The following is a 71,402-nucleotide window of genomic DNA, read 5'->3' on the forward strand; positions in this document are numbered from 1 at the left end:
TAGTGTTGGGGCTATGCTTCCTTGCACAGGGTGATGCAAGCTTGCATCGGGTTGCCCTGTTCAATCTCAGCCACTAAAGCACAATGGCAAGGAAAGGGGTGGAGGAAGAGAAGGTGAAGCTGGATTAAAGCCTTCTCCAGGAATTCTGAAACTAGAGTCTAGAGCAGCCTTTCTCAACCTGTGGGTCCCCAGATGTTGTTGAACTACAACTCCCATCACCCCTAGCTAGCAAGGCTCAGGGATGATGGGAGTTGTAGTCCAACAACATCTGGGGACCTACAGGTTGAGAGCATAGCTGTCAACTTTTCCCTTTTCTTCTAAGGAATTCTATTCGGAATAAGGGAATTTCCCTTTAAAAAAGGAAAACCTTCACAGCTATGGTTGAGAACCACAGGTCTAGAGTAAAACCCAAGAGGGGAGAGCAGGGATGAGCACACCAGCTCCCCATCATCATTGTTCTCATTGCCCTTCTCCAGTCGTGGCTTGTGCCAGTTCATTGCATGAAGGCATGTTGCTGCCTGCTGTAGTTTATTGATCTCTGCCACCCCAACAGCATGCAGCTTCAATGATGCCAAGGGAAACTCTTGCTCTCTCTTTTACCAGGCTGCACTGGGCATCATAGTCGATCTCCAGGGCTTGCAGTTGGCGTCTCAGTTCCGTGACCTTGTTGTTGCTTTCTTCGATCTCCTGGCTGCTGGTGCTGACATCACGATTCACCTCCTCAATCTGTAATGTGTGGAATTAGGGAAAGGATGAAGCTCAGCTTCGCACGCAAAAGGTCCCATGTTTGATCCCTGACATGTCAAAGCCTGAAGTCTCAGAAGAGCCATTGTCAGTCAGGCAAGACAGCGCTAAGCTAGACAAGACAGATGGTCTGACTAAGTGTACAGCAGCTTCCTATGTTTCTCCTCACTGAGGGTATTTCTGGGGCTTCCTTCTAAATACTTCCAAAGGGGAAAGTACCCATGAAAGTGTCCCAATGAATGGGATTATTTTTGGCAGCATCAGTTGCAGATGCAGAGGTCCTGATGCAGGTTGGGCCCAGAGTAAGGAGAGGTTTTACAACACCCTAAGCCCCATCCCTGAATTAGACTCCTGATCTGGACAGAGATTCCCATGCTGGCTATTTGTCCAAAAAGCACCTGCCCTTAAGAGTAGACCTGCTTGGCCAACATGATATGGTGGAGCAGTCTATAGAGAATGCATAATATCTGTAGTAATGTAAGAAATCATGAAAGGAGAGTGCTTCTGAGCATATTCAGAGTAGGTTTCCCCCCAATGCGTAACTGAGCAAGCAGCCCACATGCAACTAGAAATAGGTGTAAATAGCTTCTCCATGTCTAGGGGTTGACATCCAAGCAGGCTTGAAATATTTGGAATTAGCCACTGACTGTATCCATTGCACTTTTCAATTTCACTTGAATTCTTTACAATCCCCGTTGTACCTCTGCTTTATGTATTATGTACTTGGAGGTGTACAGCTTACCTTGGATCCATACCATGCTTCAACCTCCTTGCGGTTGCCATCTATCATTGCCTCATACTTGCACCTCATCTCTTCCAGGATCTTCCTCAGATCCGGTCCAGGGCAAGCATTGACTTCCACATTGACATCTCCGGTTGACTGGCTCTTCAGGCAGGTGACTTCCTGCAAAAAAAAAGATTGCAAGCCAAATGAAACCTCTGCCCAACCCCATGGCAGATTCTCACCTCCCATTTTCTACTATCCATTCTACCCCCAATGAACTCTCTAATGAGAACTATCATGATAATAGAAGTCAGTGAAGGCTCAAAGCAGTAGATCTGTCTCAAGAAGACAAGATGGATCCTCTCTGGACCAACAGTGAATGGCAGTGCCATTCTGGGGCTGTGCTGCTTCAAAATGCATGTGACTGAATACCCCTTAATATAAAGAGGCTCCTGCATTGTAGTGATATGTTAACTATGCAAGTGAAAGGAAGAGTCCCTAGGCCAGAGGTGGTCAGGCTGTGGCCCTCCAGTTTCCATTGGACACCAACTCCCATCAGCCCCTGTCATCATGTCCTGATAGCTGGGGTGATAGGAGTTGTAGTCTAACAACTGAAGGGTCATAGCTTGCCCAGTCCGGCTCTGGGCAGTTTTGCTAGTGACTGATGCTCTGCCACTTAATAGATCAAAGTTTCTTCAGTGGCTGCAAATGCACTCAGCTGTGATGGCCTGGGAATCCGACTCAGAGGCTGAACCAGAGGAATCCCAGCCTGCACAGGAGTCCCCGCCTCCAGGGCCAGCTGAACTGGGGCAGGGCCTTGATTCTGAAGCGCCTGCACCTGTGCCGGATCCTCAGGAGCAGGCACCAGGTGAATCCACTCTGGCTCCGGAGGTGGTTGAGGATTCAGTGCCTACAGGTGAGTCTCCCCCGGGTCCAGTAACCCTGTTCAGCCTCTCCTGAACGGCAGAGGCTCAGGGCAGAGAGGTGGAGGGAACTGGTTTCTCCCAGAAGGAGTGCTCGCCTTAAGGCCAGGAGAGGCGGGTCTCCTGGGGGCTGGGACCGCCCCTGGCCTCAGAGAAGATAACGGCCAGTCAGCCCGGTCCCAGGTTGCGGGAGCAACGTCGTTGAAGGGATGTTTCAGCCAGCACCCAGTCTGGTTCCCCCAGAGTTCCTGCCCTTGCCCGGCTCCTCGCTGTGGACCCCGCTTCACCCGTGGAGGACTGTCTGCCGACCCTCAACTCAGGTCCTGGACCTCGCCCCACGATAACCTCCCCCCTGGACCAGCACATCAGCTATCCAAGTCTTAGATACAATCTACTCATTTTATAAAGCTGTGCCATGTTCAAAAATGCCCTTGGGATCAAGAAAGCATCATTCCACATGTTCCATTTTGACTTCATTAAAGGAGAAGACAGTGTCCCTCACCTCCTCATGGTTCTTCTTCAGGCAACACAGCTCATCCTGCAAGTTCTCACACTGCACTTCCAAGTCAGACCTGCAGGCAGTCAGCTGATCCAGGATTTGATGCAGGCCATTGATGTCGGCCTCCACATTCTGACGGAGGCAGCATTCCGTCTCATACCTAAGCCGCAAGGAGCAGAGCATGAGAATTCCATTATTCGTTGCTGGATTATTATTTTGGTTCCCTCCGCAGGGAAGGCCAATTGTGATCATTGCTCTTACAGCCTAGCTCTTCAGGAGGGCTGCTAGCTCTGATAGGCTTTCCCACATTGTGGGAAACGCATCTCCAACTTGAGATTGTACGCCACGGAGTATAGAAAGAGGAAACACGGGGAAATATCCAACAAACAAGATGATTTTGTTTGCTGATCACATTGTCAAGACTTGGCTTTGCTGCCCCAGGAAATGTGTTACAGTCCCCCTCATGTGTCTTATAGCTGGAATGGAGAAACTGTGGACTTCCACAAGTTGATGGACTCCAACTCCCACCAATCCTAGCTAGCATAGCTAAGAATGAGAGGTGAGGGGATCTGTAGCCCAGAAACTTCTGAAAGGCCAAAGGCTCCCCACCCTAGAGCAGAAATGGCCTCCAGTTCTGAGGAACACCATGTATTCCCGCAGAATAGACACTTCCAATCCCTGATGGCTGGAAGGACAAACACCCCCATCTTCAGACAGTCCCAGCAGCAGATAACCTGAGCCACCGAGAATATTCCCTCACTCGAACAATGGGACCCCATCTAACGCACACATATTTGTTCCATACGCCCCCTTGTTTACTGAGAAGTACTCACTTGGTTCTGAAGTCATCAGCAGTCAGCTTGCTGTTATCAATGCACAGCAGGAGTTTGTTGTTCTCCACACTTGTACAAATGAGCTGGGTACAGAAAAAGTTAACAAGAGACCAGTTACCACCCCTGCATGTGAAGATCTAGTATTAAGATTCAGAGTGCATCAATCCACGCCAGATGTTTATCAGCCTTACTTTATCTTCAGGCCAGTCTTCAGACATTGTGTGCAACTGGTCCATAACAGTTCCATATCTACACACAGGTGAACCACAAGTCAGCAAGCCACCATGATCACAAGTGGGTAGTGAGGCAGCAGTGCTTACTTGACCTCCCAACAGATGAGTTACTGCTGATTGACAGGAAGGGGAGGGAAAGGAGAGACACAGTGGGGAGGTCACTGCAATGGAAGCACATCTACAAAGCCAATCCACACTCCTGACAGTGCATTTGTGTCATCCCAACCTCCCTAGCACATCATCCCACCTCCACTCCTTCCAGGTAAGCAGCAGCGACTCCACTTTCAGGAGGTCAGGTAAGCACTGATGCCCTACCACACAGTCCGCTACTGCACTGTGGGCCTAGCAAAATGCCATCCTTGCAACCACAAACCACCCAAACTATACACAGGCTCCCCCACAGTTGGAATGGTAGCAGTAGAAATTGCAGTGGAACATCATAGGCGATACACCAATATGAAATGAAGATAATGATCTTGTAGGATTTTTTTTTAAGTCTTGCTGATTGCAGTTCTAGTTTCGTACAGTCCACATCACATATCTGAACAAGCCTTTCAACGTTGAAAAATAGCAATACCAAGTTTTAAGGAGACAGAGTATCTACTGAATGAGTTTGGGAATTCCAAGAACAAGCTTAAAAGAATTTCAGTCCTTTGTCTTTCATGAACTGACTTCACACCACTGTCATTTCAGTTTTGAGCTTAAGCCAAGGCCTGCTGTCTGTAGTCAGTTCAAAGGAAAGCATGCAAGAATGACTAAATGTTGGCTGTCCATTGGCACCCTACCTGGTTCTTATAATCTTCAATTTGCTGGTGGTAATGGCTGTAGTCCTTGGGTTCGCAGAGCGGGCCTTGCTTGGCATAAAATTCCCGGATCCGACACTCGAGCTCAGCATTCTCCTCCTCCAAGCACCGGACTTTGTCCAGGTAACTAGCCAGGCGGTCATTGAGGTTCTGCATGGTCATTTTCCCATCAAGGTTAGAGAACATGCCTCCGCAGAAAGGTTCGCTGACCATTCCGCCAACTACCGTAGGACCACCCATGCCACCAACCATGCCGGCAGGAACGCCTCCCATGGCACCAACCATACCAGGATGGGGGCCTCCGACCACGCCACCCATGCCACCAACCATGCCAGCAGGAACACCTCCAACCACGCCACCCATGCCACCAACCATGCCAGCATGCCCACCACCAGCGCCACCAACCGCACCGCTCCTAGCCGCAACACTCCCAGCGTGAGAGCCGGCACTTCCCCCATGATGTCCGCCACCAACAAAGGCCCCGCTGCAACTTCCGCTTGAGAACTGGCTTCTTCCTGCTCCGTAGGCACAAGTGGAGCCTCCTCCGACATGGCTCCGGCCAGAGAAGTTGGCTCTCCCGTTGCCTAGCCCGCAGGAAGTGTACCGTCCAGAGGAGACCGAGGAGACCCCCACCCTCCCTCCACCAAGGTTGCAGCTGCCGCTGCTGCTTCTTCCAGCTGTTAAGACGGTGTGCCTTGTGCTACAGCTCATTGTGACGGTGATGGAGGATCTCTAGTGCTAAGCAGGAAGCAAGAGGCACTGCTGGATGTAAAGTAAGACTGCTAGGCTCCGGGCCCCACCAGGTCTCTATTTATACTTTCTGCAGAGGGTGTCGCCAGTACTGGTTGAGCTCCTTTCTTGCTTTGTGTGTGAGGTGGTTTTCCCCCCCCCCTTTCTTCTAAACTCATAGCATTGGATACTGTAATTATCTGAGCCACAGATCTCCCAAAGGCAAAGATATAATGGGATCTGAAGAAGATGCTGCGCGTGTCAGCAGCTCTCTGGGAGGGGAAAAAAACCCAACGAGGAGTAAAATGTTGTGTTGTTTGTGAGACACACTTGGCAAACAAATTGTGGCACAGCAGTGCGTAATAGCTTCTTTTGCCTACAGGATAAAACACAGCTTTCCTGAGCCAGCCTAATTTTGTTCCACAGCTGGAATGCAATCTCGTCAATTTAAGGATGAGACAAAACAACTCAGTTTTCGAACTTTGATTGATTGAGTGTTGAAAAGCGCTTCCTTTTCGCCGACGACATTGACACTTCTTGAGAAATAGCTGCCTGACTTGATCTTCTTTGAAACGGATTTCGTCTGCTGCCCTCAGTGATGTCATCAAGTTGACAAATTTGATTGACTGTGTGGTATTGGTGGTGTCGCTCTATTCATTCCGTGATCCCTGATTGGCTGGGCTCACCTATGTCCCAGAAGCATTGTCCTCATTCTCAGCCTCCCTGATTTGCCCCAGTAACTTCATTCTGTAGTCAGATATGATTTGCATATGTCACATCGTTGTGTCATTGTATTCATCAAAGGACTCCTGCTTTGCTAGGGGGGTCACTCTTACGACTCATTTAGGAAGGAGAAAGAAGCTGAGACTGGGAGGGGGGTGGCTGGTACCAAAGCTCTTGTAGCTAAGAAGGAACAATGTCACTGAATGGGGGCAAGAGGGGAGTAGCACATTTCTATTTTCCACCCAAAAATCAAAATCTAAGGATATTCCACAGACAACTCTAGTAGAATTGAAACATGACCCATTTTAAGCGTGAAAACAGTTGTGTTTCCCAATTCAATATATAGCTGAAAATTATCACTCAAATGCTGAATGAATATTCACAAATAATCAGAGGTTGAATGTGAATTTTTTACTCAAAATTTAAGCCAGTGTGGTGGCTTGGTTAGAGCAGCCTTCCCTAAACTGATGCCCTCCAGGTTTTTTGGACTGATCATTATTCATGTTGCTTAGGGCTGCTGGGAGATTTAGTACTAAACCAATAAAGGTCACTAGTTTGGTTAATGCTGCTCTAACCAGTCAACAACCCTGGCTTAAATTTAGTGTAATAGCTCTGAATTAAGTTTGGCCATATAACAATACAGTGGCTCTACATTTTACAGCCTGAAATTTAATACTGATGCCTGCTATTATAACTGGGGTGGCAAGGTGGGATCATTGCCTTTTGGCAAATACAAATGTCAGTGGAATTTTGAACAATCTGGTGACTTTTCAGTATATATTAAGCATCAATATGTGCAGCAAATAATTTTGTGAAGCAAATTCATTTTGCTGGGTTGGGGGGTGGTATAATAAGTTGCTATGGCATTACCCGATGTCCTCTCAAAGAAGCCCCCCACCACAACTTGAGTGGGACTGCATTATTTTCCATTTCAGTCCCAACCTTAGCTTTAGCCGTGCTAGTTCACTGCGTTTTTCGTTTCTCCATTTTCTCACTCGAGAAAATAATTCCCCAGTCAACATTTTTCTTGTGGTACTTCACGAGAAGGGTGTTGCCTGTCCAACGATGTTTGACTTCAGAAGTGTCTCTTATTTATTTGCTTGCTGGATTTGGGGCTAGCTAATTACTCTGGTTATTAAATCTCATTCTCTCTACTGGCATAATAGCCCAAAGGGGCTGCTGATTATACATCTTCTGAGTCCTTTGTGGTACTGACAAATGTTTGCTCTTAATGAAATTGGAGTGTCTGCCATACGGACTTAAGTTTACCGCCTGCTTTCTGCACTTCAGGCCCAACACCACTAAGAGTTTAAATAGTGAAAGTTGAGGGCTCCACCAGTCTCACCACCCTCCTAACACTGCTGCCCATCCACCTGAAAGGCAAAAGTCAAGGAATAAACAGCTATTCCATTCACTTAGAAATATTTTAGAGTGAGAGGAAATTAGGGTTCACTGGCATGGCCCTTATTTTGAGAACTAGATGAAGTCATACATCTGGTGTCTCATAGTCCAATGGTACCAGAGCCTTCTAAGCTGAACTGGGCATTTTAAAGGTTTTTTGTGAGGGTTTTTGGAATTCTGATAACATTTTCAGTAGAAATAAAACCTAATTTTTGAACAATCCAGTCTTGAGAGATGCTTTTTCCCTAGGAAGACGTTTTGGTCTTTTCTCACTTTTTAATGAAGCTGGACAAATATGAACAGGGACAGATTTGATTCAGCAAACAACAACAACAACACTCAGGAACTTGCTGTATTGTACAAGAGAAATTGTCAGAGAAAATGTTCAGTCATTACTTTTTCATTATTTGCTTTAAGTAACAATAGAAAACCACTACAATATTGCCAAGGTACAGTAAAGACAGTATTTACACGCATGTTGAAGACACTGTTGAAAGACTCTCCAGCTGGAAAAGGAACAGGAATGCCTAGCAAATAGCTTGTTGCTTGGAATCGCAGGTGGGGAGAATCAGCAAGGGGGGGGGGGTTTAAAGCAGATTTTCCATCTGCACAAATTCCCTGCCAGACTTTTTGAAAAGCCAGATTAACACTAAGTGTATTTCGCTCCTTGCTTACACCTTCTACCAGTGGTGGCTTGTCCTGTGCTTAGAAAGCATTGGTTCAAGAGATTTTCCTATTTCCCCATGCTTTCTAGGCAGGGGTCCAAGCAGTTTGCCCCATCGCTGTCTGTGGAAGGAAAACCCTCTTTACTGCTTAATCAGAGCAAATGAAAACTCAATGGACCTTTGCTCTGATTCAGTGGTAAAGAACGGGTTTTTCCCAAGGGGAAGCGATGGGGCAAAGAGAAGTGTGGACAAGCCCTCTGTTTATTAGAACTGAGTTCACACCATTATTTTAGGTGCAACCAACCAGTTTGTTAACCTTTCTTCATTAGGACAACAGTGTCTGTTGGAAACCCCCAAAGCTAGCACACAGGTACTGCCCAGGCAGATGGTTTAGCTGGTTGACTCATCTGAGGCTAAAGCTACTGTAAACTGAGTTAATTACCTCAAGCCTTGCTCATAGAAATGGCCCAGAAGCCTGGGGTTTATTTCCAAGTAATGATAAACTTCCATCCCAAATCCCTTTTAATATACTCCTACCAAGTCTGTCTATCTCTCTATGCTTTCCCCCAGCCGGTGCAGAAGGAAATTAAAACTTAAATGCCAGCTTCAAAGGAACTGGGTGCCTCAGCGAAAATCCCTCGGGTCACATCCTCAACCGGCTGAAACTCTTAACTTCATGGCATTTCCTGGTTTGCAACACGTTCCCGGCTGTGGAGGGGACATTTTGGTTGATGAGATTCTCAAACTGTGGGGTTTGCATTGGAACAAGGGGGAAATGGACAATTGCCAGGGGAAGAAAAGCTTCCTCCTGGATAGGCTCCCCCCAGCTGTCCCACAGCTGCTTGGCGCCATATGTCCGAGTGAACCCCACAGCACCACTAAACCACCACAGATAAGCCTCCACTGGCTCTCATTTGGAAGAAGCTCAACGTTTTCTTTTTTAAAAAAAAATATATTTTCAATGCAAAATTACAACAAAAATTACAAACACTGAATCCAAAATAAAGCAGTACAAACAAGAGAAAAAACACAAGAGAAAAAAGAACAAAAAAACCCAAAAACACAAAAACACATATCTACAAATAAAACCATATCATCATTCTAATCATTACATACATATATTCATACTGACGTCCTTCCTTTGTTCTAAGACCTCAAAATTTTTACTCTTTCTAAATTGTTATGTCTAATGTAGATTACCTCTATCTTTAAACTTTTTGCACCATTTTTCTCTTTCTTTAACCCTGCAAAGTTTCATTCGTTACATACCGATATACTTATTAAAAGAATGGGAATGTGCTAAAGGGTATATGAAAAAACATTGTTCTGGGGTAAGTAGCTCAATGTTTTCATGGAGGAGAGGGCTTTCAGTGGCCACTAGCCATAAAGGCCATGTCCTGCCTCTACAGTTGGAGGCAGCAACACTTCTGAAAACCAATTGCTGGAAACCTAGGAGGCGGAGAATGCTCTTGTGTTCAAATCCTGGTTTAAGGCTTCCCACAGGCATCTGGTTGGCTATTGTAAGAACAGTATGCTGGACTGGATAGACCATTGGCCTGATCTAGTGGTCTCTTTGGTTCTTCTCCAGCTTTCAGCACCCTGACCTTCCGCTCTCTGGGAGCCTCCCTGCAGTGGTGTGGGAAGAGGGGTGCGGTGGCCCTCACTGAGGGGAGTGACAAAATAGCAAAAATATGTGTTTTTAAAATATATACGGTGGTACCTCAGGTTAAGAACTTAATCCATTCTGGAGGTCTGTTCTTAACCAGAAACTGTTCTTAACCTGAGCTACCACTTTAGCTAATGGGGCCTCCTGCTGCCGCTGCACCGCCAGCACACAATTTCTGTTCTCATCCTGAGGTAAAGTTCTTAACCCGAGGTACTATTTCTGGGTTAGCAGAGTCTGTAACCTGAAGTGTCTGTAACCCAAGGTACCACTGTACAGTGGTGCCTCGCAAGACGAAATTAATCCGTTCCTCGAGTCTCTTCGTCTAGCGGTTTTTTCGTCTTGCGAAGCAACCCTATTAGCGGCTTAGCGGATTAGCGCTATTAGCGGTTTAGCGGCTATGAAAGGCTTAGCGGCTATTAAAGGATTAGCGGATTAGCGGCTAAAAGGCTATTAGCGGCTTAGCAGCTTAGCGGCTTAGAAAAGGGGGGGGAGCGGAAAAAAATCAGAACACTTGCAAGACGTTTTCGTCTTGCAAAGCAAGCCCATAGGGAAATTCGTCTTGCGAAGCAACTCAAAAATGGAAAACCCTTTCGTCTAGCGGGTTTTCCGTCTTGCGAGGCATTCATCTTGCGGGGCACCACTGTATTAAAAAATGGGCTCATAACACTTTTTTTGAAAAAATAACTTCGGCACCCCCCGCACCCCCCTTCCTATGTCACTGGTAGCTAGGTGAGGCAGGGGGGCATTGGGTGCCACACTGCGGGGACTGCAGCATGCCTAAGCCATGCATCTCTCCTGAGGGGGAGGCGGCGGGCGGACTGCCTGCAAGCTCCACACTGCTTTTTTTTAGCAGCGTGGGGCTTGTGTCTGCCTGCAGGACACGCACGCCACACCGGGCACCCAGGCGGCTAGCTACGCCGCTGCCTCCATGGTGCTCAACTTAAACCCAGAGTCTCTCTGTGTTCATAAAAACCACCTAGAAAAAGTATGTGGTGGGGTGACCCTTATTTAAGACTGGTGTAAGACTAAAAATTTTCTCAAGGGGAGTAGTGGGAAAAAGAGAAGTGTACATCAGAGTGGCAGAGAATGGTTGACAAAAAAAGCACGAGACACTTCCAGACAACTTGCTGAGCATAGAACCTGATCCGTTTGCAGGGAGTTTAGATGACGTTGACTGTTTATTGAACATTTGTTCTGATTTGTTTGAGGCAGTTAGATGCCACTGCGTCAAACAAGTCTCATCCCACACTTTCCAGTGCATTTCCTGTCACTTTCCTTGCTGCAGAAAGGCTGATCTTTGGGGGAAGAGGGTTCCTTGTGCAAGAGCTCACAATTAACTTTCATGGTGCAGCCTGAATTTGCCAGTATATGATTGAATCCCACTCAGAAATTGTGGCGATGCCCTAAGAAGTCTTTCTTTGTTTCATCACAATTTCTCTCCTCCCCGCTTCCACTTCATTTTAGAGCACTTTTATTATCCTTGTGTCTTATGTTTTTGAGCATCGCCGCTTCAACACAATGGCAATCATTGTAACTCAAGCAAGGAATAACACAAATACTCCTCTTCTTTTCCTTCCGCAAAGAATAAAAAGCAGCATTTCTTATCTTTCTACATGCTTAAAAGGAGATATGGAATTTATGACACACAAGCCCTTCTCAGTCTCTTGTTTTCTGACTTGATGAGAGATTAACGTTAATTACTGCTTTGCTAAATAACAGAGTCCAGGAAAAGAGGTGTGTAATTTTTTGGAAGAATTATCTTCCTAAAGCTCATTGCCCATGGTTTCCTGCTGAATCAGGAATTTTTAGTTCAGCACTAACATAGATTTTCTGATAATTGATTTTCTAGATAAACGAGAGAAACAAAAATGCTGTCACAACACTGTTAGTAATACTCAACAGCAAATCCACCAAAAACAATGAACTTAACTCCATTGATTCTAATGGATCTCCTCTGATTATGACTGAGGGATTGTCCATATTTCCAGTTGCCCCATGCCTAGAAAGTGCAGGTCTGAGAGGTTTTCAGCTTGTCCCATGCTTTCTAGGCACAAGTCCAAGCAGTTTTGACTTTGCTCAGGTGCTTCACTCCAGAAAACCTGCTCTTCAGTGCTAAATCGGAACAAACAACAATCCACACAAAACCTGATTGCTGTTTGTTCTGATTCTGTGCTAAACCATGGTTTTCCCAGGGTACAGCTGCAAGGCAAATGGAAGTGTGTATGAACCCTTAGTTGTTTGCCTTCAAACCCTTGAACATGGGGTGGGAAAGCTGTGGCTTTCCAGATGTTGTTGGACTCCAGCTCCCATGAGCCCCAGCCAGCATGGCCAGTGGGCAGGGATGGTGGCAGTTTCCAGCAACATCTGGAAGGCCACAGGTTCCCCATCCCTGTTCGAAAGAGCCAGTTCACTTGCTTCAGTTGTTCTTCAGTTTTGATAGTATAGCTTGTCTTGTTGTGGACTTTAAGCCTTTGGAACCACAGCAGACAAGAAGTAGCAGAGCTTTGCCCTGGTGAGCCTTCCTAAGTCATCAAAACAACTTCTCAAGCCATCTTGAACAGAAGGTATTAACTTGCAACGTTGATGCTTTTTGCAGCTTAAGGGCAAGTTAATGAATCGAAAAGGGAAAGGAGTGGGGTTACGTTTATTCGCGTGTAGCTTTCCTTTGCAAAAACAAATACAAACTGACTTGCAGCTAAGTTCTAAAACAAACATGCATGTGAGCGGTTGTGCTGGACTGTGCTCAGGCCACGAGAAAAGAAAATTGCAGTCTATGTGTGCCAAGTGGCAGCCATTCATCTGTAGATTCCTGGGTTGAACCCAAGCATTAAGCACATAATTTGCTCTGGATGAGCTCTGGATGTACCACTGGAATTATAATATTGCTAATGACACTTTTTCCTAGGGAGAGGGAAAGGTGTAACAGCTCAGCTGGCAGATGCAGTCAGCTGCAGATGTAAAGGCTCCATAGCAGGTAGGCCAGTCCAGATTCCTGTTGGAAACTGTGTTGGAGAACCACTGTGAGTAACTGAGGAGAAAATACTGAGCTGGTTGAGCCAGTGGTCTGACTCAGTGTGAGGTAGCTTCCTATGGGCAGCAGTGCCAATGGAGCAGGACAGCAGAGCTGGCTTAACACATTTTGGAGTGGCGTTCATGAGGAGTTAAGAATTGCTCTGCTGGATCAGGCCAATGGCCCAACAGCATCCTGTTCTCACGGTGGCCAACTAGATGCCTGTGAGAAGCCCACAAGGAGGACTTGAGCACAAGAGCACAGTGTGTAATAATGCTCTTTACCATACAAAGGGAGGGGATAGCATTTAAAGCGTGGGCAGGCAAACTAAGGCCCGGGGGCCGGATCCAGCCCAATCCCCTTCTAAATCCGGCCTGCAGACGCTCTGGGAATCAGCATGTTTTTACATGAGTAGAATGTGTCCTTTTATTTAAAATACATCTCTGAGTTATTTGTGGGGCATAGGAATTACTTCATTCCCCCCCCCCAAAAAAAATATATAGTCCGCCCCCCCCCACAAGGTCTGAGGGACAGTGGACCAGCCCCCTGCTGAAAAAGTTTGCTGACCTCTGATTTAAAGTAAGTGAAGTGACATCTGTAGAGAGGGAGTCTGTCAGACAAGTACTTCAAAGTACCGCTGCCTATTGATCCACAACTGAGGTATTTAGGGACATAACAATACATTCAAATCTAGGGGGCGTCAGGGAAAAGGCTTCCTCTCCCCCCCCCCCTTTGGCTGTGCATCAGCAGAACATAGCAATTAGAGTCCCTTACCAGTTAAGAGTGTTTAATGATCAGAGAAAAAGAACAAAGCAGACATTCTCGGAGTGAAGGTGCTCCCTATTAAGTTTTCCTCCTACTCCCCCCCCCCCAGTCCTCCCCGTCAGTTCCCCTTCTCACAACCTGATCTTGCAACCACTGAGCCTTCTGCATAGCAACCTTATCAGCTCTTCTTGCTGTTGGAGAGAGAGAGGCTAGACACTTTCCAGCGAAGGGGAGTCAGTTATCTCTCTCTCTTACCTGTTCTGCTTCTCTTAGCTGTTCCCCATTCAGCTCTGCCCAGCTGTGGTTTTCCAAACTATGTCCCTCTGCAAACCAAGTCTCTAAATCTATACAGCGGTACCTCATGTTGTGTAACTTCCAGGTTATGGAATCTTCAGGTTACGGCCGCGGCAACCCAGAAGTGTATATTTCTGGGTTTCGCCGCTCGTACAAGCACATGCGCAGAGGCACTCTGAATGTGCATGTGCAGAAGCACTCTATCACACCACATACATGCGCAGAAGCAGCACCTCAAGTTACAGACTTTTCAGGGTACGCACGGCACCCTGAAACAAATTAAATCTGTCACCAGAGGTACCACTGTACTGCTCCACTGTTCCTGGGCAGCTTCAGGATCCTGGTCAGGAGCAGGAAGAGGGGGAGGTTCCCACCATTCCTCATCAGAGCTGTAATCCTCAATCTGGTCTCTGACAGGGACACATTTAAAGGGGGAAAGATCTAGGACAACTGTGAGATGGGAAGAGTTTCTCTCCTACATTGATGGGGGACAGACCAGTGCAGATACACATTTTGTTCTGGTGTGGACAAGCCACTGGTTGTCCACCGTGGATCTGTTTCACCTTATGTTCTTGATTAACCTTGTTGCCTTAGCAACTGCAGCACTTTACCCTTTCATCCTGGCCACCTGCCTCCTTTGAAGCAATTTCCACAAGTTGTGGTGCAATGCAAAAATAAAACAAAATGCTGAGTCTCAGGGCTTGTTTTGCCATGGGTGAAAATGTTCAGGAAGCACCACTTCATTCCTGTTTCAGCTCTGCACTTAATCTGATCTTTTAGAACATCCCAGATGTAGCATGGCAACATCCTAGGATTTCCAGATCTCATCACTGCCCCAGAGAATCAGAGGCTTGCAGCTTCCAGCCCCTCCTATCCTTCACTGGAACTACCTCAATTGTACACAATTTTTGTGTCACTTGTCCCATGGATAGCTGATGCACTGATGACAGAGGAAACACCCTCTAATTGTTTTGCAGTTCTTGTCCAGCTGGCTTTCTAATCTCAAGCTCACCCACTCAGAAAATGTGTTAGGTGGAGGATTTTGGTCTCTGATAAACAGAGTTTCTGGCTCCAAAGACACTGGTAGCTTTTAACCTGATCCTCATGGTTCAGAGAGCAGAGAGGCCTTATTAGCAAGCCTAACAGGAATGGGAGGCCCCATAAGATCTCAAGATATTGTGTGCAAAAGAATGATTGCCTAAAGTTCACCCTTACTAATACTCAAAAAAAAGTGGGGGATGCTCAAACTAGGGAGGGATGAACTTGCCAGCCTCTACCCCATGTTCCCACAGGCACTGGTTGTACCCATTCTGCCCCCAGCATCGAGCAAGAAGGCCTTCAGTTGTGTGCCCTTAGGAGCCTCCTTCTGTCATGGCTTTGGACCACCTCTCCTCTGGTAACTGCGGTTCTGAGAAGGAGGGGGAGGAGAACCCACCCCCAGGTCTTTCCTGTTTGGGACTGTTATCCCTGGAGCCTGCATCCCCTTCTCTGAGACTGAAGGAAACACTGCTAGCAGATGTTGATGGTTGGTCTACAGACCCCTCAGGGGATCAAGCAATACCACAGCTGGAAAGTCCATTACCCCAAAAGGAGCTAAGAGGAAGGGCCCTTTAAGTAGTCAGGAGGCTATTTACTCACTGGGTGGGGCCTCCAGTCAAAGGCTCCCTTGGGCTGCTATTACAACTCAGCCAGGTCTTTGTTGAGGCAACTTGGATGGTTGGCCTCAGCTCTCAGAGAGCTATCTGTGGTGCTGAACCCAGACCTTAATCTCCCTCCAAGGGGCTAACCTTTGCCTTGCTCCTCTGCCTGACCTCTCCTTGTTTGGCCAATCACCCTCCTGGGTGGTGGAAGTCCCTGTGGACTGTGACTGATAAACATGGGACAGTTGGGGGAGTTAAATGGGGGTGCCTGGTGTGTTCACCTCCTGCTCAGTTTGAGCTCCATGAATTCTTTTTGAAGGCCTGAAGGGGGCTGCTCTATCACTGTTAACTGCCCCACGGCATCAGGATGAAGCCAGCTGAGTCAGGGCAGTTTTACTTGGTGACATTTCATTCAGTAATTGTTTCCTTTTTATGAGGTCTTGTTAGTGTCATGACTGGCATGAAGTGTATAACAGAACATGACCTTAAGAGAGAACTTTTAATGGGTTTTTCCGCAGGCTGGAGAGTGCTACGTATGAGATGCAAAGGCTATGGGCTTTTCCACAATGGTTGCAATTAATAGATTGCAGGGCCATGCAGTGGCGTAGCGTGGGGGGTGCAGGGGGGGCCGGCCGCACCGGGCGCAACATCTGGGGGTTAGGGTTAGGGGGCGCAAATCCACGGGTTGGGGGCGCAAATCCACGGGTTAGGGGCGCAAATTACTTGCCTTGCCCCGGGTGCTGACAACCCACGCTACGCCACTGGGGCCATGGACCTATTCACCTCATTAGGGAGGATAATAAAGGCAGGCTTCGATTTTACTGGCCTTGGGCTTGTTCTCTGCTGTTCTTCAGTTTTGTCAAGGACATAGACTGAAACGATTTACCTTGTTTAGTGTTTCTTTTCCCGACTGTCAAAAACTGCCTTCCATTTTTTGGCACCACTGATGTTGTCTTTGGGCTGCCTTTGTTCCCCCATTGCTATTTCCCTTTATGGTTCTTTCCCTTCATAGTACTCAACCTCATCTTCCTTCACTGCTGATGTATTGGCTGTGACAACCCATGTGATTTTGTTGATGATGTTACAGAGTAGATGGCAACTAAGGTCAAGGGCAGAGAGGAAGAGGAAGAGGAAGAGGAAGAGGAAGAGGAAGAAGAAGAAGAAGAAGAAGAAGAAGAAGAAGAAGAAGAAGAAGGGAAATTGTACCAAAAAGCAATAGTCGGGGGAATAAGCAACGCATTGAAACAATGTGAATTTGAAGAGCAATTCAAGTTGAATAATTTCACTTTTTTGTTAAAAAATGAAGTGCCAGTTCTCATATATTTATAGAAGTGTTGTGGGTGCCAGCCCAAAAGTTCCAATACTCCATACTAGGGAGTCCTGTCACACAAAAAATCCCTGACTTCCCCATTTTTTGGTGGATTTTTTCCTCCCCCTGGAGAAATTCAGTGGAAATGGTCAGCTCACTTTCTCTGCCCACCAGCTTGTTTTGAGAGGCCATTTTTGCTGACCACTCTAAAAGATCCTCCTTCTGCTACCCATCTCTTGCTTCCTGCACCTTGGAGACCTCCAGCTCTGCCATTTCACTGTCCTCTACTGCACTTTTCCCAGTTATCTTCAGTAATGTGAGCTATGTGTTGTGGGGAAAGTTCTGTCTCCACCACCTCATTCCTTGTTCCTTCCTTTGATGTCCAGGCTTACCTGTCTGCATTGTTCATATTGAGGGCACTGTTTCACCTCCAGCAAGGCAATCATCATCACCTTAATCACCATTTCTAATGAATCTCAAGCTCCTTTGCAGTACTCCAACCCTTCAAAGCATTGCTTAGTACAAATGCTGGTTAACCACAGGGTTTTGATGTTCTCGTTTTTATGCCCTTGCACTTTCTCCTGACCACCACATTGTTGCACACACAAGCAAGTAGCTCGCTTTCATCAAAAGGCTCCGTCAGTCGATTTGGCTCAGCAAGCTGCCATTCAAAAGTCCTTAGCCTGATGTTGGCAATACTTGTGCGGTTGAATTTGAGGAATGTTGATCGGGAAGCTTGGGATTCTGATTCTGGCAAGACTCCCATGGTGGTGAAGTAAGGTGTGGCAAGACAAATTATCACAGCAAAAACAAAAAATGCACTGAGCAGCCAATGGAAGCATCCAGTTATGCCAACCCAAAGTGGCAGGAAACTGTCACATGAATCCTCCCAGACAATCAGGAGTCTAAGGAGGCAATGCTAATATTTCCCTGCTGTTCTCACCTCCGCCAACAGGGGGTCAGTGCTAACGTGCAGTCACTGTATTGTAGAGGAGACCCTGGTTCAAATCTTGCTACCAGACAAAAAAAGTGCTCAAGGCCAACCACCAGGCAGCACAGCCAATCCATGATTAGTGGTTTGTTGTCGCGGTCTTTTTTAAAGGATTATGCTATTTTAGGGATTGTATGTATTTTACATTATTTTATTTGATGTTTTAATGTGTTGTAAACCACTTTGAGAATTTTTTCCTTAATAATGTAAAGTGGAGTAGAAATGAAAATCATCATCATCATCTTTATCTATTTGATGTTGTTGTAAGCAGACCTGTTTCTTGTGCAAAGGGCAGTATATAAATATTCTAAATGAGTAAATAAACATGGAAATGGGGAGGGGTGTAGGGGGAGATTACTGGTCTTCCATATAGCCGTAGCCATTCTTTGTCACCTAAAGCTGCCCAACCCTGGTTACAGTTGGAGAGGTTCCATGGCTGAAGTGAAGGGTGGTGCTCATTAGGACTGGTAGGGTGGAATTCAGGGAGGTTGACAGTAGGGGGAGCCAGAGCAAGCTGCTAGCCAGTGAGGCAGAGCCAACTAATCTTGTTTTTGTCCCCAACCTCCTCCCTTCTGGCCCTTCTGCTTGTTATTTCTGCCTGTTCACCTATCCTCTCTGAGCATGTGACTAGGGTTGTGTCATCCATTCCAGGCAGTTCTACATACTGGGGTAGGAGGGAGAGCAAAGGAATGGGTAGCTGGGAGAGAATCAAGGAGCGGGTAGTCCCACTGGGGGTATTTTGCTCAGACGAGACCCCACAAAATCCAAAGGTGGTTCTGTGTTGCCTTCCTGTTCACCACAAGTTTGAGTTTTTGAGAAGTTCTTTAGCAAAACACAGTAGTTGCAGAAGGAGGTGGGAGGAGAGAGAGAAGAATGAAAGGGTAAGCTGATAACTGAGAATGTGGCTGGAGGATATTCATTAAGCTCCCTTTGAGGATTGGACTCTCTTTCTGTGGATGAAACGGTAGATAGAAAAAGATGTAGAAGAAAAAGATTCCAAGCCAAAAAGCCCAGGTCTCAAATGTTATTACAAGAAAATTCTTGGAATGTAACTAAAAGAGCAAAACTGCAAGGTGAGCTGAAAGCTAAAAAGCTGAAGTAACGCCTTTGTTTTCTGGGAAATAGCCTGGCTAAATTCCATATCTGCAGCCCTATAAAGCTGTGTAAAAATGCCTGATTTCTTTAGAGGAACCAACCTAAGCTGAGGGACTCTCTGCTGGGTTTTCTACCTGCTCCTTTCAGCAATACACACAGGTCCTGCTATCCAAATGCTCAGTATATGAAAATTCACTTATCCAAACATGAGCAATTAGTACTCAAACCTCGCTATACACACTGCAGATTCAGATACCCAAACATCTAGACCTTCACGTAGTACTGTAAACAGATTATCAGCCTTAAACAAGCCTTACTTTTTTGTGTGTTTAGCTGGCCTGCGGCTTTCATTTCATCAAAAACCACGATGAGAAGGAGCAGGGAGGGAGAGGGAGAGATTGCACAAATATGAGAGCATTCCCCCCTCCCTTACTTTTTTGCCCTCTGCAAGGTTTCAGCGGGTTTCCCTGGGTTTCCCCAGGTTTTTTCATCATTTGCAGATCAAAATTCTTTGGTTGGGAATGCATTTTAAAAATTCCAATAGGAACCAATGGAAATCATCAAGTCATTATACAAACACTCACCTAACAAACAATTTCCTGAGAAATTGTGTTTGGATAGCAGGACCTGTGTGTAAATTGCTTCGAATAAAGACAGATCTTTGCACCCCCAAAATAAGTATTGAAGTCTGGGTTTTTTTTCTACAAAAAAAACACTGGTTCTTTCCCAATTTTATCCTTTCTCATGGAATCCCACAATGATTACATTTTTGAGAACCCTAAATATAAAACCATGAAACGATCTCATGTTTTATAGGAAATAATGCTTTATTAGCTATTAGCAAGCAAGGCAGTTGACTGTAAAGGTCACCTAACAGTGTGCTTTTTCTTCCTTATGCAAAGGTTTCATGTAGATGCACACACATACATAACAGAAAATGTGTGTTGTTTTTGTTAATTTGGAGAACTTGCTGATAACTATTTTTTTTAATAATAAAAAAGGAAGGCATACTGCAGAACACATGAAGATTCTGTGATGTTAAACTCTCTCAGCTGTATCCACAGAACTATAATCTTGGGGCACTATTGATGGCAGGTTCTTTTCAATAGCTGGACTGTTTGACCTGCTCACGAGAAGAGACGACCTTTCCATCTTCAACCTCCTCGACAATCATGCGAACTTGACGTGAGGTCTTTGTCACTGCAAGAGAAGAGTTGGAGAGAGGGTTTATTTCCGCTTCAGACGTTTCATAACTTCACCAGATAACTCCGTCTCAAAAACGGAATGATCAGAGGTGAGAGGACCTGAGAAGCTTATATAGGGTCCTCAGCCAACTGGGAGGCTGAGGTGGGAGCCAGTCAGGCCCTGAGGAAAGGAACAAGGAATGCTGGAAGGTTTCTGTTGCTTTCTGGGCCTGTGAGCAGAATGGTTAATGTTTCCGTTTCCACATACAGAAGACCCCAGGAAGTTGCTCCTGATATTATTTCATAACTTGTCTCACACACCACTTGATTGTAAAAAAACACAACAACCTCAAAGCAGTTTGCAAAATATATGTAGTTGAGAGATAAAAGTAAGATGTCTTACAGGGATGGGAAACCTGTGGGTCACTCCCAAATGTTGCTGAACTCCTGTCAGCCTTGACCATTGGCCATCCTGACTAGGGCTGATGGGAGTTGGAGTCCAACAACATCTGGAAGAGCACCCACTCCCCGTCTGTGCCCTGTCAGAATAGCAGAGATGAATACCTCATCTACTTTCCTCTTATCTACTTGGAATTGTTGGGGGAAACAGGAATTGTGTGGGCTGGGGTGTCATTAACAGCGCAGTCCTAGGCATGTTTGCTCAGAGTTCAGTGAGTTCAGTGTGACTATGGCTGCACACACATTATACCTTTGAAGCACATTTGAAGCACATTTTCTCCTCAAAGAATTCTGGGCACTGTGGTTGCTAGGGATTGCAATTCTATGGGGGTAAACTAAGGTGCCCAGACTTTTTGAGGGGGGAAATGATTTTCAAATGTGCTTTAAATGTATAATGTGTGCACAGCTTTACTCCCAGTAAGTGCATTTAGGAAAGCATCATAATGTTTTTCTGAACAGCCTGAAATCTGCTCAGGATTCTGGCCAAGGGTGATAGTAACACTGCAATCCAAGATGGTGATGTTGGTGAACAGCATTCTTTGATGTGCAGAGATATTTTCATCCTGACTCACTTAGCAGTGGCAGCAGCTAACATCACAAAAGATGAAGGGTCTTAGTGTTCAGATTATCTCCTTACCATTTGTGGTGGTCCTTCAGCTACTGTTTTTAGAAGGCTACTGGGTTTGGCTAAAAATGGGGCAAGTCAGGGCCTCTTGAAAGGCTCCACTATATTTCCCCCATAATCTGAGAACTGAACTTTTTTTAGTTGGCATGCATTCTTACCATCTCTTCCGGACACAACTGCGTTGTACTGGGAACTGATGCTGTAAGAAAAGGAGGAAAGAAACATGGCCAAGTTAGAAATGCAGACTGCTTTTCTAGAATACATTATGAAATGCCAGTGTGATAATACAAAAAAAAGGAAATCCTAAAAATGCATCTTAAATATGGAAACAGGGCTGCGTACCAATTACAACGTTGTTCGTTGATTAGATAATCAAATAATGAATGGACCTATTAATGCCAGCACCACCCAAATCTGGATAAAATTGCCTTTTAAGATATTGAAAGACCCTCCCTGTTTTGCTCCATGTGAGCTGTTTTAAAACTCCCTTCTTGCTATCCCTCCCCAGCACAGCCATCCCAGCCCATCTTTATACATACTGGGCTTCCTCTCCCTCCAACAGGCGGCGATAGGTGGCGATCTCCTGTTCCAGGCGGGTCTTGACATCGAGAAGGATCTTGTATTCATGGTTCTGGCGCTCCATGTCGCACCTCAGCTCACCCAGCTGCTCCTCCACGCTGGTGATCATAACCTGGATCTGGGCGAGCTGGGAGCCATAGCGGGACTCTGTATCTGCCAGGGTGGCTTCCAGTGCTGCTTTCTGGAGGAAGAGAATTGAGAGGAGGGTCACATTCATTGCTTTGAGAACTTTGGAAGATTATCAGGTATATAACAATGACAGTAGTGGGCTGCACGCTGGTTTTGTTATGTACTGAAGTTCTCACCCTGGGCCAGCAGGGGAATACTGTAGATAGTTATGCAAATAAGGGATCGAAAGTTACGTTCAGTGATTGGATAGTTTTAGAAAATTGTTACAGTTACGTTGTAATGGAGCTCTATATAAGCAGGCTGACTGAACCCTTCAGTTCAGTTCTGTTCTGGCCTGTGAATAAACAAGAGCTGTTTGAAGAATCGCTGTGTCGTCTGATATGTTCACCCACAACTTAACAGGTTTCATGAAATATTTCAAGGAGGGATGGAGGGAAATTGAATTTGGTTTGCAAACCAAAACACAACTATCCTTCAAAATTTGCACTTTTCTAGATTTTGTGGTGCAGCTTCCTAACCAAATAATATGCATATATTAGAGGAAATTTCCATAAAATTCATTATGTTGAGGGATGTTGCTTGCAAAAAAAGGGGGTGTCTATATAAAAATGTGTTTATCAGAAAGAATTCAGGCAAAATTGTCAGATTTGTCAAATCAGGAATAACATCCAAAGTCCTTAGATAAATGCAAGTGTCCAATCAGCAAATAGCTTTGGGTTATGGAGCCTGCTGGATCAGGCCAAAGCTCTCTCTGTTCCAACATCCTGTTCTCACAGTGGCCAACCAGATGGATGTGGGAAGCCTCAAAGCAGCCCACAAATGCTTATGCCGTGATAAAAATTTGTTAGTCTTTAAGGTGCCACAAGAATCTAGGTTGTTGTTTTTTTGCACAAGAGTTACCCAGCTACCACTCTGGAAATAGATACACAACTTGTTGTTGCATTCATATTTCACCCAAGAAGCTTAAAGTAGCTTCACTCACTCACTCACTCTCTCTCTCTCTCACACACACACACACAGGCACACATTTCATCCTCATGAAATACAGTGGGATAAGAGATTGTGACTGGTCCAAGGTCACCTAGTGAACTTCATGACCGCATGGGGATCTGGTCTCCCTGGTCCTAGTCTGACAAACTAGCCATGAAACCACATTTTAATCATCCCATATTAAACTTCTGCAGAGCCTCTAGGCTATGAGACAAGAGCAGCAGGACGACTCGCTCCATCGCTTCTCAGTGCCACACCTCTGACTTTCTCACCCAAAGAACGCAGACTGCAATCTGATACAGTGTAGTGTATATAGGCTGCACACTTCGCCGGAAGTAAGTCCTACCTAATTCAACGAGCTCAATAGACATATATAAGATTGCACCATTTGTCACCACCAACCTATCCCATTGAGTTCAATGGGGATTTAAGCACAGTTCACTTTTGAGCCCTGTGTGTCTCTGTGCTCTTAACTACCTTTTTTTTTTCTTGAGCTGTTAAGGAGCAGTCAAAAGCAAAGTTGCACTCTGTGTAAGGACACACTAATGATATTGTCCAAAAGAGGGGAAGTGGGCAATGTTACACAATGGCCAGAAACGCACCGCAAATCATTCAAATGAAAAGCTCCTACTTCTTGGACTGTGTCACTGAGATAGAGCCAAGGGGACATTCAGAGATTCATCATCCTCCCCAGTTCCACGTGCCCCCTTACCGTGCTGAGTTGAGTCTGCAACTCTATCTCCAAGCTTTGGACGCTCCGCCTCAGTTCTGTGATCTCCGACTTGCCGCTCTGCAGCTGCTCTGTGTGGATGGCAACTTCGCGGTTCAGCTCTTCGGTCTGGAAGCAAAAGGAGAAGACGTGCTGCTCACATGAAACTCAGAGCACCGAGTATCCATTTGAGAACCTGTGGCACTCTTTTTCCCCCCCTCCAGAAAGCCCCTTCATCCTGAGAGGAAGTCCCACCTTGCTGAAGAACCACTGCTCAGCATCCTTGCGGTTCTTCTCTGCCAGGTGCTCATACTGCTCACGCATCTCTGCCAGGATCTTGGTCAGGTCCACTCCAGGAGCAGCGTCCATTTCCACAGAGATCTCACCACCCATCTGGCTTCGGAGGACAGCCATTTCCTGGAAAGCGAGGAAAACATGGAAAGTTTATTAGCTTTGTTTTTGTTTTGTTTTTTGTCCTCTACTCTGGGTTAAGGAGGGAACTGCATGCAGATGAAGGTGATGAATGGTTGGTGAAGGACCCTGCGTGAGATGCAGGGAAGGGAAGTTCTCCCAGGGTGGGAGGTTGGGAGAAGAAAAGGAAGGTCCCAGGTGAGAGCTGAGAGGGTTCACCTTTTTCTGTATGGGACAAGAGTTAAGACCTACCTGTGAGAGAGGACTCTGCATTCTATTTCTACTTTCTTTTTTAAAAAATTGTTTAGATCATTTGTTTTTTATTGTAATGTATTCTGAACATTCTTAATAAAAAAGAAAGAATGTTTATCTGCTTATCTGTTCCAGCTGTGACATGGGAGTCCAAAACCACATAGATATGTGCCTTATGGCAGATTAGCCTACTTGTCCAAGTTGTCCATCTCTCCCCAAACAACTGGAAGCAGCTCTCCTGGGTTTAGCAGGGGACCTTTTGAATGCAAAGCATATACTCCACCACTGAATAAAGCCATGGTCCTTTGAAGACAGGCTCTGTCTCGGTGGCTAGCAAGCAGGCTTTGACCAGCTGCTCAACTGCTATGAATTAGACTTTCTGCATACCGTCACAAGCCACCCTAAATGTGGGTTTGTCCCGGTACTCCAAATACCAGATCTTGAGCATGGCAGTACAGGCACATGACTGGTTGGTTATGGGACTGAAGCCAGCAAGCGTAGGATGCTTTACTTGCCACTGGCCATGCGATACAGGTTCATGGCAGCTTTGCCTCTCACCTCTTCATGGTTCTTCCTGAGATAAGCCAGCTCTTCCTTCAGGTTCTCAATCTGCATCTCCAGGTCTGCCCTGGACAGGGTCAGCTCATCCAAGACTCTGCGCAGCCCATTGATGTCAGCCTCCACATTCATGCGCATAGCTTGCTCTGTCTCAAACCTGGAAGCAGAAAAAAGGACAGATTAAATTAAGATATCCCCTTTTCATATTGTTTTGTTTTGTTCCACATAGTTTTGCTTACTGTATTTTTTCCATGTATTAGACAAGGTTTTTTGGCTCAAAAATATGTCAAAAAACTGGGGTTGTCCAAGGCACAGATAGTGGCATGGGGAGAAAGCTGTGCGCCACCAGCCAGCTGGTTGGCGGGCATGCAACTCCCCCCCCCATGCCGCTGTGGGAGGCACGCACTGTAGGGAACGTTTCCCGCCTACAGTGGCATGGGGAGAGCGGCTGCCCACTTTGCCAACCCCCATCAACGGCCCTGCTCAACAACTTTGGGCCATCTCCCCTCATTTTCTTTAAATTTAGTCCCCCAAAATAGGGGACGTCTTATACACAGAAAAATGCGGTATTTGCTTTTTCAGACTAGTTGCTCATGACAGGCCTTCAGTTAAGTTTCCTGATATATGAGATGTCAGATTATCCAGCCTCGTTTGTTGGCTTCCTAATCCAGCCTGCTAATTACACCTTGCTTGTGTTCTGGACCAAACTCTGTGTTTCTAAACCTAATTTTTCTTTCCTTGCTCCAACTTGTTTAGTGGCTTTTAGAACTGCCGTGGAAGCTGTTGGCCTATTTGAATCCTAGCACCAGTGCTTAATATGGCTGAAGCAACTTCATCAGTCCAGGGAGCTGTAGATTGGAGACCCTTCTCCAAATGAAATGTTTGTTCCACCTGCTCATGGTTCATACATATTCTGCGGAAGCACAACTTACTTGGTTCTGAAGTCATCGGCTGCCAGGCGGGCATTGTCAATCTGCAGGACGATGCCAGCATTGTCAACAGTGGCAGCTAATATCTGGGGAAAGAACAAGTAGTCTTAAAGAGAAGTCTTAAAGAGGCTTGTCTGAATTATGTACTCTCTTAAGTATACAGGACAAGAGCAGGCATTAAGTGATGCCTAGGGTGGAAGTTAGAATGGCAGTTCATGGCACCAAGGTAATATGCATCAGGTCCGCCTGGATAGCTCAGTTGGCTGGAGTGGGGTGCTGATAATGTCAAGTTTGCAGGTTCTATCTGCATATGGGACAGCTTGCAGGGGGTTGGACTGGATGCAGGGGGTTGGACTGGATGGCCCTCAGGGTCCCGTCCAACTCTACAATTCTATGATCTATCCATCAGGCTTACTCTACCCATCACTGCCACTATTGGGTTGACCATATTAATAGCAATCCCTACTCATCCCTGTGGAACACCTTCCCATCAGATGTCAAGGAAATAAACAACTATCTGACTTTTAGAAGACATCTGAAGGCAGCCCAGTTTAGGGAATTTTTTAATGTTTGATGTTTTATTGCCTTATTATTAGGTGGGGTGTAAAGAATTATTATTATTATTATTATTATTATTATTATTATTATTATTATTATTATTAATTATCCAAATGGATTATGATAAACATGAGGAAACTGGAAAGCAGCCTTTTCCAACCTGCTGCTTGCCAACTGTTTTGAACTACAACTCCCATCAGCCCTAGATAGCAGAGTCATGATGCCTGGAAATTGCCAGATTGGCAAAGTCTGCTGCCAAGCAAGGAAGGGACTTGTTCTCTGATGTTGTTATCCATTGGCTGCTCCTCATTAGGTGCCATTTTCAAGGAAGGACATCAGTAGATCAAGCAATGGATAGAGATTTCTGGTGATCCATGAGCAAACTCAGAAGCCTCACTCAAGGCATAGATAGATTAGATGATAGATGATGATGATAGATAGATAGATAGATAGATAGATAGATAGATAGATAGATAGGGAGAGAGAGAGAGAGAGAGAGAGAGAGAGAGAGAGAGAGAGAGAGAGAGATGATAGATGATAGATGATAGATAGATAGATAGATGATAGATAGATAGATAGATAGATAGACAGACACACACAAAAATTTTCACAATGCCCCTCAAATCAAATAATTACATTGTTTCCTGAGTTAATTCCCACCCTCAGTTGACTTCTCCACAGTGTTTTTCCTCAAACCTTTTCTACTGAATTATATCTTTTCTGCTGCATTACATCTTTTTTACAAAAGGTTCCTCCTCTATTACAATTGTTTAGGTGAGGCATCTTTCAAACTTAGGCTGCATTCGGATACTCATTTACACAAGGGTAAGTGCCACTGAACTCAATAGGATGTACTTCTGAGTAGAAGCGTATAGGATTGTGCTGACAGCTCCTCATCTGTAAAATGCAGGGTGGGCAGATAGAAAGGGGGCAGGATACTCATGCAGAAGAGGGGGGTCTCAGCTGGTGTAGCTGGCATGGCAGCACAGAACTGCTGAAGTTCCACACATCATCTATTTTATTGTGTTTATATCCACCTTTTTATTCCGCTCCAAGGAACTCAAGGTAGTGCACATGGTTCCCCTCTTCACATAATCCCCACAACATCCCTGTGAGGTAGATTTGGCTGAAAGGCAGTGACTGGTCCAAGCTTCATTGCCAAGTGGGAATTTGAATCCTGGTCTCCCAGGTCCTGGTCCAAGCCAGCATGCCACCCTGGCTCCCCACTCTCATCAGTATACCTGAAGGAGCGTCTCCACCTCCACCGTTCTGCCCGGACGCTGAGGTCCAGCGCCGAGGGCCTTCTGGCGGTTCCCTCATTGCGAGAAGCAAAGCTACAGGGAACCAGGCAGAGGGCCGTCTCGGTAGTGGCCCCTGCCCTGTGGAACGCCCTCCCACCAGATGTCAAAGAGATAAACAACTACCTGACATTCAGAAGACATCTTAAGGCAGCCCTGTTCAGGGAAGTTTTTAATGTATGACATATTAGTGTATTTTTGGTCTTTGTGGAAGCCGCCCAGAGTGGCTGGGGAAACCCAGCCAGATGGGCGGGGTACAAATAATAAATTGTTGTTGTTGTTGTTGTTGTTGTTGTTGTTGTTGTCACATTAAAGGTGCAGGATGAAATGCAGCTTACTTGACAGGGTCGTTGTGGAAGGTGGAAATGAGCAGACTTGCATTTGTTTTATTTAGCCGGTTCGCTCTTCAAAGAGCTCTCCTAATCTCTTGTTTCGGTCCAGTGAAAAACCGTTGCTCCTGCGCCTTCTCATCGCCCTGTCACTGCGACGCTAGACAAAAGGGTGAGCTGCGTCAGAGAGCTCTCCTCTCCCTGCCCCGGGGTGCTTCCAGCCCCTCCATTATCTGAGCAGCTTGGCAGAAGGAGCGCATACTTGGAACGCAAGTCATATCCGCCGCGCATCCAGGGTCCTGTCAGCACAGACATCACTCACGGCCCTTGTATTCTTTTGGGTGCACCTGAAGTGGAGCCACTGGTGCCCTGCAGCCATGCGATCTAGCTGGTAGCTTTCTCTTGATCTTGCGGTTGTCATCCTCCTGGGGATTAGCTCAACTGGAAATTAATCCAGTTCCATCCCTCCATCAGTCCACACCCTTCACTCTTAAAATAATTAGAGACCAAGGGTTTTAGAAACTGTGGGTCCACACCAGAGATGTAAAGCACACCCAACTTGCCCCAAGGAATCCTGGGAATTGTTAAGGGAACTAGGAATCATGGAGAAACTACAGTTCCCAGAATTCTTTGGGGAAAGCCATGTGCTTTAAATGGATGTTGGGTGTACTTTACATGTCAGGTGTGCACCTGTCTTACAGCTGTTTTTTCTAAAGCAGCTGAGCAGTACTTCAAGTACCTAATGGGTTGTTACATAGATAAGGGCGAAGAAGAAGAAGAAGAAGAAGAAGAAGAAGAAGAAGAAGAAGAAGAAGAAGTTGTCTGCTTCTTAAAAAGGAAGAACTAGATCTGATGGTTTTATGCCACAAGAGCATAGATCTCAGCTGACCTTTAGGAGAAACCTCTTGAAGTTACAAGCACTTAGACTATGGTACTGTTTACCCAGGACAGGGATAGCCAACACTGTGTCCTCTGGACATTGCTGGACTCCAGCTCCCATCCATTCCCCCACCTAGCCAACATGGTGCTTGGTCAGGATGATGGGAGTTGGAGTCCAACCACATTTGGAAGGTCACCTCATTGGTGCCCTGGACTTAGGGGTGGGTAGGCTTGAAGCAGAGGTTGGAGGACAGGCATCTGTTGGTGATGCTCTAACTTGATTTCCTGCATCAAGAAGGGGGTTGGACTAGATGGCCTACAAGACCTCTTCCAGCTCGGTCGTTCTGTGAACTTTCATCTCCCTGAAGGTTATATGGGGTTGTTGTTTTAATCAGAATCTTAATCAAAACGATTAGATATTATGTGTTCTGGAGGAAACCTCTCAGCTGTTGGTTCATTTGACTTGACTCTACAAATGTCTCACTGGTGGACCAGAAATCAGGATGCCCTTCTTGCCCCTCCCCATGATGAGCAGGAAAATGGGGAAGGGCCGTAGCTCAGTGGGTAGAGCATCTGCTTTGCATGCAGAAGGTCCCAGGTTCAATCACCAACATCTCCAGGTAGGGCTGTGAAAGACTCCCTACCAAAATCCTGTAGAGTGTCACTGCCAGTCAGTGAAGACAATAGTGAACTAGATGGACCAATGGTCTGACTTGGTATAAGGCATCTTCCTACATTCCTCTGTGCCCTACATTTAGAGGGCTTATACCACTATCTAACTTAGGTAACACATCTCAGTTGCACAACATAGCTAAAGTTCAGGAGATCCACACCTCTGAGTAAGAGTCCATTTGTACCCTTAAGATACAAAGCATGCACTATTTTTTTAAAAAATGTAGTGTGTAAATGAGAGAAGGATATATATGGAAACATGAGCATTATATGGGGCAGACGACAGGATAAGGATTTGTTGCAGCTTCCTAAGAAGCATCTGGTTGATGACACACTTGGCCACATAATCTGTGAGAAGCCCTAAAATGTGAGCACTCTTGAGAACTGAACCCACACTTCCCACAGTAAGCACCAAACTCTCCATCGCACCCCAGTTTCATACAGGAATCGCAGATAGCTATTCTTCTTATGTGCAAGGCGAATGGTCACAGCTGCATTGTCGCAAGTCATTCTGGGCTCTGTAACAGCTACACATACATACAGGCTTAAGCCAGAAAGCAGTGAAAAGGGTTCAAATGCCTTAATAGCAATGCTGAGGTTTGCAATCCAACAGCCTGGGAAGCCCTTATTGCTGGGCTCAAGGATCCCTTGAGCATCCATTCTTTTTTCAGCTACCTTACTCTTCTTTTCTTAACTGTTTTTACACCACTGCATTGCTCTAGACACCCCAACTCTACAATTCAATGGTTCCAAAGGTTCTCTGGTTTGCCATTTACCTTGCTCCGCAGATCCTCGATGGTCCTGAAGTATGGGCTGTAGTCACGCTCTGGACCTGGTCCCTGCTTCATGTGCCACTCCTTGATCTTGACCTCCAGATCGGTGTTGGCTTCCTCCAGTGCCCGCACCTTGTCCAGGTAGTTAGCCAGGCGGTCGTTCAGGTTCTGCATGGTTTCCTTCTCGCCTCCACCCAGAAGGACATCGCCACCACCAGCGACAAAGCTTCCACCATAGCCTCCACCAAACCCACCACCAAAGCTGCTGCTGCAGAAGCTGCCCCCATAACCACCACCAAGGGCACTGCCTACCCCATAGCCACCACCGAAGGCACTGCCTACCCCAGAGACATAGCGAGAGGAAGAGATGGAGACGCCACCAGCTCCGCCATGGATGCTCGGGGCTCTGTATCCGCCGCCCAGATGGACGGAGGAAAGCCGGGAGGAACCCCCAGCAAAGGAAGGCCCCTTCATTGAGGAGGAAGAGGTGTATTGCCTGTAGGTGGTGGTCATGGCTTCCAGGAATTGGAGACACCCAAGAGAAATGTTCTGACTACGTTCTAAAAGGCTGGAGAGAGCTAGCAGCTCCTTGTCTGTATTCTCCTCTTATATCTGAGACGGAGGCGTTGCCACAAGGAGTGGCGTGGGTGGGTGGGGGTTGCTCTCCTCTCTTTTCCATTCCCTGAAGGTTTCATCACCCCGGGCATCCAAGCCAACTTCCCAAACAATCCTTTTCCTCCCTGCGTTTATTCATGCCTATGTCACATTCCAGAGGGCGGACTTTTCTTTTTATTGAACCGTTCCTTCTTTTGTTTCCGAAAAGAAATCGTCAGCTGTTACTCAGCCAAGGTGGCTCTTCCACCCAAGGCTATATATATATTTTTAAAAGGGTTACTGTACCAGGAAGGCTATGGAATGCAAGTAAGAAAGAATAAAGTATTTGGAGACTCCGCCCTGAAAAGTCAGGGCATTCTGCCTTTCTCGTGTTTTTCTTGGCTCCCACTGCTGAGTCTTTCCTAAGCACCCATATCCTTCAGCACCTCCTGGAATGTGGAGTGTGTGGACTCTGTCTCTAAAGCAGGGTTCAGCCAAAGACTCTTAAGAGCATATAACCAATGACCAAGTGGAAGGATAGGTCTGCTGGCAAGACTTCGCTTGGCCGGGAACTGAAAATCTCAGGGCCAGACAGCAAACAAAGCTTATCTTCCATCACAGCGTCCTTGTTGCAGAGGTTTAGTTACATGCAGGCATCAACAGAGGACACCCCCAGAACCTCTACTGCAGGGTTTTCCAGACTTGGGTCTCCAGTTGTTTTTGGACTACAACTCCCATCATCCCTAGCTAACAAGACCAACGGTCAGGGATGATGGGAATTGTAGTCCAAAACAGCTGGAGACCCACATTTGAGAAACACTGCTCTAATGGAACATAATCATCATTTCTAACCCACCTTTTTTTCCCAAGGAGTTCATGGTACTTGGTTCTCCCCCTCCTCATATAAGACACACACCCCCAACAAGCCTGCAAAGTTAGGGCTCCCAGATGTGTGTTTGTCATTTGAAAGGAGTATAGAAAAGAATGACTGGGAGGGTAAGGGTTAAGCACCCTCCCATCTGCCCTCTCTTTCTTGCAAATTGTGCCCTGGCCCTGTATTGGTTCTCTTGGTTCTCATTTTTCCAGTCTTAAATTTTTGCAGCAAATATATATCTTAGTGCAAATTTCATATACTGTTTTGACTAATCTACACATTTTTATGCACACTTTCCCCCCAATAGCTGCGTATTTGTGAACAAAGGTTGGAGAACTACACCTCAGACTTTGGATAAGTGCAAATTTTGAAAGATGGCTGTTTAGGTTCTTATATTAGTTCAGAAAGTGCAAATTTGATAAATTCAGTTTTAAATGTGAACTGCGTCAAATTTCTCCCCTGCCATTTTGCTCTGGAGAGGTGACACCCTGCAACCTTCTAAATATTGCTGGACTACAAATTCCATCATCCCTGACCATTGGCCATGCTGGCTTTGGGGGGCATAGAGTCCAACAACATCTGGAGAGCACAGGTTGCCCATCCCTGTTTAGCCCTGTCTGAGTTGTGGAACTCTGCATAAATCAATCCGCCATTGGTTCTCCAGATGCCACAGCACCCAGCATTAGTTTGGCCCAGATCAATACAGTGGTACCTCGGGTTACAGGTGCTTCAGGTTACAGACGCTTCAGGTTACAAGCTCCGCTAACCCAGAAATAGTACCTCAGGTTAAGAACTTTACCTCAGGATGAGAACAGAAATTGTGCGGTGGTGATGCAGCGGCAGTGGGAAGCCCCATTAGCTAAAGTGGTACCTCAGGTTAAGAACAGTTTCAGGTTACGAATGGACCTCCGGAATGAATTAAGTTCTTAACCCGAGGTACCACTGTAAATAGGTCTCAGCCCCAGTGAGCTTACAAACCAAAAGCTAGGGGCGTGAAGAGAATAGAGAGAAATTAAATTGCACTGGTCTTATGTTTCTCCCTCCCTCCCTCCCTCTCTTTCTTTCTTTCTTTCTTTCTTTCTTTCTTTCAATACCAATATATTCCTGAGAGCCATTTCACACGCTGCACAGCAGTAAGCCTACATTTGCAACCAAGTGTCCCCTAGACCAGAGGTTTTAAACCTTTTTGAGTCCACGGCTCCCTTGACCAACTACCTTCTTTCTGAGGCACCCCTGTGGGGTTGAGGGGCCCAGTTATGTCACCGCTTGCCTTCAGAGCCAGCAGCCCCTCACCCCTTTTTGAACACCCTCCCTTGTGGAGTGTGTTCCTTCATCTTCCTCTCTGCTCCCCTCTCCTTGGGAGTCCTCTGGGCAGCCACTGCTGCCATCCCTGGTCTCTGAGCTGCCCCACCCCCTGCCCCAAAGACAGGTGCCTCATCCTGCCACCCCACAGGGGCCGGGGCAGAGGATGCCCCCAGCCTTAGTGGCCCCTGTTTCATTAGCCCCAAAATGGAAAACAAGTGAGTTCCCAAATTAAACTGATAGAATATGTGCAGCTTGCAGATCTAACATACAGAATAAGATAACAAGAACATATGTTTAAAGAAGATTGGAAAATGTTTATTGAATATAAGGGGGGGGACTGTGTACACTTGAAAACGTTGGCAGCATTAAGATAAATTCAACAGCGTAAGTTTTGATGGATGTAATAATGCAATACTTGAATGGCTTGGATTATTTAAAATATGCAGGGATTGATGTTATGCAGAATGAACCATGGAAGGAGAAGAAGAGAATCTTGGTTAAATGAATATTCTAAATTATAAAACAGAAAACGTAATAAAAATGGGGGGAATCATTGCCCTAGACAATGAGAAACAGACAAATCTAGCTTTCTGGCAAATGGAACTGCATGACATACTTGCTTGCAAACACCTTTTGTTTTATTCCTTCTTGACACTCTAGTTATACACCTAGAGATGCAGAAAGAGGGGACATCATATCAGACCCTTGGCCTGCCTAGCTCAATACTGTTGACACTGAATGACAGCAGCTTTCTAGGATTTTCATGAGGTGCTCTCCCAGCCCTACCTTGAGATGCCCTTCAGAACAGAACCTAGGACATTCAACATGCAATGCATTTGCTCTAACACTGACCTATGACCCATCTCCATGCTGAAAGGACAGTGTCCAGTGGCTCTAATGCCTGACTTTTGTAGACAGCTCTGAAAGTGCTTGGATGCCTTGCATTCTTGCAGCTGTTGCAGAATCCCAGGTCCTCTCGCCACGGCATCACTAAGTTTCTTGATGATTAATTTTAAGTTCTAGGAGCCTTCATATGTCCAGCTTCATGAGGGTAAAAATGTCTTTAAAATGTTACACAAGTGTCAGGCTTTGGGGAATTCTATCCCTCCCACGGTGGCAGCAAAAAAGCAGAACAAAGAAGAGTTCTTACCAGTTAGTTTATTCAATAATCACAGCAAGAGGCAAAGAAATGCAGTCTCTCTATACAGTGGTACCTCGGCTTAAGAACTTAATTCGTTCTGGAGGTCTGTTCTTAACCTGAAACTGTTCTTAACCTGAGGTACCACTTTAGCTAGTGGGGCCTCCCGCTGCCACCACCGCGAGATTTCTGTTCTCATCCTGAAGCAAAGTTCTTAACCCGAGGTACTATTTCTGGGTTAGCAGAGTCTGTAACCTGAAACGTCTGTAACCTGAGGTACCACTGTAGTGGCGTTGCTCTACATTGTCCCTATTCTATGTCACCCCTGCATCAGCTAATCTGGACTTTCTGCCTCTGAGCTCTCTGTTCTAATACCCTCATTGCCCACCTCGTCCTGGGAGGGGGGGTCAGGAATGCTTTCGAAGGACACTGAGTCTGTCAGCTGTCTCTCCCCTGATGCTTCTTCTTCCTGCTGTTCCTCCCCCAATATTTCCCAGCTTCTCCCCTCTGCAGCCTCTGAACTATGTCCTTCTGCAAACCACTGTTCTAAATCTATACGGTCCTCCTGTTCTCAGGAAGGTTCAGGAGAAGGGGGAGGCGGCCCCCACCATTCCTCCTCAGTCCAGCCCCTGACAATAAGTGAACTGCAGTGGCTATGATCTCATACACACAAATTTCAAGTCTGGGGTTACCCAGTGGATATGAATGATGTAGCAAGCTGCTGCTTGTTGTGCAAATCCACTGCTGAATTAGCCGCATCCAGTTATGTCATTCCACTGGAACGGCCAATTGCATGTATGCACAATGAAAGTACACATCATACCGTTGGATTGCTATGACTCTAACCGTGCTCCACCTTTAGCATCTATTTGCCAGCTCAGAGCTCTGCAGGAAGGTAAAGGGGGAAAACAGGGATGGGCAGATCAGTCTATTTCAGGTCCGGGTCAGTTTCACATGCAATTCATTCATAAATCTGTTCTGTCCTGTTTACACAGTAATCTATGTATTTGGGTTTTGTTTATTTAAGAAGACACGTGGACATTCATGCTCAAACTCTAAATACATATTTTGTACTAAAAATACATTTAGACAGATATTTCATGTATGCCTTTATAAATATATATTTATCCTTGAATATGCAGTTTGGTGCCTTTTCGTTTAACAAAAATATATTTTTCATTTTATAAAAAAAACAACCAATATTATTATCCATTTAAAACATTTTCAATTTCTAGACATCTAGGATTATTTAGATCCCCAGACTCCCCCCACTGTATCTAATTACATTTTTCTAATCCATTTTATCTTCTTTTTTTACCTTAAATCATATTACATTATAAGTGTTATAACAATCCTGCTAACATTTTAAATATCTACAGTGGTCTTTAAGGTATTCTCTAATCCCCCCCCCCCAACTTTTGGCTTTTTTTATCATCTTGGTGTTTGGTGCCTTTTCCAAGCTGCAAACTGTATTGCAAAATTCAGCAAAAGGCCGAATAATCCGTGAAGTCCTTGTTCAAAGAAACCAAAACAGTGCAGGCCTAGTGATCGCAGCAACTCTTGCAGTAGGCCTTGCACCAATGAGGCTGTTGCAAGGACTGAAGGCCCCCGTCGTCCAACCGCTCTCTAAAACTCCTCCCCCAGGTCATTGTCCAGCAGCCTAAGGCTTCCTCGTCCTGTCTCTCTTTGGTCTGCCCTCTTCATTTTTCTGTGTGTTCTTCGAGACCAGGAGGAAGGGGAACAGGTCACAGCAGGAGGAATAGTTTCCCTGGCTTCTTCAGCAGCCTGACTCATTGCTGCCTCTTGGCCCCCTCCTCTCCAGCCTCCACTTCTGTCTCTGAGCCTGGACTGCTCTCTGCCACAGCCTCTTCCTGCTCACTAAACCCTGTTATCTCTTCAGCTTCTGACACCTCCTCCTGCCCGTTTGCTCCATCTTTTCCCTCTGGCCATTTATAGTCATTCTACCACCAAACCGCTGACTGAGCCTTCTTCCCCTGGGGATTCCCTTGAGGTTCTCCAGCTATTGCCTCCCGCTCCTCTGCCGGTCCATGACAACCACTGATTAAGACCTTATTTTGTGCTGTCTCCAACTTTCAAGTTCCAAAAATGAGCAGGTGCTAAAAAGTTGTAACAAAAGTTGTCCTGTTTAGGGATGTTTTTAATGTTTGAAGTTTTGTTCTGCTTTTTAATGTTCTGTTGAAAGCACCCTGCAGCCAATCAGAAGTGTGCTTTGGTTTCCAAACATTTTGGAAGTTGAACGGACTTCTGGAATAGTTTCCGTTCGACTTCCAAGGTACGACTGTATTGGGGAGATGGGTTGAACCTAACCTTCTCCCCCAATTGCTAGATTTTGATGTGCAGGGGCTATTTCCTTAAATTGGTGGGTTGTTCCATCCTATGAGCTCCACCTTGTATGCCCTCTTAAGCGGCACAGCCCAGAAGCAGAAAGAACGATGCCCTGAGTGAAAAGCAGCCCTGAGACTCAGGTGCTCATTGTATTTCCATCAGACTGTTGGTGCGGCACTAGATTGCCTTCAGCAAATGATTAATTTAAGGTCGGATAGGTGATGCATTTGGCTCAGCACGCATTGTCAGCTTAACTGTGAATTTCTCATGGATCCATTTCCTGGCTCAGCAAATCCCTTGAGAGTCCAGGAAGGGGGTGAGACATAGAAGAGGAAACCGGGAGATGTTTTCAAGCAGAGGTGGGGAGCCTTCAGCCTGTGGGCCAGACTTGGCCCACAAGGCTTTTTCATTTGACCTACAGTGGTACCTCGGGTTACAGACGCTTCAGGTTACAGACACTTCAGGTTACAGACGCTTCAGGTTACAGACACTTCAGGTTACAGACTCTGCTAACCTAGAAATAGTACCTCGGGTTAAGAACTTTGCTTCAGGATGAGAACAGAAATTGTGCAGCAGCAGCAGGAGGCCCTATTAGCTAAAGTGGTGTTTTAGGTTAAGAACGGACCTCCGGAACGAATTAAGTTCTTAACCTGAGGTACCACTGTATTTGGTGCCAGTACAAAGCTGGCAAGGTAGGGCTTCAAAAGAACAATTGTGGGCTTAAAGTGATTTTAAAGCAGTTTATGGAGGTTCAAAGAGTCATGGACTGGCCGAATGCAGAAGAGTGGTGCGAGGCACCAGGCAGGGAAGACTGTAATCCCAGGGTCATGTGTTGGGTGAAAGATTTCTGCATTGTAGGGGGTTGGACTAGATGACTGCGGGGTTCCCTTCCAACTCTACAACTCTATGATTCTAAAACATTGTGGCTGCATAATGAAAAGGACATCTGGAGGGGGCCTAAGTCATGGCATTCTTTGCAGTCTTCCAGATACTGCACTAGAAGTCCTATTTCACCCCCCATGATTTGATCACGTGCACGTACACACACACACACACACACACACACACACTCAGGGCAGTGCAAGGTGTGTCAGAAACAGCATTCCCTTAAATGTCCTGCCAACTGTTTTACTGTCTTCAAAGGCAGGTCCTAACAATTCCATCCCAGAAACTGCAACGAACATGTTTTGCGAACACGCTGCCTCAAAGGGAGACGAAAGACGACAGACCTGCGAGACATGGAAAGGCTTCCGCTTGTAAAAACTTCCCCCAACAGCTGGGCAAGGGCACCTTAGAAAGCCTAGAGGCTTCCTTCAAAATGACACAGAGAAATGATGGAACTCAGCAAGCCTTTACAATACTTTGTTGGCTCCTTTTGGACAAATAATTGTGAGGATCATCTGCTCAGCACCATAATTAACCTTAAGCTGAGTTTTTTGGGGTTGTTTTTTAAAAAAAATCAGAATTGGTGGTTTGAAACCCTATAAAACTCACTTCCAAAAAGTTAATTGCTGCACGGTGAGTGAGCCAGGTTGGAATGAGATCATGTTCTTAGTTTAATCCCCAACAGAAATCACTTTTAACTGCCAAGGCTACCCTCCTGGAATTCTGCTTTCAGCAAGTGTATGCAGAAAGGAGCTTGGGATCTAGTGGAAGATTGCGAGGTGATTTGCCGGAGATCAACACAAGTTTCCAAGTTCCAATGCTTTAACAGAAGCAACAACAGAAATCTACATCCCCACCCCCCCAAAAAAAGACTGGAGAATCAGGAGTAAATTCACGTGGGAAAGGATTTGTGTGCAAGCTTCATTTAAGATTATAAGAAGATCTGTGCTGGATCAGGCCAATGGCCCATCTAGACCATGGTGGTGCTGTGGTCTAAACCACTGAGCCTCTTGGGCTTGCCGATCAGAAGGTTGGTGGTCCTGGCCAGGCCTCCGCCTATTCCACAAAAGGTTTACAAAGTTCAGTTATTGCAAAAGTTATCTTATGTCCTTCAGAGGAGAAATTGTGAATTGCAGAATTTTAAATACCCGTCATCATCCTTGGCTTCATTCAATTTTGTTTAAGCCACTTCCGCCTTAAGGAGGAGGTGGGGTTGCGGGCTTCACGGCCCCTCCACATGCGCGGCGGGTGGAGGCCAGTCCTGTGCGATTGGGAGGATTCCCAGCCGCATCACCCCCTGGCTGGCCAATCGGCTGGCTTGGAGGCGTGGCCTGCCCTATAAAGGCAGGACGTGGCCGGGGATCTCCCTCTTTGCCGCCCGCCAGCTGTTCCTGTTTTTCCCACCCTCCCGCCCTATAAGGTTTTCATTCCTTCACCTTGCTATGGACCTTGGTTGGTCGCCGTTGTGGGGCCTGGTAGGAATTGTTCCACTTGGCAAATTGGCACCAGCCACTTGGTTTTCGCTTACCTCGTAGCAAATCGTCACAACTTTCTGGGTATTGGGGGCTAGGCATTGGTATTGTTCTGTAGTTGGAAGAGGGGAGGTAGCACCATTACCTGCCCCACATATTGAAGGGTAGTCCATTAAAGGATTCTGGGGGGCGTTGCCCTGTCCGAAGCCTAGTGAGGTTAGGGCCTAAGGCACGCTCCCTAGCGGTGACCCCAGGGGAGTTCCTAGTTGATGTGCATCAGCAGGACTCCCCCTACTGGTGGTTAACCCTTCCCAGACTTCAAGCAGACGGGCTGGAGTTGGATATAGTTAGGACAAATGCCTAAGCCAATACTGCTCATTACCTGTAACCAATAAAATTGTGGCCATTCTTAGCCCATTAACCTTAATAATTGTGTCATGTGTCTTTACTTCCACTGGGGGGGGGGGTTGGGAACTCGCCACGCGATAAGACTCTTCCATTTTCTTCTAGTTGTGAGGGTGGGGGATGAGGAAGGGCCTCACAAGTAGAGCAACCTAGGGCCTCTCTTCATCTAAATCCGGCCCTGCCCATAGTCACCTTTGACTGGACTTTTTAACCCATCTAGACCAGCATCCTGTTCTCACAGTGGCCAACCAGAGGATTGTGGGAAACCTGCCAGCAGGATTTGAGCACAAAAGCATTATCCCCTTCTGTGGCTTCCAGCAGCTGGTCTTCAAAACCAGCTGTTGAGGCTGAACATAGCCCTTATGGTTTGAAGCCATCATTGATAGCTTTATCCTCCATGAATCTGTACAATCCTCTATTAAAGCCTTCCGACTTGGTGCCCAGCACCGCCTCCTATGAAAGTGAGTTCCATAGTTTTTATTATTATTATTATTGAAAAGCCAGCAACTGCAGCAGAGGAAAACTTCAGGCTTTTTCCGCAGACAGCACAAGGGCATGTTTTTGACCAAGTAACTAGAGCAGAGTTTCATTTAAGCCCTGAACCAAGTCTGTACAAGCAAGGCTTTTAACACAGCATCTGCAGAGAGCAGGCAAAGGGGCCATCTATCAGGAGAACAGACTGTATCAAAACAACCTACACATACCAGTTTGAGTGTACAGTGGTACCTCAGGTTAAGAACTTAATTCGTTCTGGAGGTCCATTCTTAACCTGAAACTGTTCTTAACCTGAGACACCACTTTAGCTAATGGGGCCTCCTGCTGCTGCCACACGATTTCTGTTCTCATCCTGAAGCAAAGTTCTTAACCCGAGGTACTATTTCTGGGTTAGCAGGGTCTGTTACCTGAAGTGTCTGTAATCTGAAGCGTCTGTAACCCGAGGTACCACTGTAGACTAAAGGGGGACAGTGACGTGTGGATAAAAGCAATATCTGTGTGCACCACAACATCCAGCAGCAGTGATCGTGTTAGAATGTTGGCTACCTCCTCATACTTGCACAAAGGCCTACGGGCTTACTATGGGAAGCTGGAGAATTCTGATGAAAACAGAAATGAGAGCAAAGTCGTGAATGCTTGCTTATTCTTCCTGTGTAGAGGAAGGGAATCAATCCAGCAAATGTGATTGGTATTTGCTGCTGCTGTTGCTTCCAGGCGGCATCCACAAGGCGGTTTATTCTGTTTTCGGGACTTTCCCCTAACTCTTAAGTTCTGCATTATATTTGAGCCTCTTCTGAACTATAGTGCAAGTCTGGTGCTCATTTCCATGTTATTTGCTTCCAGGGCGAGAGGAGGGGAACAGTTTGCAAATAATGTGAAAATGAGTGCTAAACTTGTGCTATGTATTCCACTGTATTTCCAGAAGTAGCCTTTGCATCATGCCAAAGCTCAAATACTTGTATAATGTGGAAATTAACACTTAGGGAAATGTTGTGAAAAGGGATGTGACTTTTCAATTCTGTTTCTGATTATGAGGCCTCTTGGCAGATCATGCTAGCACATTATTGGAGCCTCATTGGTGGAGGAGTCTGGAGCACTGGTGCAGAGTGGGGGGGCAGAGCTCCCCCAAAATGTTCAATGAAGGAGTCAGGGGCCCCTCAAAATTCTGCAGCGGCCACATATGCAGGCCATGGGGCGTCCGCAAGACTTGTCAGAATGCCTCACAGTGTGCACAAGTGATGTCAGCATGCTCCGCAATGTGCTTGCGATGTGCGCCCATGCCCCGCGGTATGCTGACATTATGCGTGCATGCCTCAGGGCATGCATGTACAGTGTGATGATGCCACACAGCCCCAGGTCCTCTCAATTGTGGGGGCAAGGGGGCATGTGTGGTCTGGAGGCCTGGTCTAAGTGCATTTTCCAGCCATGGGTGGTGAAACTTTGGCCCTCCAGATGCTGCTGAACCACATTTTCCAACAACCACAGCCAGCGTGGCAAATGATCAGGGATGATGGGAGTTGTATTCCTGGAAAGGCAAAGATTCCCCAGCCATTTTAAGCCCACTGATTTCCGTTAGAGAGAAGGCCTGAAGTTTAGTGGTGAAGCAACTCCTTTGCACACAGAAGGTCTCTGGTTCAGATAGGGCTGGGAACAGCTCCTTCCTAAAGCCCTTGAAATTTTCTGGTAGCCCCCCAACCTAGTGCCATCCAGATTTTTGGGGGACAGCAACTGCTATCATCCCCAGCTAGCATGGCCAATGGATGGGGATGGTGGGAATTGTAGTCCAAAACATTGGAAGGACACCAAGTTGGGGGAGCCTAGTATAGACAATATAGAGCAAGACAAACCAATGACTTATACCAAGTTAGACCATTAGTTTATCTAGCTCAGTATTGTCCTGCTGTGCTCCTAGGCTGTTGGGAGGCAGCTTAAGATGTTTTCACAAGGACCTCTCCCACACTGCATATTCGGGCACTGAGAGCATCATGGGAAACAATGTTTTGGAAAGTTTGGTCCTTCGAAATGAGATGCGCTTTGATACTGCATTATTGAGACTCAAACAATCAAGTCTAATCACACATATCTATCATCTATCGATCCATCTATATTTCTATCTTTCTATCTATGAAATTATTTTGAAAAGGCATGTCTTCTTTCCATCTAGGAAGGCTGACGTTTGTTGGGTTAAGAGCAATGAAGCCATTCTCTTGAACTGACCACAGAAAACTCCTGATTTGCTGGAATGAACACACTTTATTAGAGCCTTGGGTATGCAGCCGTACAAGAACTCAAATTGCGGCTGGTAAGAAGACAAGCAGGAAAGGAAAAATCAGAGCAGTATCTCAAATGACAAGGAAAGGCTGATGTGTTCAAGGTGCAGACTTAACGGCCAGAGACGTGGACCTGTTCACGAGATGAGATCACTTTTCCGTCTTGGACCTCCTCGACAATTGTGCGGACTTGGCGGGTGGTTGAGGGTCCTACAAGGAGACAGAAGGGAGGGGGAATGTTATTTGCAGGAAAGTGATTCAGCCTCCACCATTTGCTGACCTGCCTCTCTGTGTCCTACACATCAGCCAAAGCTCACTGTTAGAAGGAACTGGATTTTAACATCTCCCATGAAACCTCAGAATGCGTTGCTTTACCAAACCATGGGAATGCAGAGCAAGCTTTGGAGGACTGGCATTTAAAGGGCTTCTTGTGCTTTGATCAACATCTGCAGAACGTTTCTTCAACCTTTACAGACCTGGGGCCAATATTTAACTCCGACCAGCCACTTTTTATTTGTAACGTGGCACCCACTTTTATTTCATACTGTATGTGTCTTTCTCATTTCCCTTCTCCCTCTCTCCTACACACACACACACACACACACACACACACACATGCACACACTATTCCCTCTTCCATCTTTCTCCTCTCCAGCTTGCCCCTTCTTTAAAAAAAAATGAAACAAAGAAAAAAATAGTGGCACGACCCCCTTAAGACTTAACTGGCATGACCTGCTTAAGAATAACTTTACTGAATCACACTAGAGGTCTGTTTAAGGCAGCATCCTATATCTACAGGGCTGAACCAGATGCCTCTGGGAAACCCACAACAGCCAGCAACTGATATTCAGAGACATGCCACCTTTGACACTGAAGGCAATAAAGCTCTGATGCCTAATAACCATTGATAGCCTTCTCCTCCATGACTTTGTATATTCCCCTTTTAAAGTTGTTCAGGTTGGTGGCCAACACTACATCTTTCCATGGCTTAACTATGGGCTGTACTACAAGCTTTCTTTTCTATTCTGCATCTCCTACCATTCCTCTTCAAAAGGAAAAGACCATAGTTCAGTGGCAGAACTTCTGCTTTGCATTCAGAAGGACTGAAAGCCAAGCCCCAGCATCTTCAAGTAGGGCTGGGATAGACCCCAGTCTGAGTCTTTGGAGAGCTGCTGTCGGTCAGTGTAGACAATACTGAGCTAGATGGACTAATGGTCTGACTTAATCTAAGGCAGCTTCCTGTGTTCCTATAGGATAACCCATAGCTCGATCCAGGTTGAGTTACAACCCGGCTGTTGACTATGACTCATTCATTGAAGGCCAGTGCCTTAATCCAATTAGTTTCCTGTGTTATCAAGTAACTACATGCATTGACTAATACAGATGACGTAGACGGCTTTGTTGAAACATGGCACCCTTTTATGAAATACTCACTTATAATCACGAAGAATGGCAACTGCCAAAATCACAGACTGGACTTTGGCAAACTTAACTAGATCGATCCCTACTGGTTGGTAAAATATAGAAGCAGCTACCATCTTGAATGGCTAGGCCTATTTGTTGACAGCATACTGATGAATGTATCGTCTCCTGTCTGTCTGTCTGTCTGTCTGTCTGTCTGTCTGTCTGTCTGCATGCTTCAATATTCTCAGCTTTTATAAAACAAAGAGAACTTCTGAAAAGCAAAAGGGAGAGCAATGGCCCAACAGATCCTTACCACTAGAAACTGCCGATGAATACTGGGAAGAAATGCTGCAAGGGGAGAAAAACAAGACTAGATTAGAGAAACATGAAGAGTTCATTTTCAGCTGCAGTGCAGCAGGTGCAGAAATGGTAATCAAATGCGCTAAAAGGAAAGGCACAACAACACAACTTTGTGTCCAGTTAATTTTGTGATTGCTTTAAAATAAAGGAACCCCAGAGGAAGCCCTGGAACATTTCCATTTGTTACATTTTCTCCTCTGGCCCAATACTATCGGCTTCTTCACACATTACAGCAAACACAGCTACAAGTGTTTGTGTGGGAAAGTGTACCTGTATTGATTCATACAGATCAGCTGCTGTGTACACAGAGTATATCCTAGTTGGGTGACACATGTGAATAACTGTATGAGCATGCAAGCACAACTCTGTATTCACAAGTATGCAGGTTGTACACTCATTGGATGTAATGTGTGAAAGGCCCTTATAACATTCAGCAAGGGGCCAATGGGGGCAGAGGACTGGATATAGGACTCCTGTGCCTTTAGAAATGTACCAGGTTTGCAAGCCAACACAAGACGTTGCTCAAGGGTAGCATGGTGTGTTGACACTATTGCACCAAAAGCACCCACAACAGCTGGACCTAGTGTGCCAATGGCACATGATGTGCTTAACATACATCAGAAATAATGGGATGGGAGGACAGGCCTAGAACAGCCAGCAATCCTAAATAATTACTTGGCAATTGAAAGACATCCTCTGTGATGGACTGGTTTGGATGCAAAGGAATGCTGGGAGGAACCAGCTGGGGAACCACCAGGGGAAGAAGGCTCAGAGCCTGGGGAGTGGTGGTGGGACATTGTTGAGTGGTCAGAGGAAAAAGACTGGGAAGAGGAGGGGTTGGAAACTGAAGAGGTAACAGGGCTTAGTGAGCTGGGAGAGTCTGTGACAGAGAGAATTCCAGAATCAGAGGCAGAGACTAAAGCAGGAGAATGGGATGAGGAAGGCCAAGAGGCAGAGACGAGTCCAGCTGGTGCAGAGGCATGGGTGTCTTCTCCTGCTGTGACAAGCTTCCCTCCCCACTGGTCTCCTAGAACCAGAAGAGACGTGAAAAGGGCAGAGGAAAGGTTGGCTGCACTTAGGCACAGTCTCCGATTGCTTGGGGAAAACCCTGGAGAGGAGTGGGCTGTGACAAGGTGGGGACTTTCAGTCTCGTCAACTGATCTATGGGGCAAGACCTACCAGGGATGAGCTGCCAGGTTCATTAGGCCCGACACTCCACCAAGTCTGTGCAGATCATGTTCTTGCTAACAAAGAGTTAGCTCCAACTTGCACAGTGTGATTTACTGCCAGCTCACTCCTGACATCCTCCTGTTTCAGCCTATTGACTCCTTATCCAACATTAGAAAACAGCCCTCCTCTTTATACATACTGGGCTTCCTCTCCCTCCAGCAGGCGGCGGTAGGTGGCGATCTCCTGTTCCAGGCGGGTCTTGGTATCAAGGAGGATCTTGTATTCATGGTTCTGGCGCTCCATGTCGCACCTCAGCTCACCCAGCTGCTCCTCCACGCTGGTGATCATAACCTGGATCTGGGCGAGCTGGGCTCCGTAGCGGGACTCTGTCTCTGCCAAGCTGCCTTCCAGTGCTGCTTTCTGGGGGAAGAGAATTGAGAGAGAGGAAATCAGAGTTAGCTTCTGAGGGAACCTGCACAGCAACCTTTAATGTTAGAGTCCTCCAGCGGTGGCTGGTAGGACAGAAGGAAGGGAGCCCAACAGTAGGTGGCGCCAATGAGCCAAAGACAGACACAGCCACCCTCTGATTGGTCAGAAGCAAGAAGGCAGGCAGGTGGCAGCTCGTTGAGGACAGACTGATGTTGACGGGGCAGCACCCCATTCGCCCTAATAGACCTTCACTGGATTCCTCCCCGTAATTGGGAATCCTGTGCAATCAGATTCCCTAATTGAAGGGAAACACAGGGACTCTTGGTCCATGCATATTAAGAACATAAGAAGAGCCTTTCTGAGTCAAGCCAGTGGCCCATCTAGTCCAGAATCCTGTTCTTCCAGTGACCAACTAGATGCCTGGGGGAAGCCTACAAGCAAAATCTGAATGCAACAGCACTCTCTCTACTTGAGACTCCCAGCAGCTAGCATTCTGACTGTGTGTCAGGATGTTGTCAGTGACTCCCGGCTGGTTGCCCAGGAAAGCATAAAGACAAGGAAAAGTTTCTTACTGTCCCTTTTTTATTTCAGTCTTTACAGCGAGAGGCTATAGAACTCAGACTCTTGGATAATGGCATTGTCCCAAATGAATCTCCATCCCCATCCCTGTCTCTCCCACTTCCTCATTCATGACTTCTTCAGGTGCTGCTACATGCCCTCTGTCTTTGAGCTCTTTGCTCTCCTACTTTTAAGGCTCGCCAGGCTCTGGGAGATGCAGGGTCTGGAATGCTTTCTAACGACGTGTCAGCCAGGCGTTGTCCTGGCTCTCCCATGATTTCCCAGCTTTTCCTCTCATCTGCCTCTGAGCTGCAACTTCCTTCAAACCCCTGTTGAAAATCTATACTGTCTTCCTCTTCCTCCTCCCTGGAAAGGTCAGTCCCTGACACTGTGGAGGTAGACTACAGCCATCATGACTTGTAGCCATTGATAGCTCCATGAATTAGTCTAACCCTCGTTTACACCCTCCAAGCTGATGGCCATTACAACACCTTCTGGAAGCAAATTCTGATATTTGCTTCCTCAGAGAAGGTAGAAAGTCATTCTAGGAATTCCCAGCAAGTCAGGTGTGGTGGCGGGGTGCGACATTGTGCAACCGTTTCCCTGATTAAGGGCAGGGAGAAGATTGCCTGAACACCGTACCGTGCTAAGCTGGGACTGCAGCTCTATTTCCAGGCCTTGGAGGGTTCGTCTCAGTTCCGTGATTTCCGACTTGCCACTGTGCAGCTGCTCTGTGTTCATGGCAACTTCGCGGTTCAGCTCTTCGGTCTACAAGGAAATGGGGAAACAGCACCATAGTGACCTCACTGATCAAAACGCCCAGTATTCTATTCTTGTTTCTTCTCCCCCCCCCGCCCCCCAAGAAAGTGCATTCACCCCAAAGGAAGACCCACCTTGCTGAAGAACCACTGCTCAGCATCCTTCCGGTTCTGCTCCGCCAATGTCTCGTACTGCTCACGCATCTCCGCCAGGATCTTGGTCAGATCCACCCCAGGAGCAGCATCCATTTCCACAGAGATCTCACCACGGATTTGGCTTCGGAGAACAGTCATTTCCTGTGATAGAGGTACACGGAGCAAGGTTATTCGTAATTAAGATTCTATCATGTTGTTGATTTTATTGTACACCACTATCATTTTTTTTTAAAGTATTGGCAATTTAGAAATATTCTTATAAATAAATCAGATGCAACTTCTTTGGGGAAAATTCCACCAATCTGAAAAATATAGGTTGTTTTTAAACCTATATTGCACTTAGATTGCAAACCCTAATGAAAGTCTTTCATAATGTGCTTCTGTTTCATGTAAGGATTTTCCTACATGCTTCTGAAAGCATGAGGCTGATATTGTCAAGAGTTAGCTATCCCGGATCAGTACCATATTTTTCCGTGTATAACACGGCCCCTATTTTTTGGGACTCCAAATAATGAAATCCCCCATATGCACCATATGTGTATAAGACAACCACCAATTTTAAACCTGAAAAAAATAGGGAAAATATAGTCTTACACACGGAAAAATACGGTAGTTACCACACTTGCCAGTAAACTAATTGAAGATGTACTAGAGAATGACTGATAAGGGAATCAGCGGGTGCCTGCGGTCATTTGATCCTGACAGCCTAATTCTCACACAATTAATTATTTTGAGCCATGGCCCCAAGGATTTAGTTCTTCTGCATGTTGCTCTGGATACAATGAGTTTAGATTGGAGGCCAACCATTGCCGCAGTCTGGCTTTGTAGAGGCTGGTTTTTATCTCATTATTGTTGCAATCAATTGTAGACATTGCTACTACTCCGTTTTAAGGGGGGATGCAGTGTGGTTTTGATTTGGATGACTATTATTATTATTTATTATTATTTATTATTATTATTATTATTTCTTTTCAGCCAGAGCTGGCCAGAGCTCAGTTCTGGCACCTCTCAGGTGGGCGCCATTGCCATTCTAAGAGAACAAGGCAGACGTTCATGGTGAACTCTGGCACCTCTTTTTCTAGAAAAATAGCACTGATTATTAATATTTTAATAGTAGTAGTAGTAGTAGTATGTGTTTATGAAATCTTGTACATCGTTTTCAAGGGCCAATTCTGCCCTAAAAGGCACACTGGAGCAGATCTAGGCTAGATTCTCACAGCTGTACTTGACATGCAGAACTCAACCTGTTCGCTTTTCCAATGGACTTTTAAGGGCTGGTTCATTCATGCATCTTCAACACTTGATGGCTGCAGTATCTAAGAGTGACTTGCACTTATGAATGGGCCTTTACAGACAGAACAGTCAGAACCTCTTTAAACGCAATGCTTTCCAATGGAGTCCATTCCTAGACTTGACGTCTGTGATCAAAGGTATGTTCATGGGTAAATAGGGCCCAGGTTTATGGTTACATGAATTGTTTGGTAAGTATCTAGATCACAGCCCAAGAGGTCTGTTTCCTGCCCATTTTTCCAATGATATTTCAAAGACATTTCATTGTGGCACAGCCTGTTGCGCTGGGCCATTCAGAAGATGCTTGTAGCATGTGCAACCACATTGGACAAAAAGAACGTGCGTTGGGTTCATCGGACATAAACCAGTTGAATGCTGGTGTCCTCCCCCTCTCCTTTAAAAATGTGCACCCCTCTGTGACGTTGCCCATTGGGCATTCTTACCTCCTCATGGTTCTTGTGCAGATAAGCCAATTCCTCCTTTAGATTTTCCAGCTGCATTTCCAGATCAGATCTGGACAGTGTTAGATCATCCAAGACTCTGCGCAGACCATTGATGTCAGACTCAACACTCATGCGCAGGGCCTGCTCTGTCTCAAACCTGCATCCACAAAGGATTGAGAGGAAGAGGGAAGGGGAAAGGGGTAAGAGGTTGTCCCAGGAAATGTTTATCATACAGCTCCCAGCCATGGTGCTGGCTGTGAAACCAACCCAACCACTGAGTTTTGTGTGTGTTTTTTTAACAATTAAACCTACTTGGTTCTGAAGTCATCAGCGGTCAACTTCGCATTGTCAATCTGCAGGAGGATGCTGGCATTCTGAACACTGGCAGCAAGAATCTGCAAGGGAAGTAGGGAATGGGTGGTTTGAAATGGTAAAAATTCTGGGCAAGTTTTATTTTATTTTTGGGGAACCCTCGACAACGGGCGTTTCATTCAGGACCTAGCCTTGTGCTACGTGAAAGCTCTGGGACGTTCTTTCTAATTTACTTAACAGAAAGCCATTTCAAGGGCAGGAAATCATAGAGGAATCACAGAATTGCAGAGTTGGAAGGGACCCTGTGATTCATCTAGTCCAACCCCCTGCAATGCAGGAATATTCAGCTGTCCCATTCAGGGATCATTATCAGCACTGTGCTCTAACCAGCTGAGCTCTCCAGGAGAAGCATGACATGCACTAAATTATCATCATTCATATTTTTTAAAATGTGACATCTTCATCCTTCAGCATTCCAGATGCATTTTTACTAGGGCTCGTGCCGGGGAACATCCCAGTAGATAGTGCCCCGTATTAATTAGAGGGGACACCATTTAGAGTACAGGGTCTAACCTACAGCTGTCCAGAATCTGTTGGGAGTCCCCCATATTAGCCCTGGCCACTGGCATTGCTGGCTGGAGCTGATAGGAATTAGAGTCCCACAACATCTGGAGAAGAACAGGTTAGTCACCCTCTGGATTCGACTTGAGGAACAAAAAATGTCCTGGGCTAGCTCCAGTTTTAAGGGATCCAAGTGGGCGAAATGAATTAACTTCCCGCACTAAGGAAATCCTAGTTAATTTTACTACAGAAGAGGCTTTGGTTTGGCTGATGTCATTCCTCCACAGCCTCCATAGCCCAGCAGTTAATAATTATCCCTCCCAATTAGGAGGTTGTGTTGGACCATGGGCTACTTCACATAGGTCCTTGGTCCCAGACCCTGAGATCTCAGGGCCCAAACCTTAGACTTAGGGGCATCCCCTGGTGATGTCACAGAGGTGGGCCCTGGCCATTCTTCCGCTGCACTCCCTCCCACCTCTGAGCCCTGGAGATGGAAGTTAATTAGAAGAGGGAGTCTCTGCAATAATCTGCAGCTGGCTCCTGCCAGGCTGAAGCTTGCAGGCTGTATGCACAGTCTTCTCAATAAATGAAAATGAAAATTAAATTAAGGCACAAAAGAAAGTAGTATACCACTAGTAGTACCACAATAGTAGTGCAGTAGTGGTGATAATGGTATTTCTAGACCAGTGTTCCCCAACCTTGGGCCTCCAGCTGTTTTTGGACTACAACTCCCATCATCCCTCGCTAGCAAGACCAGTGGTCAATGATGATGGGAATTGTAGTCCAAAAACAGCTGGAGGCCCAAGGTTGGGGAACACTGTTCTAGACGATAACTGGGCTAGTTGCAGCTACACAGCCAAGAGTCCTGTGGTAGCATTTAACTAAAGAAAGCTATGTAAGAAGGAGGGGAATACCCAATGGCTATGAAATGTAAGAGACAGGGGTAATTCAATGGCATTACTATGCAAGGACAAATCGTCAGCAAGATAAGATCTGTGACCCGTTCACAGCACCAGCAAGCACTATCTTAAAAATCTTTGCTTTACAAATTTAACAGCTATAGTGGGAAAGAAACACACAGTTCTGATTAAGTCTAAATTCAAGGGGGGGGAGGACATCAAAAGTGCTGATCAATGTTAGCTCAGCAGGTTCATGCTGGAACTTCCCTTTAATATTATTCTCTGATTGTGGTTAATATTATTCTGACATCATCAGCTAAGTGTTCTTGGATTTTAAAAATCCTTTGCCTAATGCCTACTTACATGTTACACAGACTAAAAGAATTGGATTTGAAGTCTCTGGGTGCTAAGCAGATTTTTTTAAAAGGGGGGGGTTTCCCCCAAACCTTTCAGGCTTTCCTCATGGGCTTGTTAAGAGCCAGTTTGCTATGATTTTCCATCCTAGAATTGTAGAGCTGGGAGGCACCCTGGGGATCATCTAGTCCAACCCCCTGCAGTGCAGGAATCTGCAGCTGTCCCATAAGGGACTCGAACCCTCAACCTTGGCGTTATCAGCACCACGCTCTAACCAACTGAGCTATCTAGGCTAAGAAGCCCCCTTAGAGTCACTTCACCATACCTTGCTCCGCAGATCCTCAATGGTCTTGAAATATGAGCTGTAGTCACGGTCTGGACCAGGTGCTTGCTTCTTGTACCACTCCTTGATCTTAAACTCCAGCTCGGTGTTGGCTTCCTCCAGCGCCCGCACCTTGTCCAGGTAGTTAGCCAGGCGGTCGTTCAGGTTCTGCATGGTCTCCTTCTCACCCCCGGCCAGAAGGCCTTCTCCACCACCAGCAACAAAGCTTCCACCGAAACTTCCACCATAGCCTCCACCAAACCCACCACCAAACCCACCACCAAGGCCACTGCTGCTGCAGAAGCTGCCCCCATAGCCACCACCAAGGGCACTGCCCACCCCAGAGACATAGCGAGAGGAAGAGATGGAGACGCCACCAGCTCCACCATGGATGCTAGGGGCTCTGTATCCTCCACCCATATGGACGGAGGAAAGCCGGGAGGAACCCCCAGCAAAGGAAGGCCCCTTCATCGAGGAGGAAGAGGTGTATTGCCTGAAGGTGGTGGTCATGGTTGCCAGGAAATGGAGACACTCAAGCCCAGAGAGATGTTCTTGCTGCTTTCTAAACGGCCGAGGGAACTAACGGCTCTCTCATACCCCATGCTCCTTTTATCTCCAAGGTTGGAGGGGGGCGTTGCTTTGGAAAAGCCCTTCTTCTCTCTGCTTTGCATTCCCCAGGGCTTTCGTCATCACAGACATCAAAAGCCAACATCCACGCTCATCGTTTGTCTCCCCAGGTCTATTCATGCGTGTGTCACATTCCAGCAGATACACCTTGCCCTACAAAGGGCGGTTTTGTGTTTCCACTTCTGTTCCCAGGTAGTGTGATTCAGAAAACAGGAGGACTATTGCTCAAGGGTACGGTGTAAGATTGCCACCTCGTTTCCCTGAACGAACAGCGTGCCCAGGTAGAAACAATGAGCCCTTGAGAGCTGGAAATATGAGGGAGAGGGGGGAAATCATTACGAAACAAAGGGATATTCATACAGGAGTCCAAGCTCTAAATGCCTTGCACATGTGTTTCTGGCAGGAAACACAAACCTGAAAGTTCTGGCCAGGGGCTGCTTCAGGGAGCACAAGAAATGAAGAAAAAGTCCTACACAGAAGATTGCAGGTTCACATTGCATGGATGTGTGGTGGGAGATTTGTCAGTCGATACCCGTGGGAGCTTTGATCCCAGCACCAGAAGGGAATTCTCACCAATATCACAGTATGTGATGTCCTTTGATTGAACAAAGATGCAGGGAAAGGAAACTACATCCATGGAGTTTCTGATTGTTAAGCAGTTCTTACGTCTTAAAGAAAGAAATGAAAGAAGGGAAGGCCTGGGACTATTGTTCAAGTTCATGGGAGCTTCAAAATGCCACATGTTCCAAGTTATTCCAATCATGATCACACCAGGCTCTCATTTCTGGTGCAGCTGAGTCACAATTGGAAAGTCAGGCAGTTCACAGCCTTGTTCACCTCCTTCTGACAACTGCAGGGTGCCACAGTGACAGCAAGAGCTAAGCCTGCTGTGCCCTTGTGAAAGGAGACACACACACACACCTAACTGGAAAAAGTTGCACCCAGTAATCTAGGCCCCCCACTTCCTAATTGCACTGGAATGAATTTGTACCCATGAACATTTGCAGGACAAAGAGTGCATTTCAAGGGCATAAAAAGGTTTTGGGGAGAGCTTGTTTTTTTAAAAAAAATAATAAACAACCAATATGAAGTTTCTGTTTTTCTCCAGTCTGCAACTTTTGTGCTCTTCCTGAGGCTGTGTACACACTACACCTTTAAAGCACATCCGAAGCACATCTCCCTCTCCAAAGATTTCTAGGCACTGTAATTTGTTATGAGCTGGTCAGAACTGTAGGGTGAACTCCTATGCCCCACTGAAATGGGGAATGCCTAAATGTACTGAAGGCTTTAACATAAGGAAATTCCACTGGAGTATACAAAGTGGTCCCTGAACTCCTTGATGAGTTGATAATTAACTGTTGTTGTTTTCTGCTAGCTAAACCATGAGTGTTTAACCTTAGATCAGGTGACAAAGGTATTTGGTTGCAAATCTCCATTTTGAAAGCCCTGTGGCATTTTGTGGCAAAAGTGGGTATTTGTCACTACAATTTCATCCCACACTGATTTATACCAGAGGTGGGGAACCTGCAGACCTCCAGACTTGTGCTCCCTCCAAAACATCAAAGGCAAAAAGCAGAATACCATCTTCCAGGGTGCCATCTTCCCATTTTTTCTTGCAAAAACATGGCAGCCATTTTGGGTGCCATGATCTCGCATAATTCCGCACTGCAAAAAAAGTCATTTTTCTGGGGGAGTCGTGGCACAGAATCACACAAGATCACAGTGCCCAAAATAGCCACTGTTCTATCATAAGGAAAATAACCCAGATTTCACGGTATTTCTGGGACAGTTGAGGGGTCTGCATCAGGCACAACCTACACAGCAAATAGCCAAGGAGTGTGGTGGGAATTGTAACAACATCTGGAGGACTAACAGTTTCCCCTACCCCAACCTATGTGGAAGTTCTTTAGATCAGTGTTTCTTAACTGGGGGGGGCATATGGCCCCCTGGGGGCCCCCAGGATGTTCCAAGGCAGCCACAGGTGAAATTATATAATTTGCATAATTATAAAAAATATTTTAAAACATTCTATTTATAAACAAAATACAAAATAGCTACCTTTCTATTGGTAGAAGGAGGGGGCACAGGAAGGAAACAAGGTGGGACCATGGTCGGGAAAAGGTTGAGAAACACTGCTTTATATTCCTGCCAAATTTACTTCCAAATATATGGGCTTGAGAAAGATGGCAGCAGTGAATCTGCTCTATGCAGCCAGGAACCAAAACAAACAAACAAGCCCTTATATTAATAATTTAGTGATGTATGGAAGTGAGAGCTGGACCATAAAGAAGGCTGATCGCCAAAGAATTGATGCTTTGAATTCTGGTGCTGGAGGAGACTCTTGAGAGTCCCATGGACTGCAAGAAGATCAAACCTCTCCATTCTTAAGGAAATCAGCCCTGAGTACTCACAGGAAGGACAGATCCTGAAGCTGAGGCTCCAATACTTTGGCCACCTCATGAGAAGAGAAGACTCCCTGGAAAAGACCCTGATGTTGGGAAAGATGGAGGGCACAAGGAGAAGGGGACGACAGAGGACGAGATGGTTGGACAGTGTTCTCGAAGCTACCAGCATGAGTTTGACCAAACTGCGGGAGGCAGTGGAAGACAGGAGTGCCTGGCGTGCTCTGGTCCATGGGGTCACGAAGAGTCGGACACAACTAAATGACTAAACAACAACAACATATTAATAATTAGGATGGCCAGGTGGAAAAGAGGAGAGGTTGCTTGCAACTTTAGTAGAGTCATGAAAGAGGGGTTTTCAAGCAGGGATGGTTTGTCACGCAAGTCACAGCTGCTGGCAAGCTACACACTTGCTGAAACTCCCTGTTCTGCTCAAGAAGGAAAAGCGAAGGAGCCCTTTCTTGCGTCTGCTCACCCAGAAGGAGTTTTTGGGATTTCGTGCTCAGAGAGGAAGCCAGGAGCAAAAGGAAGCAGGAACCTGGCTGAGCCAAAAGAAGCTCATCTTATCACCACCCTCTTCCTCCTCACACTTCAGGGAGTGTCCCCATTTAACTCTCATGGTTAACAGCCTATCCTTTGTGAAAATGTGTCACTGGGGGCTGGCAAACCTTTTCCAGTCAGCAAGCCAGATCCTGACTTCCCCCAAATTCCCCATGGTTCCTTTTAACAGATAGGCATCCTGCACCTTTGAAATAAAACCATGCAGGCAAAAGCTCTGGGATTTACAGGCCCTCTGCTTTTTGCAGAGAGAGGCATCTTCACCTGCCCTGCACCTGACAGCATGGATGACATCAGGCATAGGGCAGTTGAGCGTGGCTAGAGAGAAAACAGCCTGGTGGGCCAAATCAAGACCCCTCCTGGGCCTACGTCCATCGCCACACCTTCTGGCAGTGAATTCTGAAGGCAAATGCCGCTTGGAATGCAAACCTATGGAAATTACTGCATCCCCTAAAGGTAAAGGTAAAGGGACCCCTGACCATTAGGTCCAGTTGTGGCCGACTCTGGGGTTGCAGCGCTCATCTCGCTTCATTGGCCGAGGGAGCCGGCATACAGCTTCCGGGTCATGTGGCCAGCATGACTAAGCCGCTTCTGGCAAACCAGAGCAGCGCACGGAGACACCGTATACCTTCCCGCCGGAGTGGTACCTATTTATCTACTTGCACTTTGACATGTTTTTGAACTGCTAGGTTGGCAGGAGCAGGGACCGAGCAACGGGAGCTCACCCCGTCGCGGGGATTCGAACCACCAACCTTCTGATCGGCAAGTCCTAGGCTCTGTGGTTTAACCCACAGCGCCACCCGCATCCCTACTGCATCCCCTACACACACAAATCTGAAATGACGACCCCTGTCTCTGAGGGAGGGTTATTTCCCTGGATACCTGCCTGCCTTCCACCCTCCAGTCCAGACAGCATTTGCATCAGAGCCAGAGAGCACTGGCAGTCATTGCCACATCATGCGCAAGGGGACTGCGTGCCAAATGCACGTTGTCACACTGTGACTGGCGCATTCTGTTTCTTCGCTCCTGCGTTTCCCACGCGTTGCCAGCTTTGGCTCTTAACCAAGCTCTAATTATTTCTTTTTTTCCTCTCCTTTTCTTTTCACAGCCCTTCAGAAAGGTGGAAACAATTCTGTGTACTCGGGGATCAATAAAACTTGCCCTGACTTGACTCCTGGCATCCTATTCACCTTGGCGCCTTTTCTTAAGGAATTACGTGGCTTCTGTTGGGTGAATAGCCTCAGGGCAGCATTGCCAACCATGACTTATACTTTTGGTTTTGGTTTGTGGTGTCTCTCTCTCTTTCATTATGGTTTTATTATTTTTATTTTTACTAGGTAACTGTGCCAGGATTTCTCCTGGCAAGAGCCATCAGTAGATGGATTTTTTTAAAAAAAAAAAATTAATAATTAGCACTTTATAAATTGCATATTTATCCTGTGTTTTGTTTTGCATTTGTTCCTAATCTTTGTTTTATGTATTCTTTTCTACTACATGTTATTTTAGCTGCCTTGTGGGCCTCAAGCTAAAAAGGCTGGATATATACTGTATTTTTCTGCTGGCTCCTCTGACCAAGTATGCCAACCTATTTGCTAACCCCCTCCCGACACACTTGGCCAACCAAGGGGGAGGCCCTTTTCTCGGTCCTGCTACCGTGAGAACGTGGGACGGGGCCTTCTTGGTGGCTGCTCCCAGACTTTGGAACTCCCTCCCTAGAAAAGCTAGACAGGCTCCCTCTTTGTTGTCCTTGAAGACCTTCTTGCATTTGCAGGGGAGAATCAGCAAGCATGATGGCAGTGCTTAACTCTTTTCCCATCCAAGGCCGACACTACCATTAGGCAGAGTGAGGCAGTGACCTTGGGCAGCTGATTTGGTGTCACAAAAGGGCAGCAAATTCTGGTTTGTTTCTTATCATGGTGGGGTTTGTTTTTTTACTGCCAAGGAGAGGAGTTTGGGGGCTTTCTGCCTCATGTGCCAAAACAAATTGCCCAGCCTTAGAAAGGTAGGGAGCAACCTTATTCTGAGTCTGACCATTGGTTCACCAAGGCTAGTATCACATATATTTACTGGCAGCAGCTCTCCAGGGTTTCAGGCTGGGCCTCTCCTTGCCCTACCTGAAGATGTCAGAGATTGGACCTAGGATCTTCTTTGCGCAAATTATTTACCATCTTGATTGGGGGTGGAGAAGGCAAGGGTACAGTTTGGGCTGGATCGAGACACTTCAAAAAAACGTTTCAAGAAAACGCGTTGTAAATCTCATGATGGGAAATCATGTCGCCAAAGGATAGAATTCTACAGTGCCCTCTGGTGACACAGTGTTGTAGTGCATTTAAAACACTTTAAAAGGAAAAAACCTAATGTAGCTGAGCCCTTGGTTTGAACCCCAGGCCAGCAAAATATCTTAGGATAGCTCTAAGACCAAGTCTTCCCTACAAACGCCTTCGTTTTCCTTCTGAATTCATCCTCCAACAAGATCCAAGGACACTTCCAGACAACCTGTTTCCTGAGCATTCAATAGATCTCCCTGTTTGCAGGGAGGCTAGACAACATTGCCTCGAGCAAATCTCACCCCACACTTCGCAATCCGTTTTCCCGTCACCGTCCTAGTTGCAAAATATCTGGTCTTTTGCGAGAAGCAGATGTGTTGCACAAGACATCCCAAGCAGCTGTGGTTCAGCAACCTGAATTTGGGGGCATGTAATTGAATCACACAAAGTCAGCAAAATCAGGGGCAAAAATGACAGAGGCGAGGAATTTTTGGGGGGATGGAATTAGTAGGTTTAGTAATTGGTTAAGCACCCCCTTTCACCTGCCACTCCACCCCAGCAAATGTACCCTCCCACCTCTGCAGTCACGCTAACTGGTGGCATAGGCACAAACTCCTTAGGGCTGAGGTGTATTCAGCCCTCTCAATATTGTTGAGTGAGGGGCTCAGCCTCCTGCAATATTGAGGGGGCGGAGGAGGCTGAGCACCAAGCCAAAAGCAGGGCAGCATCAGTGGCAGGCTCCTCCTGAGCATGAGAGAGGTGGCACGGTGGCCACTGAGGCTGCACAGCGCTGGGCTAGGCACTCAGCCGCCTCCAGACGATGCGTACACCATGCATGCCGTGCTTGTGGTGTCACTAATGTGTGACGTGCACACGATATCGCACGCAAACTGTGGCACTAGCTCCCCCCCCTCCAAATCTTTGGCCTAAGCTGGGGCCTCCAAATGGTGGGCACCTGCTTTTAGGAAACCAGATCATTGATATACTGTGAGCTTCCTTCCCCACTTCACACGGGATTCCCTTATACCAGGGACGTCCAACAGGTAGATCGCGATCTACTGGTAGATCACTGGACATCTGAGGTAGATCACTGGCTCCCCCAAAGAAGCTCAACAACTTTGGCTCCCCTAAAAAAAGCTCAACAGTTTAGCCCTGCACCCCAAAAAATGTGCTTTCCTCCTCCCTAAAAAAGCTCAACAACTTTGACCTGAACCCAAAAAAAAGGGGGTAGACTGCTGCCACTTTTTAACTCTGTGAGTAGATCGCAGTCTCTTGGGAGTTGGCCACCCCTGCCTTATGCAAATATATGGTGCAACCCATTTGGAATACCGTGTGCAGTTCTGGTTGGCTCACCTCGAAAACAATAGGCAAGGGCAACCAGAAGATGATCGTGGAGAGACTTCCCTAGGAGGAAAGCTTGCAGCATTTGGGAACCTTCAGCTTAGAGGAAAGGAAAACGAGAGGCAACATAATAAACAGGTGTTCGAAACCACGTGTGGCATGGAGAAAGTGACCAGAGGAATGTTTTTCTCCACTTCTCATAACATCAATTTATGTATGCCACTACTGAAGCCTGCATTTTGTTAGCCTAAAAATGGAAAATGAGTGACTTAAGAATGGCAACTTAAGCTGATGGAATATGCGCAGCTTGCGGACCTAACGTATAGAATAAGAGAACAAGAAGGACATACGTTTAAAGAAGACTGGGAAAATGTTTATTGAATATATGGGGGGTGGGAATTGTGTACACTTGAAAACGTTGGCAGCATTAAGGTAAATTAAACAGCGTGAATAAGTTTTTATGGTTATAATAAAGGAATATTGAATGGTTTGGTTTATGTAAAATATACAGGGATTTATGATATGCAAAACGAACCATGGAAAGAGAAGAAAGGAAATCACTGATATTTTAAGGATGTTTTAATGAGCATTCAAAATTGTAAAACAGAAATTTCAGTGCTTTTTTCCTGGGGGTACACAGGGGTATGCATACCCCTAAACATTTGGTGAATCTAAGTTTGAATCTAAGAGGGACAGTATTTCAATATGAGTGTGTGTGTGTGTGTGTGTGTGTGTATATATACACATACACATACACATACACACACACACAGATATAGATATAGATATAGATATAGATATAGATATAGATATAGATATAGATATAGATATAGATATAGATATAGATATAGATATAGATATAGATATAGATATAGATATAGATATAGATATAGATATAGATATAGATATAGATATAGATATAGATATTCATGGACATCCAGTGATGTTGAACACTGGAAGATTCAGAATAGACAAAAGAAAACCCTTCTTCATGCAAAGCATAGTTAAAACTATGGAATTCGCTTCTGCAGGAGGCCCTCAGATGGTGTTAAAGAAGATTGGACAAATTCATGGAAGGCAAGGCTACCAGTGGCTACTAGCCATGGTGGCTGGGCTCTGCCTCCACAGTCGCTGCCAGCAATGCTTCTCAAGACCAGTTTCTGGACATCGGAGGAGGGGACGTCCTCCTGGACAGGCTTCTGGGTGGCCATTGTTAAAACAGGCTGCTGGACCATTGGCCTGATCCAGCAGGCTCCTTCTACATACGCATTAAGTTTTCCAGGAGCAAAGGATGATGAGGCTCAAACATACCTTTAGGAATTGTGGAGAAGGAGTTGTGATGGCTTCGTCTTCCCACATAAGGATGAGAAATGCTGACCCTACTCCAATATCAATGAATCATTAGAGTGACAGGAGCTCTGCTGTTGCTTCACTCAAGTTGCAAAAGGTCGAGATGGTTTGGCCTGTTTCTCCTGTGCTTCTGACATGTGCCCTTTCATTAGTCTGTTCTGTCCTGTTCCAGCATCAATCTGCATTTTGAAGGAGGAGGAAGAAAAAAATCTATTACTATTTTTAATTGTTTAAATTAGATAGAAAGAATGGATAGCTGGACCAAAGCTCACAATTTGAAAAAGAACTCTTACAAAATAAGGATAAACTAGTTTAAAATGTGTAATTTTTTATTAGAATGGGAAACAAAAGAAGAGTTAGTTAAAGCTTCAATGACACACTGGGCAATAGATATAGGTTGGGAAAGATTGAGGGCACAAGGAGAAGGGGGTGACGGAGGACGAAATGGTTGGGCAGTGTTCTCAAAGATACCAACATGAGTTTAACCAAACTGCGGGAGGCAGTGGAAGACAGGAGTGCCTGGCGTGCTCTGGTCCATGGGGTCACAAAGAGTCGGACACAACTAAACAACAACAAATAGACTTTAACCTCTGGGAGAAACTTTGGAAAAGAGACCTGAAATTTACTGCATGTTACTCATTGAAAGAGAATTATTTGAAAATGATTCATAGATGATACCTAACTCTGAGTAGGTTGGCTATGATTTATAAAACAGAATCAGAAATGTGATGGAAGTGTAAAGAAGCAGAGGGAACCTTTTTCACATGTGGTGGACATGTAAAAATGTAGAAGTATATTAGGAAATGATTTATAATGAATTGGGGGGAAATGTTTAAAATTAAAAAGGTAAAGGACCCCTGACAGTTAAGTCCAGTCGTGAACAACTCTGGGGTTGTGGCACTCAACTTTCCCCCAAAAAAACCCAGAGTCCTTTTTGTTGGGAATAACCCAGACAGAAATTCCTAGGTGTCAAAAAAGGTTGTTTATGTATGCAACAACTGCAGCCTGTGTTTTGCTAGCCCCAAAATGGAAAGTGAGTGAGGTCCCAACTAAAGAGGACTGCCAACTTAAGTTGACAGAAACTGCAGAACTTGCAGATTTAACACATAGTATAAGAGAGCAAGAAGAACATTATTTAAAGAAGAGTGGAAAACATTTATTGAATATGTGGAAAATAACTGTATATAGTGGTACCTTGGGTTAAGTACTTAATTCATTCCGGAGGTCCGCTCTTAACTTGAAACTGTTCTTAACCTGAAGCACCACTTTAGCGAATGGGGCCTCCTGCTGCTGCCATGCTGCCAGAGCACAATTTCTGTTCTCATCCTGAAGCAAAGTTCTTAGCCCAAGGTACTATTTCTGCGTTAGCGGAGTCTGTAACCTGAAGCGTATGTAACCTGAAGCCTATGTAACCTGAGGTACCACTGTATAGCTGAAAATGCTGGCAGCTTTAAGATAAATTCAACAGAGTAAATAATTTCTGATGGATGTAAAAGTGGGGAACTGATTTGAATGTTTATAGTAAAATATGCAGGAATGTATGATATGTAAAATGAACCATGGAAGAAGAAGAAGGGAAGTCATTGGATATAATAAAGTTTGTAAGATATTTATTTTGAAATGTCAAATTGAAAACTTATTTAAAATTATTATAAAAAATAAAAATAAAAGAGGATTAGGCAAATCCATGGATGACAAGGTTATCCACAGCTAGCAGGCATAATGACTATGTTCTACTCCCAGTGTCAGGATGGCGGACCCTCCAAGTCTCCCTAGTTTCCAGGGACAGTCCCGGATTTACAGAAGCCATCCCAGGTTCTGATTTGATCCTGGAATGTCCCGCTTTGACTTAGGACATCTCTACTTTCTTCAGAGAAATGTTGGAGGGTATGGAGTTATGCAACCCCCAAGCCAATGAGATTAGTAACTCTACAACCTTTGGAAGACATCTGAAGGCAGCCCTGTATAGGGAAGTGTCTTTTTAATGCTTAATGTTTTGTTGTGTTTTTATATATGTTGGAAGCCACCCAGAGTGGCTGGGGCAACCCAGTCAGATAGGCGGGTATAAATAAAATCATCATCATCATCATTTTTATATTATATATTATTGTGGAATAAAAAGGTAAAGGGACCACTGACCATTAGGTCCAGTCGTGGCCGACTCTGGGGTCACGGTGCTCATCTCGCTTTATTGGCCGAGGGAGCCGGCGTACAGCTTCCGGGTCATGTGGCCAGCATGACTAAGCCCCTTCTGGTGAACCAGAGCAGCACACGGAAATGCTGTTTACCTTCCCGCCGGAGCGGTACCTATTTATCTACTTGCACTTTGACGTGCTTTTGAACTGCTAGGTTGGCAGGAGCAGGGACCGAGCAATGGGAGCTCAACCCATCGCAGGGATTCGAACCGCAGACCTTCTGATCGGCAAGTCCTAGGCTCTGTGGTTTAACCCACAGTGCCACCCGCATCCCTTTATTGTGGAATAGGACGTTCCTGTTTTCATCCGAGAAATGTTGAAGGGTGTGGAATGCCAGCATGTCTCTGAATACCAGTTGCTGGGAACAGCAGCTTAGCTAGCCACTTGGGTGCCAGATGCGGCCCACACATCTTGCAGCCTGGGGTGGGGTGATCAGTGCATGGGGGTGGGGAGAGGCAAGGCAGGGTGCGCTGCGTGGAGCCTCCCCACCGCCTTTCCCTCAGCTGTAGGGCAGCTGAGGGAGAGGAGGTGGGCAGACGCAATCCCCACACTGCCGTTTCAGGCAGTGCGGAACCTGCAGGCGCCCAAGCCACCACGTCACTCCCAGGAGAGACGCGTGGCCCGGGCACACTGCAGGCACCATGTAAGTGTGGCGCCCACTGCCAGCTGTGTTTCATTACGTTTGTTGACTGAACTAAAAAGTTTCGTGTGCCCAGTTTTTTAATTATTATCTTTTAAAACTCATATTTTGGTCACCCCCTCAGGGATGGCACCCAGGGCAGTCCAGACCCCTCGCACCCCCTTCCTCTGCCACTGGCTTGGGAGAAGAAGAGTTTGGATTTGATATCCCGCTTTATCACTACCCGAAGGAGTCTCAAAGCGGCTAACATTCTCCTTTCCCTTCCTCCCCCACAACAAACACCGTGTGAGGTGAGTGGGGCTGAGAAACTTCAAAGAAGTGTGACTGGCCCAAGGTCACCCAGCAGCTGCATGTGGAGGAGCGGAGACGCGAACCCGGTTCCCCAGATTATGAGACTACCGCTCTTAACCACTACACCACACTGGCTCCCTGGCTGGTGCCCTCAAGATTTATTTGTGGGCTTCATCTGGGCATCCGGTAGGCCACTCTGCGAACAGAACACTGGACTCCATGGGCCTTTGGCCTGATTCAGCTGGGCTCCTTTTACACTCTCAACCTGCAGTGTGCAGTTTCCTCATTTGAGTCATTTTGTATTATGTACTCAGCAGCCTCCTTGGTTTCACAAGCTCTGTCTGCTGCTGCTCCCAACGAAGTTTCCCAGTTTTGACCGGCTCTGTGTTTGGTAATCCGTCTGTCTCTAGCTTTGCATATTTCGCTCTGCCTTTCTGAACCCGCAGACCTCGGCGTTCCGTTCTGCCATCGGGTGCTGAACCCCACCCTGCTAGACAATGCACATCTGCCCCAGAGGTTTTCTGTGGTCCAGAAGAGAATGCGCATTGCAAAGCTGGCCTTCTCCCAGAACTGCATGGTATGTGTCTCACGAAAAGGGGGCGCATAATCACATGCGGCACACGTCATCCCTCCTTTGTGTCAGATTTCACTGAAGCACGGCTCGGTTGCATCAGTCACACGCCAGCACTGGCAGACACGGTGTGTGTTCCAATCCCAGAGAAGGAGACAGCCGTCTTTGCTCTGCTTTATGTGAGTATCTGTCAGAAAGTTCCACCTGCAATCAGTCCCTGTGACCTGACTGATGGGTGGCCTGAAGCACCTCCAGAGGAGCAACGGAGGCGGGCAGCCCTTGAAATGAGTGAGGTGTGGCTGTTCCCAAGACAGAAAAGCACGAGCTTTTTCCCAAACAATCCCTCCCATAGCCACTGAAAGTACACTGCTTGGAAAGGTGGAGAGAACAAGGGCAAATCTTTTCTCATTCCAAAGGAAGGCTTTCTACTGGTAGAAACAAGCTTTGCAAATTTGCTGTTTTGGAATTTTTCAAAAACAAAAATATACCATATTTTTCGCTCTATAAGACGCACCAGACCACAAGATGCACCTAGCAAGAAGAAAAAATATATTCTGAATCTCAGAAGCCAGAACAGCAAGAGGGATCGCTGCGCAGTGAAAGCAGCGATCCCTCTTGCTGTTCTGGCTTCAGTGATAGCTGCGCAGCCTGGATTCGCTCCATAAGATGTACACACATTTCCCCTTACTTTTTAGGAGGGAAAAAGTGAGTCTTATAGAGCAAAAAATACGGTACTTTTATTTTGGGGGAGGGCTCTGGTCTTCTTTCCAACTACTCCCGTGGGTTTCTCAGCCCATTCTCCCATCCAAGGCAGACCTCCTCAGGCATGCTGCAGTCCTGTGTGCGCCTTTATGCTACGGATGAGATTGAGCTGGTACCCGTCATCACCTGTCAAAGCAAAAGAAGCAGGCAGGAAGCTCAAGCCGTGCCTGTTGTCTGTCTGCCTACTCACCTGTAGGTGAGGTGCATCTTCCAAAAGTGTATCAAAGGTGCCCTCACCTGGCGGCAGAGAAGCTGTGCATGAACGTTTCCACATAAGTGAAATCGGTGAGACGATTTCACACGATCTCGGGCGCCTGCTGAAACAGTGGAAAGACCGCACACAATGAAGTGTTTTGAAGTCACTTTGAAGTCAATAAGATCTAATCACCCTACAAGGTTGCAATTACTGGAGCAATTAACATCCCTAGCAATTTTCTTGACATACATATGCTGGTTCAGAGTGTGTTCTTAATATGCATCCTGGGATTGTAGGTTCAGATCGTGTCCTGGGCGCTACCTATCAATATCTCTAAATATGACTTGACATGCCATTTTCAGAATAAGTGTTTGCCATTTGTTGTCCCTAAATATAGGGGTGCTTGAATAATTTATTTGTCAGTTCCAGTTGATCTGATCCACACCCCACCTACTAATGTGTGGATTGAAACACAAGATCACACACTTCTCCAAATTTGTGATTCAGCTTTAAAAAATTGTAACAAAATGAATGCTAATGAATATTTAAAGACGCTTGTCTGAAACCCTCAAGACTGTCTGCAGGTAAGAATATTTAGACAGTTCTAAACTAGACGGGCCAATGGTCTCAGTAGAGGGTGTCCCCTTCTGTGCCCATTTTACAGATGGGAAAGCTACGAGAGTGAGAGAGAATGCAAGTGACTGAAGACCAGTTCCATGGCTGAGCATGAATTTGAACTCCAGCCTGCCACATGCTCAGATCCAGGGAGTTGCACATTTCGCCACATCTGTTTCTTCTCTGCTGATTTCCCAAGTCGTTGGCAAATATTGCTGAGGGTATATGATGCAGCCATCTCACTAACGCTGAGCAGATTTGGGTCTGGTCAGCATCTGGATGTGGGAACACCACCAGTGGACCTCATGTACACAGCCTTGAGTACTACATTGGAAGAAAAGTGGAGATAATTTAACAAATAAATAATAAATGCCCCGCCCAGCTTCCTAGGGAACACTTACCATCTTGGGGCGCCATCTTGGTTCTTGCAAAATACAGGATGGGGCGGGGTGTAGGGTTAGGAGCCAAATTTCTTTTTCATCTGGTGCTGAAATGACTTCAAAGCAATCCATTACAATCTATTGGCACCTAACAGGATGGCCTTTCTGGATTTTGTCAGACACACATGTACACACACACACACACACACACACACACACACACGTTTGCAAATCTGTCTGTGCTTTGCTACCCAGAGCTTAAAAACATGACCTTTTTTCTACCCTTTCACACAGGCATTTGGAGAGGTTCCCTAACTTCACACACACACACACACACAGAGAGAGAGAGAGAGAGAGAGAGAGAGAGAGAGAGAGAGAGAGAGAGAGAGATGGGGAGGAGCAGGGCAAACTGTGTCCTGTATTGAATCAATATGGGATGTACCATTTTACATTGAAATATGGGACAATCCCATATTATACAGTACAGGTGGCGATCCTACTTACAGGCATTATGGTGACAAGGAAAGCCCTATCATCCAAAAGAGAAGCCAGGCCTGAATACCAATGAACTAGAGTGGAACAGACTCTGCATATACTGGATCAGATACAGAGACATCCTACTATACCCTCTAGTATTTCTCCAATGAAAATAGGGGCCTCCTCAGGAAAAGGGGACATTCCAGGATCAGATCAGAAATCGGCACGGCTTCTGTAAATATGGAACTGTCCCTGGAAAATAGGGGCACTTGGAGGGTCTGAGGTGGCTATGCTCTTGCTTCCCTGGTTGGAGATGGTAAATGCTGGCTGGTGCTGACAAGAGTCCATGAACATCTGGAGGGCACCAGGTTGGGGAAGGCTGGTCCATAGGTTTCACTACCACTGTAACAATGTTGGCACCCTGAGCATTGTTGCATCTGTGTCAATCAATGGGACGGGGGAAAACCAGAGATCTTTTTCAGCTTGAGGGCATCATTCCCATCTGGACAATCTCCCAGGGGCCACATGCTTGTGATGGCCAGGGCCAGAGGCAAGTGTGGGCAGAGGAACGGATGCTAATTCCACCTTTGTGGCCGTCAGCCAGTTTCCGCACACATTCAGACACCCCTCTCAGTCCTCTATCCAGGCAAACAAGAAGCTTTACCAGAGATCAAGGACGCATTCCATCCTGGCCAAGAAAAAGGAGGGCATACAGGCCGATGGGTGAGAGATGTGGCCTGAGGAGAGGAGTGCAGCTTGGGGAGAGTCACAGCAGCCAGGGAGGTGCACTTGGCCTCTGGATCTGTGATTTCCCATCCCTTCTATGCATGAATGCAATGTCCTGTCCCTAGGATTCTAGCTGCTTGCTGTGCCTAAAAGTACCGTATTTTTCCGTGTATAAGACGATATATTTTCCTTAGAAATAATAGGCAAAAATTGTGGGACATCTTATACACAGATAGCAGAGGGGGGACAGGCGATTGGTTGCAGCAGCCAGCAGGAGATTGGCAGTGGCAAATGAGCATGTGATTGGTTGCTGCAGCAGGGCCTGTTGACGACTGGCTGCAGCTGCGGCAACTGGACGGTCGATCAATGGCAGTTGCGAGGCTTGCGTGCAATCAGCTGCAGTTGCATCAAGTGGGCAGGTGGGGTTTTGGTGGTGAGCATGTAGACAATTGGTGGCCGTGGCAATGTGCGCGATTTGCAGTGGTGTGCAGGCTATAGAGAGATTGGTGGTGGTGACCCCCCCCCCAAAAAAGGGGGGAAAGCTCAACAACTCTGAGCAATCTTCCCCCAAAAGAAGCTCAACAACTTTGGGCAAATTCCCCCCCCCCCCAATTTTTTTTGTTGTGGTCCCAAAAAATAGGGGTCATCTTATACATGGGAGCGTGTTATACACGGAAAAATAAGGTATTTGCTTTAGTGTGCCAGCTAAGTGTTTACCTGATGTTTATCCGCCTTGCTGTGTATCTCTGTTTGCTTTCCACGTTTTTGCCCTGTCTTCTGCTATCCTTGACGGGAACGTAGATGCGAGCCCATGCATACAGTACCAGTCCCTACCCAGAGGTGGCGCCAAGCTGCTGCTGCACGGTGCAGAAAAGGCAGCCAGAACAGGGTCACGTGACCCACACCCTCCCATGCATTCGGAATTAACCGGCGTAAGAAGGCGAAGCCAACGCCTGAGGAGTGCTTCCTAAGTGCCGTGATTCTGAATAAATATTATGCCTTTAGTCAATATAGAGACGGAGAGCATGTGGTCATAACACCTAGCTTCTCTCCTCTCCAGCAACATCCCTGCCATTAGGCAGAGTGAGGGGGTGACCTCAGGGAGAAGGTGCAGAGCAGTGGGGAGACATTGGGAGGCCGGGTGCTGCATGCCACGTGGCCCCCCAGCACCCCTTCAGCTAGCCCCCTTCCCTCAAGTTCAACAGAAGATGCTAGCCCATCGCCGCGGTCAAAATAAGAGTCGTCGGTCAACATAGGGGCCAACTCCAAGGGGCCAAAGGGGCTTCAGGCCCCCCAATAAATTATTTGAGGGGGCCGAGTCCCCACCCCTCCAAGTTTATCGGCACTGCCATTCAAATGGTGCGTGTGCACCACGTCATGCGATCAACTATGTGGGGCGGGGCTTGCTTACCTGCCCCCCTCCCCAATTCAAGTTGGCATCCGTGTCGGTCACTCTGGTCAAGTTCTGTACAGTGGTACCTCGGGTTACATACACTTCAGGTTGCATACGCTTCAGGTTACACACTCCACTAACCCAGAAATAGTGCTTCAGGTTAAGAACTTTGCTTCAGGATAAGAACAGAAATCGGGCTCCGGCAGCGCAGCAGCAGCAGCAGGAGGCCCCATTAGCTAAAATGGTGCTTCAGGTTAAGAACAGTTTCAGGTTAAGAACGGACCTCCAGAACGAATTAAGTACTTGACCCGAGGTACCACTGTACATGGAATGGGAGCAGGTGCCATCTTGTCTGAGGTAGCAAAATTTCTCGCTCCTCTCCCCCTCCTTGCACTTAATTTAGCCTTGCGCACATTTGCAAACTAGAGAAGCTGTCGTGAGCACCACACACACAGAGCTGCAGTACAGTTCCGGGCACCCTTAACAAGCGACAGCTCCCAGGATTCTCCCATGACTGCTTAAAGCTGCATCACAGCACTTTAAGTGGATGGGGTGACTGCAGCCTCCGAGAACTTAACCTCCCAACCCTCAACTGCAATTCCCAGGGTTCCTTGGGGAGAAGGAATGGCTTGTGTGTGCCGCCATTCCACTATATGTCTTCAGTATAGTCTGGGATTAAAGACAGGTCCTGCTGAGCCTGAAAAGACTGGAAACTACTGCTTTAAAGAGTTGTATATAAAAAGAGGGAACTTTGGCTGGGTGCAGCTTCTGGAGCCAGTGTGGTGTAGTGGTTAAGAGCGGTGGACTCATAATCTGGTGAACTGGGTTCGCTTCCCCGCTCCTCCACATGCAGCTGCTGGGTGACCTTGGGCTAGTCACACTTCTCTGAAGTCTCTCAGCCCCACTCACCTCACAGAGTGTTTGTTGTGGGGGGAGGAAAGGAAAGGAGATTGTTAGCCACTTTGAGACTCCTTCGGGTAGCGATAAAGCGGGATTCAAATCCAAACTCTTCTCTTCTTCTTCCACAGGGACTCCCTCTCCAAGGCAACTGTTGAAGGGACTGCAGCCCCCTCCTCCTCTATATCAGATATGAATATAACTGGTCAGCGTAGGCAAAGTCTGTTTCCTATAAAGGCCACAACTGCAATAAGGGGCCACTGCTCTTCCCTGCTCCAAACTTGCCATTTGCCTCCATTGACCTAGCCAGAGCAGAGGCTAACAATCCTGACACAGAAGCGGAAACATGATGTCCGGTCCATGCATAAACAGGTGGGTCTTGCTGCAAGGGAGAGTGGGGAGCAGGGCTCCCTCCCCCCCCCCCAAGATAGTGGATGACGCAACAGTTGAAAATGGAAGCAATCAAACTCTAAAAAGTCAAATCGCTCAGGCAGAGCTTGAAGGTGGGCAACCTATGGAGGCACTGACAAGACGGGGTCAGTCTCAGCCCTTGCACACAAGAAGAGCCCCTGCTATAATAGACCAAAGACCCATCTAGTCCAGTATCCAGTTCTCACAGTGGCTAAACAAGTAGAACCTGGAAACACAGGTGGCTTCTTCTGCAGGCTGAATGTTAGCATTTGGGTCACAAAATAACATGCACACAGCAGATGGCTAGGATTTGCTCATTCCCAGTTGACATCACTGGCATTGTCCAATAGGGACCTGTGCCAATCATTGGTCCATCTAGTTCCAGCAGTGTCTTCTGAGTTGCAACAGTTCTCTGCGTCTTTCCAAGATTTGTTAACCTGAGGTTATTTTTCACAGGAAAGGTTGAATTTGAGGAAGGAACCAAATCAGAACATTATTCCAACAAGCTCAGTATAGTCTACCCTGACTGACAGTGGCTCTCTAGGGTTTCGGGAAGTGGACGTTCCCAGCCCTAACCGGAGATGCCAGGGATTGAACGTGGGACTCTACCACGAATCTATAGCCCTTCCCCTAGTGCTCTGCTGAGTCTCCTCTAGCAAGCTGCAATGGCCCCGCTAGCTGAGGAATCACATTGCAGCATACATTTCACTTTTTGCGATGTTAGTCTCCCTTGAGCCTTGGAAAGGAAGAATGAGAAACATCTTAAGCAAATACATTTTCCTAGCAAGAAGAATATCCTTCCCCACACCCCAAAAATTAGCAGTTTTCCTTGAGGAAGGCTAGTCCATGCAACCAATGAGGAACAAGCGTGCATTTGGGGCATGCATGCCCTAAAACAGGGTTCCCAAACTTGGGTCTTTTGGACCACAACCCCCATCATTCCTAGCTAACAGGACCACTGGTCAGGGATGATGAGAACTCTAGGCATGAAGAACATCTGTGGTCCTCCAGATGTTGTGAGACTCCAGCTCTCAGCAGCCCCCAGCCATGATAGTGACATCACCGGCATTGTCCAATAGGGACCTGCGCCAATCGTGCAACCACAGCCCAATGGGGGTTGCAGTCCAGCAATATCTGGAGGGCGCTGCTAGGTCCTCCATGCAGATGATCTGAGAAGTCCCTCTGCCAGCCTTGCAGAGGATTAGGCCCAACTACCTGTGAATCATTTGTTGTTCATTCCTTTGTCAGGAAGCAACATGCCCTCCCCCCCCTCTGGGGAGGCGTGTATCTTTTGTTTGCCTCAGCAACTTCTTTGCTCTGGACTTCACCCAGGGCTGGGGACGCCCTGGATCAACTGTGCTGAAACTTGCAAGCCAACTAATTGCAGGGATGGGCGAGGATTTCAAAGCTTCTTCTGCATACCTTCTCACCAAGCCGCACCCGCAGCACAGCTGGACTCTCAGAAATGCGGCAGTTGCTTAACGAGTGCGCCGTACCTTTCCGCGCCTATATTTTTATTGGGCGAGGGTGAGAAACACAGCCTGGGACACAGATGCGTGAGAACCAGAAGCAAATGGGCTCAACCTCCTTCCCATGGTTCTCTCTAAGCCAGGGGTCCCTTGACTTCCTTTCTTTTTATCCCAAGAGGGGAGCAGGGAAGGAGCATTGGGGGGAGGGGGAAATACCCATTTCACAGATGGGGAAAATGACAATGCTCAGAGAACTGCCCTACCTCCCAAAGAACGGGCAAAACATATATATATAAACCCTAAAACAAAAAAAGAGCAATAAAAAACAACCCTAAAAAAGAGCAGACAATGCTCCAAACAAACAATCCCCCAGAACTAGAACAGAAACCTAACAACACCCCCTCATTTCTTTTTAATTTTTTTATGAATGAGATGGGCAGAGAGCCTTGTCTGTCCTTGTCTGAGGTTACCAGAGTGTCCACAGCTGCCACTTTGGGGCGGCCCGGACCGAAGGCAAGGAAGATTGATGAGCAGCCTATAAACCAGACTGGGTTCCGCTACCATTTTGCCATCTCTCCCCCCAACAATGCTGCTACCAATTAATTAATTAATTAATTAGTCAACCAACCACTTAATGCCAAAACAGGCTTCTA

At 46.5% G+C, this 71,402-nt stretch overlaps 2 protein-coding genes across 3 annotated transcripts in view; both read right to left on the reverse strand.

Moving 5' to 3' along the window:
- The window catches only part of LOC310690602 (keratin, type I cytoskeletal 19-like), a 10,293-nt gene extending 4,767 nt beyond the window's left edge, over positions 1-5,526 (reverse strand). The window contains exons 1-6 of one of the 2 annotated variants that reach the window (XM_083469899.1): positions 5,104-5,526; positions 4,742-5,025; positions 3,724-3,806; positions 2,894-3,050; positions 1,487-1,648; positions 601-726 (exon numbers count right to left, since the gene is read on the reverse strand). In XM_083469899.1, coding sequence (XP_083326025.1) covers positions 601-726; positions 1,487-1,648; positions 2,894-3,050; positions 3,724-3,806; positions 4,742-5,025; positions 5,104-5,470 — 1,179 coding nt within the window. In that variant the 5' untranslated portion in view covers positions 5,471-5,526. Of the gene's footprint in view, positions 1-600; positions 727-1,486; positions 1,649-2,893; positions 3,051-3,723; positions 3,807-4,741 lie in introns of both variants that reach the window. The other variant, XM_083469898.1, reaches the window with a different exon arrangement.
- Positions 5,527-19,861: 14,335 nt separating this feature from the next.
- On the reverse strand, positions 19,862-51,992 carry LOC310692557 (uncharacterized protein). The gene is made up of 16 exons (XM_083473505.1): positions 51,185-51,992; positions 49,046-49,128; positions 48,734-48,890; positions 46,980-47,141; positions 46,729-46,854; positions 45,299-45,519; positions 43,883-43,917; positions 42,283-42,375; positions 30,385-30,986; positions 25,876-25,958; positions 24,944-25,100; positions 23,978-24,139; positions 23,726-23,851; positions 21,855-22,075; positions 21,474-21,514; positions 19,862-20,247 (listed from the first exon to the last, which is right to left on the reverse strand). Exons 1-16 carry the CDS (start codon positions 51,689-51,691, stop codon positions 20,150-20,152), a joined length of 2,874 nt encoding a protein of 957 aa, XP_083329631.1. The 5' UTR covers positions 51,692-51,992; the 3' UTR covers positions 19,862-20,149.
- Positions 51,993-71,402: the final 19,410 nt, after the last annotated feature.

This window comes from Podarcis liolepis (assembly GCF_965112155.1).
Source record: "Podarcis liolepis genome assembly, chromosome: 13".
NCBI lineage: Eukaryota > Metazoa > Chordata > Lepidosauria > Squamata > Lacertidae > Podarcis > Podarcis liolepis.

What these genes read in the sequence shown, in the direction of transcription:
- LOC310692557 (XM_083473505.1), bottom strand. Translation starts at nt 51,691, where the DNA reads ATGACCACCACCTTCAGGCAATACACCTCTTCCTCCTCGATGAAGGGG. An exon ending in TTGAGGATCTGCGGAGCAAG is followed by an intron (nt 49,129 to 51,184) that starts GTATGGTGAAGT and finishes CTTCCCTTGCAG; the next exon opens with ATTCTTGCTGCCAGTGTTCA. An exon ending in TCAGGAAGAACCATGAAGAG is followed by an intron (nt 24,140 to 24,943) that starts GTGAGAGGCAAA and finishes CTCGCTTTCCAG; the next exon opens with GAAATGGCTGTCCTCCGAAG.